This window comes from Gossypium arboreum, chromosome 6 (assembly GCF_025698485.1).
Source record: "Gossypium arboreum isolate Shixiya-1 chromosome 6, ASM2569848v2, whole genome shotgun sequence".
NCBI classification, from domain to species: Eukaryota; Viridiplantae; Streptophyta; class Magnoliopsida; order Malvales; family Malvaceae; genus Gossypium; species Gossypium arboreum.
In genome coordinates this window covers 75,695,218-75,767,306 of record NC_069075.1, presented here as the reverse complement: position 1 = coordinate 75,767,306, position 72,089 = coordinate 75,695,218, and the positions used below count along the sequence as shown (strand labels likewise).

General features: G+C 34.9%; 3 protein-coding genes across 4 annotated transcripts; 2 read left to right on the top strand and 1 right to left on the bottom strand.

The window, feature by feature from the left end:
- Positions 1–1,162: 1,162 nt before the first annotated feature.
- LOC128293799 (protein MAINTENANCE OF MERISTEMS-like) lies at positions 1,163–1,780 on the top strand. Its single transcript, XM_053029330.1, has 2 exons — positions 1,163–1,174; positions 1,298–1,780. The coding sequence occupies exons 1-2, from the start codon at positions 1,163–1,165 to the stop codon at positions 1,778–1,780; spliced, it is 495 nt and encodes a 164-aa protein (XP_052885290.1).
- A 33,013-nt stretch (positions 1,781–34,793) lies between these two features.
- LOC108464959 (uncharacterized) lies at positions 34,794–37,063 on the top strand. The gene is made up of 2 exons (XM_017765239.2): positions 34,794–35,135; positions 36,653–37,063. Exons 1-2 carry the CDS (start codon positions 34,979–34,981, stop codon positions 36,730–36,732), a joined length of 237 nt encoding a protein of 78 aa, XP_017620728.1. The 5' UTR covers positions 34,794–34,978; the 3' UTR covers positions 36,733–37,063.
- A 412-nt stretch (positions 37,064–37,475) lies between these two features.
- On the bottom strand, positions 37,476–48,062 carry LOC108464958 (magnesium transporter MRS2-1). 2 transcript variants are annotated; one of them, XM_017765238.2, is made up of 8 exons: positions 47,914–48,058; positions 47,766–47,818; positions 47,584–47,680; positions 46,455–47,051; positions 39,377–39,505; positions 38,956–39,288; positions 38,822–38,869; positions 37,476–38,394 (listed from the first exon to the last, which is right to left on the bottom strand). In XM_017765238.2, exons 4-8 carry the CDS (start codon positions 47,040–47,042, stop codon positions 38,164–38,166), a joined length of 1,329 nt encoding a protein of 442 aa, XP_017620727.1. In that variant the 5' UTR covers positions 47,043–47,051; positions 47,584–47,680; positions 47,766–47,818; positions 47,914–48,058; the 3' UTR covers positions 37,476–38,163. The 2 variants fall into 2 exon arrangements, with proteins under 2 accessions (XP_017620727.1, XP_017620726.1); XM_017765237.2 differs by having other exon boundaries at positions 47,766–48,062.
- Positions 48,063–72,089: the final 24,027 nt, after the last annotated feature.

Sequence of the window (72,089 nt, the reverse complement as noted above, 5' to 3'; positions counted from 1 at the left end):
AAATTATTTTTTAAATAATGATTTTTAAAAATTATTTTAAAGATATTCAAACATTTTTCAAAATTCTATTTAAAATTTTAAAAATAATATTTTATTTTAAAAAAGTGAAAATTGAATTGATTGGAAAAATATAAAAATAATTAATTTGTTAAAAAAGATTAAAATTTATTATAAAATTTATATATATTAAAAATATATATTAGAAAATTAAAATATATATTATAAATGGTCATATTGTGTCAAGGACATCGATATGACTAGTCATTAACAATTGTTAGTTAAAAGAAAAAGAAAAGAAGAAGAACATCCTATTTAAGAAGAGGTGGGGTTTGGTCCCCCCTTCATATTTTTTGTAGAAGGAAGGAAAAAAGATGGAGAAAAAAGTAAGTTATTTATAGTTTTTATTTTATATTTTTATATTTTATAGTTATTATAATATAATAATTAATTTAATTTAATTTATGTAATTTTTTAAACTATGCATATATTAAAATATCTTTTGGAGCAAATACGGATCACACTTCATCGAGGATCAACAAAACAGTAAAATTAATTATAAATTAAAATTAAAAAAATTATTTTGATTGCATGAAACTGATCTCTATTTGGTTATCATTATCCCCCTTTTAACTCCTTTTTGCGTGAAATTGATCTCCGTTTTAGTTATAATTTTTTTAAAATTTATGACACATTCATAAATTTATATATTATTTTTAATACAACGACTTTTCTACTTAATTTTGAATTATTCTTGTGCTTGGTTTCATTTGTTGGGTACAAAAAGTTGCATTTGTCTTTAACGAGTGAATATATATATTTTATAAAAGTTCTTGTATGTAAGATAAATTTTCAAGTTTGAATATGCCTAGTTTATATTATACATTATCGTAGAACTCTATGTATTATTATAGATATCAATTCAATAAAAATAAGTCTTTTTTATTTTTATATTTACTCATACCACTTATGGTTTTTAGTACATTATTTTTTTATACTTTTGTAGTTATATGGTTGCCCTTTGTTTTAATGCTTAACTATGATTAGGACATAAATAATCACATTTGACCTCTACGTGTTATTATTAATATTTTATGACAAATCTTCATTCTATTATTAATATTTTATTACTCATTTAAATTAACTTAAATAAAGAGTACGGAGAATGGCTACGTTGGTATAGTATAAGTGTGATATTTTTTTTCTCTACCTTTCATTTTTTCTCTTCAATATATAATTTTATGTTTAAATTATATAGATAATTGATTTATCACATTTTTATAAAAACTTTACCATACAGGATAGGTATCAAGTTTTAAGGTTGCGGTTTCATTTTCCTAAGTACGACCCGGACGAGTGGATCATGCCATACTTACAGTTGGCGGGATTTGGGGACGTTGTATTAATCCGAAGGTTTGACCTGAGGGTGAACTTAATATCCGCTTTGGTTGAGTGGTGGTGTACGAAGACCCACACCTTCATTATGCCATGCAGAGAGTGCACTATCACATTGGAAGATGTCGCAATGCAACTTGGGTTACGAGTTGGCGGTGCTGTGGTCACGGGCCGAAGAAAAGTGTTGGAACCTTTAATACTATGCCACAGATTGTTCGGACGGTCCCCTAGTGATAGGGAACATAATTTCACATGCTTGACACTGGCATGGTTGAAAGCAAATTTTAAGAAGTTATCAAGCACTGCCATTGAGCACGAGATGGTGTGTGCTGCTCAAGCATATCTTATGCAGCTGATCGGGGGTACTTATGCCGAACAACACGTCTAATAGGGTCCACTTAAAGTACTTTCTTCTATTGGAAGATTTCTTTTGTGCCAGTATTTACAGCTAGGGATCAACAGCGTTGGCCATATTGTACCATGAGCTTTGTCGAGCAACAAAACATGGGGTTAGTAACATGGTTGATTGTCCAGGTCTGCTGCAGTCTTAGGCTCTATACAGGATGTAACAGCCCGGTTTTAGCTAAATCAAAATAGTGATTTTGAAACCATAAATCCGAGGTCGTAAAATTATTTTAATATTATTTTTGGTGTTTACAGCATGTGATTATATACGTGTGAAAGTTTCATGTAATAATTTTATCGTTTAAGTGGTTAATTTGACTGAATGACTAAATCGCGTAAAATGCAAAAGTTCAATCTATATGTTAAAAGTGTCTAATTTCTATGAGGCATTAAATGAGAGGTCCTTATGTTGATATTAGACCATTGATTGTGATAATGGACATTTATGGACATGCATTATAAAATTTTTAAGTTAATTTATTAAGGGTAAATAGGTAAATGGAAAATTAAGTTAATAAATCATAACAAAACATGATTTTTATCCATCTTTCATGCATTAGCAAAATTTTGGAAGAGAAAAGCATCATCTTATGCTCATCTAGGGTTCGGCTCTTTGAATCTTTGATTAAGGTATGTATTTTGCTCGGTTTTTTATGATTTCTACGTTTCTATGATCATTGCTTTGAGTACTAGCTAGCCCGTACCCTAATTTTTGAATTTTTTGGTGATTTGAAAATTTTCATTGATGAATTAATGAGTTTTATGATGTTTGATGGTGAAATGTGAAAGCTTGGTGCTTGCTATACATGTTTTGTAAAGTGATTTTGAGTAAAAATGCATATTAAGGATTAAATAGAGAAAAGTGTAAATTGAGGGGCTAAATTGTGAAATAAATGAAATTTTTGTGTTGCTAGGAGTCTCTAGGAAATTCGGCTAACCAAGGGTCTTCTTGAAATTTGAGTAAATTGTGTTTTTATGAAATAGGGACTAAATTGTATGAAATGTAAAACTTTAGGGGCTAAAGTGTAACAATGCTCAAATAGGTATTTTTGGATGAAATTGAATGAAATGGTGATTAATTGGGTTAATTTTGAATACATATAGATCAAGAAAAGAGGAACTCGAACTTAGATCGAGGCAAAGACAAAGTACTCGACTAATCGACTAGTTCAGTCGTTTTTACATTCGAGGTAAGTTCATACATGATAAACATTGTTACAATTATATTTTGAATGATTTAATATTGTATAAATTGTATTTATGAGACTACGGTTGAGAATGACGACAAACTGACTATGTTTGGCACTTAGTGTACGTTTTGAGATAGCTTCGGCTATATATATATAGCACTTAGTGTGCGAGTTGGAATAGCTTCGGCTATATATGGCACTAAGTGTGCGATAATGAGATAGCTTCGGTTTAATGTGATGGCACTAAGTGTGTGATATTGTTATAGTTTTGGCTAATCATTTTTGCACTAAGTGTGCGAGTTCTTAGAGTATTGAAAGATTTTTGAATGATTTAACGTATTGAACAAAGAGATGAGAATGAAATAAATAAATACGAGAAAGTACAGGTACGTATGAAACTATAAAGCTTGATGGATTTGTTTATATATGATAAATGGTCATGGATTAGAATCGAATGATGATATGAGACTTACTAAGTGTTTATTAATTGATGATTTGTATATTATGAACTGTTGAATAAATATTTAATACGAACTTACTAAGCTATGAAGCTTACTGTATGTTATTTGTCTTTGTTTTATAGAGTACCGAAGCAAGCTTGGACATCGGGGATCATCGGGAACCATCATCACACTATTAACTACTAGTTGGTATTTTTGGATGCTTGTAAATATGGTATATGGCATGTATAGGCTAGTGAGTTAATGGTATGTTTTGAGATTGATATAGCCATGTGATTTAGCTTACTTTTGTTGAAAATGTTGATATGTATTTGGTCATTTAAGTTGGCTTAATTATGTGATGTATATGAGTTATCTTGTGTTTTGGCATGATTGCCATGGTTGTTGATATGGTTAAGTGGATGCTCATTTGGTTAATTATTAGTTGATATATTAATGCTTGAGGAATGGTATGATTTGTGGATGACAAATTAGTATGTTTGAAAAGCATGATTTGTTAGGTTTTGAATGTGGAATTGAGTAGTTCAAATGGTTGATGATAAATGGCATAATATGTGTGTGAATTGGTATGTATTGGCTACTTATAAGTGTATGGTAATGGTTCCAAATTGGTTACTATGTGTGTATGTAGGGGTGAGCAAAACTCGATTCGACTCGAAAAAATCGAAAAAAAATTCGAATTTCGAGTTAAACGAATCGAGTTATTCGAGTTAATCGAGTTATTCGAGTCAACTTGAATTTTTTTCAATTTCAATTGAATCGAGTTGAGTTTTGAATTGAATAACTCGAATAATTGAATAATTCAATATCAAACTATAATATTTTACATTTTTACCCCAAACTCTCAAACCTTTTTACTTTTCCCTTAAAACTTTTACTCCTTCCCACTTTCCCCTCAAAACTTTTACTCCCCTTCAATCCCAACCACCCAATCTACCCAAAATCCATTTCCCACTAAAATTTTACTCTCCCATTTACTTTTTCTCAAAATTTTATTCCCAAAACACTCAAAACTTTTCTTTTCCTCATAATTTTACTCCTCCCACTTTCCTCTTAAAATTTTTACTTCCTTTCAATCCCACCTCCCATCTACCCCAAATCCACCCCAATTTTTTTAATATTTTCCTCCAAAATTTTACTCTCCCTATTTACTTTCCTCAAAACTTTTATCTCCCAAAACTTTTATTTTCCCCTAAATTTTTACTTCTCACCCTATACTCTCAAATAAAAATTAAAATTATCTAAAAAATCACTAAACATAAATAGTAATAATTTTATTTATATCTACTATTTATATTATTAAATTAAATTTCACATTTTATATTATTTATATTATTGGATTGTTTAGTCATATTGAATATTTATATTAAAATTAAATTATTGATTATGCCATTAAAATATTCATGTTAAAATTTTATATTGGTATCAATTTCACATTTTATCTTTAAAATAATTTTATTAAAAATCACATTTTACATCTAATATATTTTTAATTCAAAATACATAGTGACAAGAATCTGAAGATAATTAAACAACTAAGCAAACAAAGAAGCTAACCCGTATATAAAAGATTAATAAATAAATTATGAGGTGATGAAAGTTAATAAAAATTTTAATTAAGGTGGATAAATTTTATTACGATGGGTGACAGTGGTTACAAGGACTCAAAATTATTTTTTAAAATTTAACTCGAACAAATATATTCGATTCGATTTGATTCGAATTCCATCTCACTCGACTCGATTCGAGAAAATTTCAAATAAGTTTAGGATGATAGAATAAGATTCGAAAACTCGATTAACTCAGAAATTTTCGATTCGATTCGATTCGATTCGATCGAATGCTCACCCCTATGTGTATGAGAAAAGGGTGGCAAATTGGCTTAGCAAATAGCCTATTTTTGTCCACACGGGCAGAGACATGGGCATGTGTCTTAGCCGTGTGTGACAAACGGTCATGTTACATGGTCGTGTGTCCCCTAGGGGTACCCTTTGAATTAAAGTTAGTATACCCTATAGGTTTGACACGACCTAGACACACGGGCGTGTCCATTGGCCATGTGTGGCACACGGGCTGACACATGGGCGTGTGGTTGGTCGTGTGACCCAAGTCAGTAACCTTCCTAGTTTTCCCACGGCCATGGCACATGGGCATGTCTCCAACCATGTGTCATAAGTCAGTATGTATGCCCTATTCTCACACGGCCTGTGACACGGGCGTGTTTGGTGACCGTGTGAGGCACACGACCTGTTTACATGGGCTTTGTGATCCTGAATTAAAGAAAAATTTTCTAAGTTTCCTAAAGTTTGCATATGTTATCGGTTTAGTCCCGAGCCATTTCTAAGCATGTTTTAAGGTTTCGTAGGACCTTACAAGGGACAATGTGTTTGATATGAATAGATTTTAATTATAATTGCACAAATGTATGAATTATGTTGTGATTGATCGGTACTACCTCATAACCCTATTCCGGGGACGGATACGGGTTAGGGGTGTTACATTTAATTGGTATCAAAGTTACGGTTTAGTCGATTCTAGGATTAACGTAGCGTGTGAGAGTCTAGCTATACATACCATATATATAAACTGCAATAGTGAGAGACATGGTCGTATCTCTGCTCGTGTGATTAACACTTGGGCTATTTTCCAAGACTTTATGTTACCCATAATTTCCACAATTCATTACATATATTAAGGACACATATCATGGCATCATTTTAATGATTTAAACTCCTTCATTAAGATATATTCTTAACATTTACATGTCATTATTCACGTATTTCGCATGCTCGTGCAATATTAAGTCTAGATGCAAACATCCATGACCATTAATCTTACTATTGCACCACATTTACTAATAATCTAGAATTATTCACTTATCACTTGTGTCATTAGACCTTGAGCATTCAAGTCCAATCAATTGCTATATCATGCATTTTCTCATAGCAATGACCTATTCGATTGGTCATGAAGCATTCATCATACACACATGTTATACACCAACATGCATTTTCAACAAGCATATCCACATCAAAAACATTAGGGCTTAACATGGATAAATAGGCTTACAAGCCATAATCATTATAAGCCACATCTCATGGCTATATACAATGAATCATTATAAGCCAATACATTTGGCTACTCATAACAACATCTATCTTAGAACTAAGTCCTTATACATGCCACTCACTTGGAATCGCTAGCATAAATATATTAATATTCCAACGATGATGTCTCGATAGAGTGATGCTGCCTCTGACGATTTCTAACCCCGAGCCGACTTGAAAATGCTAAGGAAATGGAAAGGAGGGAGTAATCTTTACGCTTAGTAAGCTCGCATGAAAATTAATAAGCAATGTGATACCATGCTATTTTTAAATTCTTTCTATTTATTCAAAGTCCAATCAAGCTATTTTCCTAAGTCACGGTCACTAAATTATTTGTATTCGGAGATAAGGGACTTTAAATTGAGAACCATTAATTTTTCCTAAAACTAGACTCACATATCTTCTTACCATAAAATTTTCAAAATTTTTGGTCTAGTCAATAAGTACAGTTTATTCTTTAAAGTTAACCCTATTTTTCTGTTTGGTAGTTCCGACCTCTCTTCACTATGAGTTAATTATCTCATAGTACGGACTTGGATCATGCTTTTGTCTATTTCACTTGAAACTAGACTCATTAAGGTTTTTAAGCTTATAAATTATAACTGATAATTATTTTTGTACAATTTTTAATGATTTTCTAAATTTAAGACAGGGGAGTCCGAGATCACTCTGATCCTGTTTCACAAAAATTCAAATATCTCATCATATGAGATTCCTTTTCTTACAAAATTTCCTTTATCCAAAACTAGGCTCGATAATTTTTAATTTCATATTTTACTTAGCCTCTAACTCAATTTCCACTATTTTTGGTGGATTTTCAAAGTCGGACCGCTGGTATTGTACTAATTTGTCTTTGTGCAACAGGATGATAACCATCACAAATTTGTCATAGAAATTATTCTCATAAATATCACTCATTCATTTGCACTCTTATCACAAGTCCATTTCATTTCACATGGCAAACACATGCTCATGGGTTTCAAGTACATACCTGTGCTATCTCTTAGCACAACCACTCATCCAAACATGACAATCATATACATCATACTAGTATCATCTAAGCATAGATGAGTTTATCATTTCAAGTATTTCCATTCCATTTCTCATATTAATTCCCGTTGAATTCCTCAAAATCTCGATGGATATCACATTTATCGTCAAGTCATGCAAGTGATCATTTCAAGTACGCACTCCCGCAAACCTCACTCATTACGGCGGGATTACCAGTTCAGGCTAAATCCCCTGTATTATAACTCATAGAGTGTTGTCGGGATTACCAGGCCAGGTTAAATCCCTTACAATGACATACACTCTCATAAGTTTGAATCTGAAGTACAAGTCCACGCTAAATCGGATTACCTGTCCAGGCTAAATCCTTAATGCACCCATATTCTTCGGGAGGCTCGATCACTTAAGGAACACCCGTTCGAGCTAGATCCTTTCTATATTGAGATCAACAGATTACCCGTCCGGGCTAAATCCTTTCCTGCAACACATGCAGGGTCTCATGTCATGTAAACAATGATTTATCTATCGGATATCCCTTTTTATTCAACCGGGATTTTCTCTTTTCATCAAGTATATCAATTTCTCATAATATCATTCATGTTTCCATGGTAACAATTAACATATAATACATGAAACATCAAGACACATAATACATGGTAGAAATGAAATATTTACATTTCACATAATATCAAGGCATTAGAGATATCATACAATGTCACATTAATTATGTACTTACTAATCATGTATCATTATTCTCTTGAATTTCATGCATCATTGTTTCGTATCATATTTTCACATCATGAACTCATTCCATCACCTTTCAATGTATTCACTCATGCCATTCATACAATGACAATAAGGGTTTTTTAATTTAAACAAGCGTTGTATTATTATTGATACACGAACTTACCTCGATTCCGAGTACGGCTAATTATTTCGAATTAGTCCTTAACCTTGTTCAACCTCGTTCTAAGCCCGAATCATGTTTTATTGATCTAAAATTACAAATATAGCTCATTTATTAGTCACATTATTCAAGTGTGTCAATAAATCATACTTTTACAAATGTTCATTTTGACCCCTAACTTTCACTTATTTACACTTTGGCCCCTAGGCTCGTAAAATGATTTTTATTCAATTTTCTTGCATTTTAAGCCTAGAAGAATCATTTTCATAACTATATCAGCCCCCAATTTCCACTAAATCTCCCTTTTATGACCAATTTTATAACTTTTGCAAAACGATACTTTTGGATGTTTTTATCAAAAATCACTTAGTAAAAGTCGTTCCTCTAACCATAAACATGCATAATCTACCATTAAACCTCAAAATACCAGCATGTCACTCATGGGAAAATTTTTAAACACAAACCCTAACTAAAAATAATGGTAGAAATAGGTAAATTGGGTTATCGGACTTCAAAAATGTAAAGAACATTAAAAATGGGGCTCGGGATCACTTACAAATGAGCTTGGAAGCTTGAACCAAACCCTAGCCATGGCTTCCATGATATTTTCGACTGGATGAAGAAGATGGGCATGAATTTTGGCCTATTTTCCCTTTTTATTATTTTAATTACTAAAAGACCAAAATGCCCCTAAGTTAAAAATATTCTATTTCACCCATTTCATGTCTATTTTTGTCCAAAAAATTAACCAATGGTATAATTACAATAAAAGGGCCTCCAATATAAAATTTCATATCAATTGGGCACCTCTAGCATGTAGAACTCAACTTTTGCACTTTTTACAATTTAGTCCTTTTGACCAAATTGAGTGCCCAAACGTTAAAAGTTTTGAATGATTTTTTCACGAAATCATTCTGTGAACTTTTAGGCCATAAAAATATAATAAGAATGAGTTTTCTTACGTCAGATTTGGGGTCCTGAAACCACTATTCTGACAAGGTCCTATTTCGGGATGTTACAAATGATCAGAACATGAGGTCGAGTAACACTGTAGTTAGAGGGAGACCTTCCCATAATGTTGGGAATGTGAGTGGTAGTAGAGGTGCGAGACAAGACACTGCTGCGAGATCTGTTGCTAGAGCACCTGCACGAGTCTATGTTTTTCGCGCTCGCGAAGAGGTGTCATCTCCAGATGTTATTACAGGTACTTTTACTCTCTATGATACTAAAGTTATTGCATTGATAGATCCAGGATCAACTCATTCGTTTATATGTATGAATTTAGTATCCAGAAAGACTTTGCATGTAGAGTCTATTGAATTTGTAATTAGAGTGTCGAACCCCTTAGGCAAGTGTGTATTGGTTGATAAAGTGTGCAAGAACTGTCTATTAATGATTCAGGATAATTGCTTTCTGGCTGATTTGATGTTGTTGCCATTTGACGACTTTGATATAATTTTGGGTATGGATTGGCTAACGTTGATGATGCTATTGTGAATTGCAAACGAAAGACAATTGATTTGAGATGTCAAAATAATGAGATTATCAGAATTGAGTCAGATGATCTGAGTGGTTTGCCAGCAGTGATTTCATCAATGTTGGCTCAGAAATATGTGAGAAAGGGTTGCGAAACTTATTTTTCGTATACGTTTGATACAAAAGTCACTAAAAAGAAGATCGAATTAGTAACAGTTGTGTGTGAGTATCCAGATGTGTTTCCTGAAAAGTTTCCAGGATTACCACCGATACGAGAGGTTGAGTTTGGCATTGAGTTATTGCCGGGTACAACGTCAATATCGATAGTTCAGTACAGAATGGCTCCGACAGAATTAAAAGAATTGAAAGCTCAACTACAAGAACTGACCGATAGAGGATTTGCAAGACCGAGTTTCTTGCCCTAGGGTGCTCCTGTGTTGTTTATGAAAAAAGAAAGATGGCACAATGAGAATGTGTATAGATTATCGATAGCTTAACAAAGTGACAATCAAGAACAAATATCCTTTGCCCAGAATAGATGATCTGTTTGACCAATTAAAAAGGGGCTACAGTGTTTTCAAAGATAGATTTGAGATCAGGTTATTATCAGTTGCGAGTTAGAGATTCTGATGTGCTAAACACTGCATTCAAAACGAGGTATGATCACTATGAATTTTTGGTTATGCCTTTTGGACTAACGAATGCACCTGCTATCTTTATGGACTTAATGAATCAGATTTTTAGACCCTACCTAGATCGATTTGTTGTTGTGTTCATAGATGATATTTTGATATATTCGAGAGATGAAACTTAGTATGTCGAGCATTTGAGAATTGTATTGCAGACTCTGTGTGATAAGCAGTTATTTGCAAAGTTCAGCAAATGTGAATTTTGGTTGTGTGAGGTTGGTTTTCTGGGGCATATTGTATCAGCATCGGGTATACGAGTTGATCTGAACAAGATTCCTGCAATAATAGATTGGAAGCCTTCGAGAAATGTATCTGAAGTCCATAGTTTTCTAGGACTAACTGGCTACTATAGACGATTTGTGAAAGGCTTTTCAATGATTGCGACTCTGTTGACGAGATTGCTTCAGAAAGATGTAAAGTTTGAATGGTCAGAGAAATGTCAGAAAAGTTTTGATCAACTGAAAACTCTTTTGACTGAAGCTCTAGTGTTAGTACAACCAGAATCAGGTAAAGAATTTGTGATCTATAGTGATGCAGAATCAGGTAAAGACACATTTTCTTTCATAAAAACTTAGAAAATATCACAAATTCTTTCATGGAAAAACCCTAGACTCTTAATCATTTTGCAAAATAGTACCCTCATTTGAAAGCTCATGCTCTAAGGATCTCAAAAGTAAAAAAATATTTAAGAAAAGCCATTAGGATCACTTACTTGTGAAGGCTTAAAGTTGCTAAAATTTTAGGCTCTTAAACCCCATGCCTTGCTGGAAATTTTAGTGGAGGAAGAAGATGAAAAGGGATGATATCATCCTTCTTTTATTTATTTCTATTTTAGTCAAAATAAGCTACCTAACTCACCAAATTTTAAAATTTTGTCTCCTCTTTGACTCTATGGTCGACTATGCTCCTTTACAAGGGTCTAATTTCCCTTTAAAATCCCACAAAATTTGATTCTCTAATAAAATAACACCTTTAGATATCAAATTAGGACTTTTGCACTTTATGCGATTTAGTCCCTTTTCGCAATTGGGCTCACAAATGTTAAAATTAGCTCACCAAATTTTTCATGCATTAATATAAACATGCTATGACCCTATATTAATAATAAAATAATTTATTTGAATTTAGATTTGTGGTCCCAAGACCACTATTTTGAGTAGCCCCAAAATCGGGCTGTTACATTTCTCTCCTTAAGGAGTTTTCGTCCTCGAAAATCTTACCGGCGAATAAGTTCGGGTACTGATCTCTCATATTCTCCTCAGGTTCCCATGTGGCTTCCTCGACTCCATGTCTATGCCATAAAAATTTCACAAGTGCTACACTCTTATTCCTCAACTGTTTGACTTCATGAGTCAATATCTTGATCGGCTCTTCGCCATAAGTCATGTCCAGATAAATCTTAACCTCTGACGGCGCAATCGCATGCGAAGGTTTTGATCTATATTGACGTAGCATGGAAAAATGAAACACATCGTGAATCTTTTCCAATTCTGGTGGCAAAGCCAATCAATAGGCAACTGGCTCTACTCTTTCAGTAACCTTATAGGGTCCTATGAAATGGGGACTCAACTTGCCTCTTCTACCAAATCTGAGAACTTTCCTCCACGGGGATACTTTCAAAAATACTCGATCACCGACTTGAAATTCAATCTCTTTCTGTTTCAAATCCGCGTAAGATTTCTGTCTATTCGAAGCGACTTTCAAACAGTCGTGAATCACTTTAACTTTCTCTTCGGTCTCTTTGATTAAATCGACCCCGTGAATTTGACTCCCTCTGAGTTTGGTCCAATATAAGGGCGTTCGGCACCTTCTCCCATATAAAGGCTCATAAGGCGCCATCGTCAAACTTGACTGATAGTTATTGTTGTTGGCAAATTCAACCAATGGTAAGTACCTTTCCCCACTTCCCTAAAACTCGAGAACACAACACCGCAACATATCCTCTAAAATCTGAATCACTCTTTCCGACTGACTGTCGGTTTGAGGGTGAAATGCCGTGCTAAAACTCAACTTTGTTCCCAGTGCGTCTTGTAACTTTTTCCAAAACCTCGAGGTAAATCTCTGGTCCCGATTTGAAATAATCGATAACGGCACTCCATGAAGCCTCACGATCTCGGATACGTATAACTCAGCCAATCTTTCAAAGGAGGAGTCAATACGCACTGGTATGAAATGTGCTGATGCATCGTTGAGAGCACAAAAAATATTCTATTCCCTGTAAAATAGTAAAAATAATAGTAAAGGGGAAGTAGGGTCGAATCCTCAGGGACGGGATTGTATGAATGCTCGTTTCTTGAAATCCTGGACAATTTCTTGGCCAAGAAAACCTGCGTTCCTGAAAAATAATAATAAAAAAAAAGAATTAAGAATTTCGAAATAAAATAAAAATAGAATTTAAAGTCGAATTGAAATTGTGAAATTAAATAAATTGCGAAAATTAAAATGGAGAATATAAAAATAAACAGAGTTTGGAAAAAGAGAGAGTTTCTTATGTGGCGAGATTCCAGCCTCCGGTTGTCTCGATCTGCCTTAGGATTAATCATTGGCTTTTAAGTAACCCTTCTCGAGCAGGATAAGCCAGTTATACTGGAAGAGGACGCCTACGACCACCAGCTCCAAGAATTTAGACTTAAGATTTGGCAGAACCTGACTCTGGCCAATAATCGCTTTTGTGGGACTATCTTCTGCTAGATCATCACTTCCCAACGGTGAATACCATGCTGTTTTGTCTCTTGGATTCGCCAACCTCTGACGCAGAAAGCCAACGAGCTGACTGTGCAACATTCCCAAAACGTACAAGGCGGTTGTTCCTTCCACAAGTTGAAAAGATCACCTATTAATGGACATGGACGGAAGCGTCAGGTCCGTAATGCGGAGAAGAGATGAATACCCTATTGAGAAGGCTAAGCACAGATTCTAAGCCTCATGAACCTTTTTGGGGAATTTCAACAACCTTCTGCTAGATTGGTTTAGTGGCTCATGATTTTTGGTAAAGAAATAAATATAATAGAAATGGGATTTTTATTGAAGAAAATATGGAGAGAACAAAAGACAGAGTTTTTGGAAGAGGGAGTGTTTATAGAAAAAAAAAGAAATGTCCAATATGTGCCACTCCATCCCCTATTTATAGTACTAGAAAAACTAGCCTATTCCTAATTAAATTCTAAAAGATAAATACAAATAAATAAAGATAATTAAAGATCAATAACCCAAACAACATCCTTTTCTTCGGGGTTAATGGCAAACCCGTCACAAAATCCATGGTAATCCAAACCCACTTCCACTTAGGGATCGTGATAGGTTGAAGTAGACCCGAAGGTACCTGATGTTCAGCCTTCACTTGCTGATACACTAGACACTTGGAAATGAACTCTGAAATGTCTCTCCTCATCCCCGACCACCAGTACACTTTCCTCAAGTCATTCTACATTTTCACACTACCCGGGTGGACGGACAAACAACCACTATGTGCTTCTCGTAGAATCTTCTGAATAAGCTCATTATCTTTGGGTACACAAACTCTATCTTTGAACATTAGACATCCATCGGCGCCCATTCAAAAATCTGATTCAATCCCCGACTCACATTGAGTTCTCTTAACTTGTAAATCTTTGCCGCTGTTCTGAGCTTCACGGATTTCTTGCAGAAACATCAGTCTAGCTCTCAACTCTGCTAGAACCGAACCATCATCTAACAATGCCAAATTGGCATTCAATGCTCTTAATGTAAATAATTATTTTTTACTCAATGCATCAGCGACCACATTCACCTTTCTCGGGTGGTAGTCAATAATCAACTCATAATCCTTTAATAGCCCTAACCATCATTGTTGCCGTAGGTTCAACTCCTTTTGAGTCATCAAGTACTTAAGACTCTTATGATCGATGAATACTCCGTATTTCTCACCATACAAATGGTATCTCCAAATCTTCAATGCGAGCACTACAGCCGCTAGTTCCAAGTCATGGGTCGGGTAATTTCTCTCGTGTGGCTTTAGTTGTCTTGAGGCATAGGCTATAACCTTGCCTTCTTGTATGAGCACACACCCCAAACCATTAAAGGAGGCGCCGCTATATATCACAAATTCCTTGCCCGACTCCGGTTGCACAAACACTGGTGCTTCGGTCAACAAAGCCTTTAACTTCTCGAAACTTTGTTAGCACTTTTCTGTCCATTTGAACTTGACATCTTTCTATAATAGCCTTGTCATTGGAGTAGCGATAATAGAAAACCCTTGAACAAACCTTCTATAGTACCCGGCCAAGCCTAAGAAGCTTCGAACCTCAGTCACATTCTTCGGCGGTTTCCACTCAACAATAGCTGAGATCTTGTATGGGTCAACTCTAATCCCATCACCCGACACAATGTGTCCTAAAAATCCAACCTCCTTAAGCCAAAATTCACTCTTACTGAACTTGGTGTACAATTTCTTGTCTCTCAAGGTCTGTAACACAGTTCTTAAATACTCCGCGTGTTAACCCTCATCACACGAGTAAATCAATATGTTATCAATAAAAACGACTACAAAATTATCTAGATACGGTCGAAAAACGCGGTTCATCAAATCCATAAACACCACTGGGGCATTAGTCAAACCAAAGGGCATAATGAGGAACCTATAATGCCCGTATCTCGTCCAAAAAGCAGTCTTCGGTAAATCTTACTCTTTAAATCTCAACTGATAATAAGCAGACCTCAAGTCTATCTTGGAGAACACCGTGGCTCCCTTTGTAATATCCCGAATTAGGGCCTAATCAAAATAGTGGTTTCATGACCACAAATTCGAGATAGAAATAATTATTTTATAATTATTTTGATGTTTATGATATGATTGCATGATTGTGTGAAAATTTCGTGATGAAATCCTATGCCTAAAGTGCTTAAATTGAAATTAGGGACTAAATCGAATAATTTGCAAAACTTGCATTCTAGGAGTTTTTAGTAAAGGTGATCATGGGCCGGGCCGGGCTGGGCCCAGACAAAATTTTAGGCCCGTCTACTAGGCCCAGGCATGGCTCGGCCCGAAATATGGGCCTAAAAATTTGTCCAAGCCGGGCCCGAAATAAAATTACTAAGCCCGAGCCCTGCCCGGCCCAATCCATATTAATTTTTTTTCTTATTTCATTAACTAAAAATTTAAAATATAATAAATCAAATATATTTAAAAACATAAAACAAATATTAAAACAAATAAAAATGATACTAAAACAATTATTAAAACAATACACAAATTGACAATATAATAAAAATGGTTATATTAAAATTTTAAATGATTAAAAATAAAATAAAAATATATTAATATATAATTGGAGACTGGCAAAAGGCAAGGCCCGGCCAAAAACTCTTACCCGAGGCTCGGCCAGTTTTCTAAACGGGCCTCGTTTTTTTGCCCAAGCCTATTTTTCGGGCCTATATTTTTACCCAAACCCTCGCATTTTTTGGGCGGGCCGCCCGGCCCATGATCAGCTCTAGTTTTTAGTATGAAATTGCTTTGGAATATTAATGAGGAGGTCTTAAATAGCAATTTGACCAATTTCTAAGTCTATGGACAAAAATTGGACATGGATGGAATTTTTGGAAAGTTTAGTAGTAAGGGCATTTTGGTCATTTGCATATTAAATGAAATAAAATGGGAAAAATAACACAAAATCATCATCTTCTCCATATTGTTGCTGCCGAATTTTACCTCTCCCCATAGTTAGGGTTTCTTCAACTTTCAAGCTTCATAATCAAGAGAAACGAGATTCAAGCCGCGATCGAGGGAAAAACAAAGTTTACAAAGAATAGGCTCGATTGCTAATATTTTGTATCAAGGTAAGTTCATGTGTAAATAAGGTAACATAATTTTTATATTAAGTGATTTAATGATATTTATATGATATGGTACTTATTATCATGAAATATTGTGTTTTGTGAATTATTATTTGGTAATATGCAAATTATGTGAACAAATTGATAAGTATGAGATGCTAGCAAGTATCGGTTTCTATATTTCGAAGAAGACGATAAAAATGTGTAATTGAGAAGAATCCCGTTTGAACCTTAGGAATAGATTAGAATACAAGTGACATGTCACTAGGATGGTTGAGTTCTGAACTCGTTGAGTTGAGTCTGAGTTCGTGAGATGTAACTAGGCATCCAAGCTTGTTGAGTTGAGTCCGAGTTCACTTATGGATGCGAACGCCCGAGCTCATTGAGTTGAGTCCGAGTTCACTTATGGGCGGATTACATGGTAGCTTAGCTACCTAAGTTCCGCAGGCTATTGAGTTTGTTTAGCTACGGGTATGGCACTTACGTTCATGAAATCCGCGTATTCGAATTATATTCCGATGTGTTCAACTGGTGATTCTTAAGTGAATGAGAAGAATGCCTAAAACGAAGGTAACATATTGGTAAGTGCGACGAATGAGAAAATTTGACAGGTATGTGCTTAAATCCTCAGGTTGAGAACTTGGTATGATGAAATCGGAGAAAGATATTAAATGCAAATGAAAAATGAATGTCTTGGTGTTGCTTATGCAAATGATGTTTTATGTGGAATTTCATGATTATGTTACTTGTTATTTTCATGTGAACTTACCAAGCATTTATGCTTACCCCCTTCTTTTCATTCATTGTAGTTGTTGACAAGTCGGCTTGAGAATCAGGATAGGTCGAAGATTCGTCCGCACTATCCGAAGGCCTAAATTGGTAAAATGGCTTGTGTGTTTTGAATGTGGCATGTATGGCAAAATACTCACTTTGTGTAAATGATCTTATGATATGGCTATGGTTTGGAAAGAAAAGGGTTTGTAAATAATTAACCATTGGAATGGCCAATCCAAGTCATATTTGATGTTATGTATGTTTAAAATGTTATTTAGTCCATGAAAATCTAAAGTAAAATTTACCATAAAATAGAATCTAACAACAGCAGTGATGTAAATTTGAAAAATCACTAAAAATAGTATAAATGGAATTAAATAATGAGTAAGTTATGAAATTGAATCTCGATGAGTCTATTTTTATATGGATGGAACAAAACAGGTATATGAGTTACATTTGGTGAGATATTTAAGTTTTGGTGGAATAGGGTCAAAGTGATCTCTGTATCCCCTATTCTGACTTTAAAAATTCACTATAAATTGTAAAAAAACAATTAAGAATTTTATATTATGTGTATGAAATCCTTATTGAGTATATTTTTATAAGAAATAAACAGAATAGTCATTTAAGCTCTATACAAGGAGATATCTGATTCGTAATACACAGAGGTCAGAGCAGTCAAACCCTGAAATAGGGGAGACTTTAACTAATAAACTGTACTAATTAACTTGACCAAAAATTCTAGAAAAAAATTAGTAAATAGATATATGAGTCTAGTTTCAGGAAAAATTTATGCATCTTAATTTTGAGTTTCAGAACTTGAGATATAATTTTTTAAGTGACTATGATGCAGTTGGCCAGCTTGTCTGGAAATTTTAAAAATAAGTTGTTTGAGCTGGTAAATTAATGAATTAAGTTTAGTAACACCTCAAACTCGACTCTGGAGACAGTCTCGGGCGTGAGGGTGTTGCACCCTTCAAATGATCGAATAAATCATCTATCATTGGAAAAGGATAATTGTTCTTCACAGTTACCTTATTGAGCTATCTATAGTCGACACATAACCTTATCGACCCGTCTTTCTTTTTCACAAACAACACTGGTGCGCCCCATGGTGAATAACTAGGTCTCGCAAAACCTTTATCTGTTAACTGTTACAGTTTTAATTTCAACTCTTTCAACTCTGTTGGGGTCATTCTATAAGGAGCGATCGAGATAGGTGTCGTACCAGGGACCAACTCGATACTGAATTCAACTTCCCTAGCTGGAGGTAATCCAAACATATCTATAAACTCACAAACCACTAGTACCGATTCAATCTTCGACTCAGACACTTGAGTATTCAACACAAAAGCGAGATAAGCCTCATATCTTTTTCTCAAATATTTTTCAACAACCAAGGATGATAACACCACAAGCGGTTTATTCAGTTCATTTGGACCAACCCGAAGGACATTCCCGTCTTCACATTTCAACTCAATAACTTTTCTCTTACAGTCAACTACAACAGTATGAGAAGTCAACCAATCCATCCCAAGGATCACATCAAATTCATTAAACGGCAATAACATTAAGTTAGCTGGAAAACAATGACCTCCAATTGTCAAAGGACAATTTCTACACACTTGGTCTACAAGCATATGTTTACTTAAGGGGTTAGACACTTTTATCACAAATTTTGTGGGCTCTACTAACATGTTCATACAAGGTATCAATTCCATACAAATATAGGAGTGGGTCGACCCCGGGTCAATTAAAGAAACAACAGATATTTCATGGATAGAAAAGGTACCCGTAATCTCGTCGGGAGACTCTGCCTCTTCACGGGCACGAATAGCGTAAGTCCTTACAGGCGCTCTGCCCTCAGACCTCACTATAGCATCTCTGGGTGCACCTCTGCTAGAAGCTCCACTTCCAGGGTTCTTTTGTGGTCTACCCCTTAATGGAGCACTACTTACCTTCACTTCTTGCTTTTTCTCTCTCTCTTCTACATCAGGACAGTCTCGGATGAAATGGTTTAGTGACCCGCATTTAAAACTACCTCTTTCTTTACCTCGACACTCACCGAAATAGCGTATACCATATTGCGAACATTCTAGCCTAATTGGCCGAGCACTACCGACACTCGCAATAGAAGTGGTTTGAGCTCTAGAAGTTGCATTCTGCTGATTCTTGTTTCTATTCGAAAACCCCACCGAAGTATTCGATCAGGTAGCAAAATCTCTTGATCTTTTAGACGAGGACTGATGTGATTTCCCCATCTGTCTCCTCGTTGAATCCCATGACTCAATAGCCGCTTTCCTCCTTTCTTTTACTAGTTTCTCTACCTTGCATGCTCTCTCGAACAACACTACAAACTCTCTTATCTCTAAAATACCAACAAACACTCGGATATCTTCATTGAGGCCATCCTCAAACCTCTTACACATGGCCGCTTCTAAGGACACGTACTCTTGCGCATACTTGCTGAGTTTCACAAACTCTCGTTCGTACTCTATCACTATCCTACTTCCTTGCTTCAAGTCTAGGAATTCCTTCCTTTTCTAGTCTATAAACCTCTGGCTAATATACTTCTTTCGGAACTCTTCTTGGAAGAATTCCCACGTTATTCTCTCTCTTGGTACCACAGACACGAGTGTGTTCCACCACTAGTAAGCCGAATCTCGCAAGAGCGACACGGCACACTTCACGCACTCCTCAGGCGTGCATGGCAATTCATCAAATATCCTGATGGTATTCTCTAACCAAAACTCTGCTTTCTTTGGGTTGTCTTTGCGATTTGCCTAGAATTCTTTAGCCCCTTGTTTCTGGATCTTATCTACTGGAGGCTTCTCTCTCCTAATTATGTCTGCACTTTGTGGAGCTACCGGAGCATACTAAGGACTCGGAGGAGGTGGGGAAGGTGGAGTGTTCGGGTTCACACGAATGAACTCTGTGTACCAAGCATCCATCACTCAGAGGTAGGCTTCTCTAGCCCCTCCACCTTGGCCCATAGTCACGGGCTCACTCTTAGCTGGCGCGGTCCCTTTAGCGGGAGTCGACGTATTACTCTCCAGGTCATCAATCGTGGCTCTATCAGGATCCATTCACTATGTATAAAAACATAATTTATAATCATCAGAAATCGTTACACTATCAGTATACAGTTATGGCATGTATAGCTAGACTTGTACTCATACTAGGTTAGTCCTAGAACCGAGTAAACGATGCTCTGATAACTCTAAATGTAACACCCCGTACCTATATCCTATGCCAGGGCAGAATACGAGGCGTTACCTAACTCGAACTCATACTTACAACCAATTCTGAGTCTTCATGACTTGGAAAATTTAAAACTTCCTTAAAATTATTAATATATTCTTAATATGGGCTTATAAGGCCTAAAACACACATTGAAAATCATTCCGGACCAATCCGGATCCTTTTGACAACTATAGAAAAGTGTCACTTGACATAGGGGCACACGCCCATGTGGGAGGGGCAACACGCCCGTGTGGGAGGGGCAACACGCCCGTGTGACCATTCCAACATGGCCGTGCTAATGGCCCGTGTGTCTCACATAGCCTAAGCAAAATAGGGACACGCCCGTGTCCTACACCCATGTGGAATTAATTCTAAATACACACCTACAGGGGTTTTCACACGGCCTGGTACACGCCCGTGTCCCTAGCCCGTGTCCTTCACACGGTCATAATATTCCCGTGTCCTAGCCCATGTGCACAAACCCAGACATTCTATTTCTGACGTCAGCATTTCATAAGGGTCACACAGCCAAGGCACATGCTCGTATGCTAGACCGTGCCCTTCATACAGCTAAGACACACGGTCGTGTCTCTGCCCGTGTGTTTATTATCATGCATACTGACTTGAAATTTTTACATGCAGGGGATACACAGCTGGAAAACACGCCCGTGTGTCTACCCGTGTGGACAAAATCAGGCTATTTACCAAGCCTCTTTGCCATCCTTACTTACACAAAAGCAACCAAAGGTAATACAAGACTATTTCATGCAATGAAATCAACCACAATAGACAACATTTCATTTGTGCATTTTACTCATCCATGAACATAACACCATTTGCATATATCAAAATGAATATTAGCCATCATTCAAGGCTTAATACAAAGTGAGGAATTTATCCCAAGCCAACACGTTTGGCCAAATTAATAACAACACAAAACACAAGTCTAGTTCTCTATACATGCCATATTCAAAAATATAAATCAAACTATACCGAATGCTTCAATTGATAGTGTGATCGATATCTCTGACTTCTATTGATCCTTGTGCTAGATAGACGGCACTATAAGAAAAAGGAAAGGAGAGGGAGTAAGCATAAAGCTTAGTAAGTTGCATATAAATAATTATACAACTATACTTTGCCATTCAACAACAAGTATCATAATACACAAGTGGGCATAAGCAAAACTTACTCATCAATACTTAATACACATCATATAGCATATAATGTGGCTCACATTTTATACATATCAAATAGGTACCTGTATCACTCACAACACGGTTATACTTTTCTCATTAACTAGAAATCAGAACTTCCACCATTGAACCATTTGGAATGCTATCGGATATGCCATAGCCTCAAACGTGGGGTAAGGTATCGATGCCGTGTCTCAGACATGGTCTTACACTGGCTATCATCTCGTAGCCAACGCATGTCCCAGACATGTCTTAACACTAGCTTACGTCTCGAGGCCGATGTATGTCCCAGACATGTCTTACACTAGCACTCGTCTCATTGCCGATGCCATCTCTCAGACATGGACTTACACTAGCTCTCACAAATGACCCCGTCGTCATGGCATGAATATCTTATTTATTTATCTCGAGTTCCAACAGAAATTTTACTATCTCTATCCTCATCACATTTTCTCATTTCCATAAGTCAAGCAATTTATGCTATAATAATTTCGATACAATTCAAACACATATATTATAAATTTAGTTGTATTATTTACATACAACTTACCTTGGATTACAAAATGTGGCAACTAGTCGATTTAGTCGATTTGCTTGGCTTTCCCTCGGTCTAGGTTTGGATTCGATAATTCTTGATCTATAATAGCAAAAATGTACTCATTTAGTCTCTAATTAAAATTAAGAAATAAAAAATTCACACCTTTGGTAAAATGGCCATTTTGCTAACACATTTCACAAAAGTTGTTTATAAGACACCCAAGACTCATTTTCTTCAATAAAAACTTAGCAAACATCACAAATCCTTTCATGGAAAAACCCTAGACTCTCAATCATTTTACAAAATAGTACCCTCATTTGAAAGCTCATGCTTCAAGGATTTCAAAAGTAAAAATTATTTAATAAAAGCCAATAGGATCACTTACTTGTGAAGGCTTAAAGTTTTTAAAATTTTAGGCTCTTAAACCCTATTCTTTGTTGAAAATTTCTATGGAGGAAGAAGATGAAAAGGGATGATATCATCCTTCTTTTATTTATTTCTATTTTAGTCAAAATAAGTCACCTAACCCACCAAATTTTAAAATTTTGTCTCCTCTTTAATTCTATGGCCAGATATGCTCCTTTAAAAGGGTCTAATTGCCCTTTAAAATCCCCCAAATTTGATTCTCTAATAAAATAACACCTTTAGATATCAAATTGGGACTTTTGCACTTTATGCGATTTAGTCTTTTTTCGCAATTGGGCTCACAAACGTTAAAATTAGCATACCAAATTTTTCATGCACTAATATAAACATGCTATGACCCTATATTAATAATAAAATAATTTTTCTGACTTTGAATTTGTGGTCCCGAGACCATTATTCTGAGTAGTCCCAAAATTGGACTGTTACAATCATACTATTGACTACTAGTTGGTATTTTTGGATGCTTGTAAATATGGTATATGGCATGTATAGGCTAGTGAGTTAATGGTATGCTTTGAGATTGATATAGCCATATGATTTGGCTTGCTTTTGTTGAAAGTGTTTATATGTATTTGGTCATTTAAGTTGGCTTAAATTATGTGGTGTATATGAGTTATCTCGTGTTTTGGCATGATTTTCATGGTTGTTGATATGGTTAAGAGGATGCTCATTTGGTTAATTATTATTTGATATATTAATGCTTGAGGAATGGTATGATTTGTGGATGACAAATTAGTATGTTTGAAAAGCATGATTTGATAGGTTTTGAATGTGGAATTGAGTAGTTGAAATGGTTTATGATTAATGGCATGATATGTGTGTGAATTGGTATGTTTTGGCTACTTATAAGTGTATGGTAATGATTCCAAATTGGTTATTATGTGTGTATGAGAAAAGGGTGGCAAATTGGCTTTGCAAATAGCCTATTTTTGTCCACGGGTAGAGACATAGGCATGTGTCTCAGCCGTGTGCGACAAACGGTCATGTTATTCAGCCGTGTGTCCCCTGGGGTACCCTTCGAATTAAAGTTAGTATACCTTATAGGTTTGGCACGGCCTAGAGACACGGGCATGTCCATTGGCTGTGTGTGGCACACGGGCTGGCACATGGGCGTGTGGTCAGCTGTGTGACCCAAGTCAGTAACCTTCCTCGTTTTCCTATGGCCATGGCACACGAGCGTGTCTCTGGCCGTGTGGCACAAGTCAATATGTATGCCCTGTTTTCACACGGCCTATGATACAGGCGTGTCTAGTGATCGTGTGAGGCACACGGCCTGTTCACACGGGCGTGTAACCTTGAATTAAGGAAAAATTTTCTAAGTTTCTTAAAGTTTGCATATGTTATTGGTTAGTCCCGAACCATTTCTAAGCATGTTTTAAGGTTTCGTAGGACCTTACAAGGGACAATGTGTTTGATATGAATGGATTTTAATTACGATTGCATAAATGTATGAATTATGTTGTGATTGATCGATAATGCCTCGTAATCCTATTCCGGCGACGGATACGGGTTAGGCGTGTTTTGCGGCTGTTAAATACCAATCATATTCATGGCCACTTGTAAATAGGTAAAAGCAAAATTATACTTAACATTTAATGACTCATAAGTGTGGATAATATTTTCCTAAGTTTAACTGCTAACGTATTTGTTTCAATTTCAGATGGACCATGTCTTCTGGAATTGCTGCAAGCCAAACATTCATCATTTACCGCCAAATGATAGAGGCGTCTACTAGAGGGAAAGTAATACATATTAATATGGTTAAAATAAAGTTGATTTAACTTATCCACTTGCAGTAGGTAATGTGACTTGACTTACTATGTGATATTGTACAGTTCCTGTGGATGTCGTCTTCTGCACTGAACATTGCAACCCTTATTCCTCAGTAGGTTCATGCCGAAGCCCATGTATGGTGCATTAACACGCCGGTGCTTAACTTCTCAACAGTTGAGTGGTACAACGATGATCGAGTTATGCGAAAATTTGGGTGTAGACAATTTGTGCTGGTCGAGCCACAACAATTTGCTTATTTCCACAGTAAGACCATGAGAGGGAAACATACAACAGATTGGAGCGTGGAACATCAATGTTATGTAGCACTATGGAATGCCCGGTATGACAGGTAGCTTAAGATGCACTCTTGTATGTTTGACTTTAGTCCCTTAACTGAATACATGTAGTGGTACATGACTCGATGGCATGTTTATTTATATGGTCGAAAACTTATGATAGTACCGGATCATGGCTACAGATGTGGAAGTCAACCTATGGGGGAGCTAGAGGATCAATATATGGCAGAGCCCGACTCAGAGGACCAACCTTTGAAAACATCAGACCAATGGATTAGCGCTTTTTGTGATGAGTCATAAAGTAGTTCATATCACCTGGACATGGACGGTTCGAGTTCATGTCACCCAGACATGGGTGGTTCTAGTTCATATCACTTGGACATGGGCAGTTTGAGTTCATATCACCCAAAGCAACCACTGATATCATTTGATATGTTTGGTAATAAAATGTACTCCACCCCGCCTTAGGCCATGTTCGATCTAACTACCTATCCTTCTGATGTGTGCAATACACCCTAACGCCCACCCCGTCAACGAAGACCTATAAATTGCTATACCCCGCACGACGATACCACTCCCGGTTCTTTCCAATTTTGAGTTATGTAAATTTCAAGTGTTATGTAATATTTTTTGTATTGGTTTATACTTCTATAACTTATGTATTAGTCTTTTTTTGTATAATTTATAATATCTTTTAAAGTATTAAAAGTTGCAACTGTTAATTTTAAATAAAAGCTTAACACTAAATAATACAAACTTTATTTCCAAAAAACCATAAAATGAAAATATCGGGTACAACATTTAATTTCTTTCAGACCGTGAAGATTGACCAATATAGACGTTTCCATGGGGACACTTACTCCAATTGTGGCCAACTATTCTACATATGATGTAATGCTTTGGATCAACCTATTCTCTTATATCCATGTTGTTCCGAATCCACATTGTTGTTGGTCCGTCGACCTTTGACTTTCCAACGTAGTGACCGATTTGGCAAAATCTCGAACGCAGACAGTTGCACTTCCCATGTCGATACATCCCTTAATACGGGGAACTCGTTACCCCAAATATGCAACATATGTTCAAGTGTGTACACATCGTCGATATATTGTTTGACATTTAAACTATAGGTAGCACAGGCTGCAACCACATGTGCACACGGGTAACATAGTGTTTGGAACATCCTGTAATCACACTGCCTGTTTCGGAGATTAACTCTATAGGACAATGGCGGGATCCCTGACCAACAACTTATGTACTTTCTCACTCAAAAAGTTTCCATGTTTTAGGAATATAGTTCTACATTCATCGACCTAGCCCTTTGAGCATTCTCTTTCATGGCATCCTTAATTTTTTCGACGTGCACGTGTCCTGCCTCCAACCGTTTTGCTTGTTTTTCAACCCCATTTTTGGCATTAAGGTTGCTAGCTTGTAAAATGTGGCTGAAAAAACTGCTGAAATTGACAAGTGACGCGTACACCTCAAGAAAGAGTTAACGGCCTCAATGAGGTTGGTTGTCATATGACCATATCGGTACCCTTCATGAAAACATTGAGCCCATTTTCATGGCTCCATGCTGCCCAACCACTGTTTAAGAGAAGGTTTGGATCCTGCCATATCACTCTCTAAACTCGCCAACTTATGTCTGAATCGATGTGCTTCTGTCTTGTATCCTAAGTATGTATTCCAATAAAACACGTATAATAGCTCGATTTAGACCCTATTTGAAACGGTGGTTTCGGGACCACGAATCCGAGTCAGAAAAATATTTTAAAATTATTTTCTATGTTTATTATGTGTGAATTTATGTATATGAAATTTTCGTGCTTTAATCTTGTCGTTTGAGTGCCCGATTAAATAAAAGGACTTAATCGCATAAAATGAAAATTTGATGGTTAATTGTGAAAGGGCCGAATAGTTGTTGTCTTTTAAAATTGAGGCATTTATGTTGAAATTAGCCCATGATATAATGATATGGATGGTCATGACCTTAATATATAATGGTTTTGTATTACTTAATAAAGGTTAATTTGGTAAAATATATAATAACATATATTAAATAAAACATAAAATATAACAAAAGTGTTCATACTTTGTTCTTGCCGAAACTAAAGAAAAGAAAAAAAATAAAATAAAGAGTTTAAGGGTTAAAAAATAAAATAAAGAGTTTAAGGGTTCGGCATTATTGAAGCTTGATTCAAGGTGAGTTCTAGCTCGGTTTTTGATAATTTTTACGTTTTTGATATCGTTGCTATGTTATCTACAAAGCCCATGCTTGAATTTTTTATTTTGATGAATATTTTGATTTATTCCATTGATGAATATTTGAGTTTTGAGATGTTAGTTGATGAAATATGAAATATATGTTTTACATTATCATGTTTTGTATTGGAATTTTTGATGATTTTAAGTAATTAGGACTAAATTGCAAAAAAATTAGGGGACTAAAATGTGAAATAAATGGAATTTATGGACTTGTATGAATATAAGGAAGATTTGGCCTAAGCATGATATATTGAAATTTTGCATGTTTTGTGTTTTATGTAATTTGGACTAAATTGTAAAAAATGTAAAATGTCAGGGGTAAAATAGTAATTTGCCCATTTATGTGTTTTTGGACTAAATTGAGTGAAAATATGTTTGAATGAGTTTAATTTGAATATGTTTAGATCAAGAACCAAAGAAATCAGATTTGGATCGGGGGAAAACTAAAGTTGTTGACTAGTCGTCTCGTTCCGATTTTCATCGTTTGAGGTAAGTTTATAAGCAAATAAGTGTTCTTAATTTTGAATAAATATAATATTTATATGCTGAAATGAAATATGTGAAATTATATATATTTTGGCCGAATGCAAATAAGCCTGGGAATTATGTTTATGAATTTGTTTCAACCGAGCTACAAAGTCCGAAAGCCCCGTACGAACCTTAGGAACAGCTAAGATACATATGTCATGATATAGGATTTCCTATATGTGTTCTCGTGTAAGACCACGTCTGGGATGTTGGCATCGATATATGTGGTTACGTGTAAGACCATGTCTGGGATATTGGCATCAAATTTGATTCGTGTAAGACCTTGTCTGGGACAGTGGCAACGATATGAGATAGCATGTAAGACTACGTCTAGGACATTGGCATTGTTCTATATATGTGATTATCCGAGTATCCTATTCAATTCCAAATGGTTCAACAGGCAATGATAAGCTGTGATCAAAGGTGTAAAAAGAGCTAAAATGAACAGGTATGAGTTAGTTGATTACCTATTTGAAAATAAGGTAAGTTGGCCATTTGATATGTGATGCAAATTATATAAATTACTAACGTAAGCATATGTGTACTGGTGAAATATATTCGGCCATATATTATGTATATGTATATGATGTCAAAATTTAGATTCATGAGTATATGAGTATGTGTGTCAATATATTCGGTTATAAAATGATATTTTGTCTTTGATGTTGAATGATACTTTAAATATATATAAATATGTACATTCAGTTAAAATGAGATTTATTTAAGAAAGCATATGTTATATATGAAATACTAAGCTTGAGATTAAATGAAATTATGATTGTATAATTTGGTTTGGTATAAACGAGTTGATTAAGTCATTTAGTTGTTTATTTTCTTATGACTTACTAAGCTTAAATAGCTTACTGTGTGTTATGTTTGCCTCTGTTTTATAGATTTCAAGATTTAGTTACGAGCCCGGGGATCGTCGCAAAGTCTATCACACTGTCGACTGTTTTTTGGTATTTTATAAGCTGAATTTTCAAACTTATGGCATGTATAGGCTGGATTATATTTTGAAATGTTGGATTTTGGTTTATGTATATATTAAGCCATGTGAAAATGGCTAATATGCTATGAAAGTATGTGAAACTTTAGTTAAGTTTATATATGTTATATGTATTGATAATGGTTGGTGAATTTGGATGTGGTTGATGAATCGACCATGGTATATATTCATAAGTATGTTTGGTTGATTCGACTATGATTCATGCTAAGATAAAATATACATGTGAACTTGGTTGATATGTTTGGTTAAGGTGTTACATGTGATTTAGCATTAATGGATATTTGGTTATGTCCGAACATGGTAAGAGTTTATTTTGATATTTTTATTACATGGTATATAAGTTTTGTGTTTGGATAAATACATTTGTATTTCGTTAGGTGATAAAATATAAATGATGGTTATGAACTAGTTGTGATTTGGTAATTATAATCATGAAACTTGATGAATGGTTTAATATTTAATTCGATTTAGTATGGTAAAGAAACTTCGTACTGTAAATGTTATGTAAGTAAGTTAATCATGATTCGGCATTTGGATATGTATAAGTATATAATGTTTTGATATGATATTTATGTATATGATAAGATATATTTGTAATGTATTTGATTTGATGGGTGAATTATGGTTGGTGTATATGTATATTAATTCATTTCCATGGAAGGTTATACGCATATGAAATGATAGGGTAAAATGAAGAAAATGTAACCTTGAACATAGCATGATTATTGGTATATTTATATTCGGGTAATTCATTGAAATAAATGACCAAATGAATAGTGAATTTTGTATTGGAAAACAAAAAGATAATATGAGTTTTATATGATGCATATATGTTCGGTTTGGTCAAAATGATATGATCATGTGTAATTGGTTTTGTGAGTAACTTATTGGTTTGGTTATATGAAATGTTTCATGCATGTAAAATAATAGGTAAAATTAAAGTAGACATTGAATAAATCATTTGTATTTAGCATGTTTTATCTTTCGATTATTACATTGGTAATTGACTATATGAAAAGTAGTTCATGCTATAAGATAACCAAATGGTTATATGTGAATCTAATAAATTGTTTTATGCTTTGTGTATTAATGGTTCAAGATTTGTTAAACTAAAGTTATATATGTATATCTTCGAATTTAATCTGAATGATTGTGTGAATGCATGAAAGTTGTATAATTTCTGGTAATGCCTGTAACCCTAGTCCGGCGACGGATACAGGTTAGGCGAGTTACAACATGTTACCATCCCAATTAGGAAATGAACTCAAAATATTTAAAAATACGAATTTAAATACGATATACCCATGTTCATGATTCGTTTGCACCAGTCTTTGTTCTTATACTCATTGTGGAAGTTGACAGCGATGTGACGAATACAGTAGATGGACCTCTACGGAACCTCAGATTGTCGAATTATAGCAACAAAGGCCCTTCAATCTGTTGGAGATAATGCAAATGTTGTCTTGCTTAATAACATGCCTCCGCAAGTTTCAATGAAATATGCCCACAAATCGGAGTTCTCCGACACCATGATGGCGAAAGCAATCGGTAGTACATTTCTGTTATCGTCTTGTACAACCGCAATCAGAAGTATCTGTATATATTTTCCATAAAGCCATGTTCCATCAACTTGCACTTAGAGTTTGCAGTGGGAGAAGGCCCTAACACATGGACCGAAAGTCCAAAATAGTTCACAGAAAACACTTCTCCTCAGTTCTAATTGTCCATTCGGGCCTTTATAAGACAACGTTTGCAAGTTTACGACAGTTCCTGGGACGTACTCCACCATCGTTGAAATCCAACCCTGAAGTTCATTGTATGACTCATCCCAGTCACTGTACATTTTTTTGCCCACCACGCTTTCTTATACGACATTCTGTACTGGAATCGGGCTTACATCTCCACAATCAATGTCGACACAAGAATCATTGGGCTATCTTTCACTAGTGGCATGATGCAGTTGCAAATACTTTTGGCATTCAATTTTCGGTGGTCTTGAGACATATGTACGACAGTGCATGTATGATGCCCTTCTAATTTTTGTATTTGCCACTGTTGAGTCCTCTGTATAAATGCAGCCTGAACTTACCAACCACACCCATCGTCGGCTCTCCAACATTCCCCAACATATAATGTCGGTGTAGACTTGCCAACCTTGTAATCAATCGACAACTTCATGCTATACTGTTTGATAGCAAACACACAGTTCGCCTTGTTATCGAATTGCTGCCTAACGAACAACTTCTCCAACTGCGAATTTGATGCCAATCTATGAGTAAGTACTATATCGGAGTACTCAAGGAACTCGGATGCATACGCTGTATCTGGATTTATGTTCAACATGTCGCCCCCAGGTTCAATTCGTAAAATAATGCCATGACTAGGGTTACTGAATAAAGGGCCATGAACATCTTCAACCTCCTATGGGCATTCATCATCGATATCATCCGAAACTTCATAAAAATTGGGGTCACTAAAATCTTCAACTTTCTGATTAGAATCTTCACCATTATTGGTCATTTCTTCGACATCTGCCTCTGTGCTTATTATCACCTCTGGATGTATTTGTAAACGAGGACCGGGGATAGGGTTGTTATACGAACTTGCACCATAATTTGGATTTTCAATTATCTACAATGTCCTTCCGCATTCTAACTGGTCTGTCCATCCGACATTAAGATCAAAGTCAAATTCGCGATATTGACTTATTGGACTAACATTCTCAATAGGCTTTAAGTCTGCTAACTCAGCAAATAACTCAACTAGTTGGGGGTTCTCACTCTCAGTTGACCATCATATTTCCATCATAGTGCCCAAGCCATCATCATCTAACAGTTGTATCTCACAAATTTTGAATGGATATGTAGAGATTGGAAACTTGTAAAATAATTTGGACATCGCCCTTCCACAATGAATAGTTATTTTCGCACTGATCTTCCTTTTCATTTCTGCTAGCTTCACATTTTTCTTGAATCGCAACCCTACTCTTTGCCGACCTTAAAATACACAACCAACATCACCTTCTACAATTTCACTATAAAAAAGAACGTACATCAAAAACACCTTATTATTAATCTTCAATAGAATTTTTGAACTCTCCTACTAAACACAACAATTTCACCATTCTATATATGCTAGAGAACCAAGAGGTAGAGCCATTCAAACTAAAATATTAAATATTAAATTTTTATATTAAAAAACATAATTTTAAAAATTAGACTAGTAATAAAATGGTGGAACCATTCTCATAAAATATATTATTTTTAAAATTTTAAATAGAATTTAAAAAAGTTTGAATATCTTAAAAATAATTTTAAAAATATAATTTAAAATATTATATTTAAAATTAAAAAATATATTTAAAAGATTTAAAATATACATTTAAAATATTATAAAACAAATAATAAATTTGAAAGGTCATTCCTTTAAAAATAATATATTTTAAATATTTTATAATATTAAAAATTAATATTTAAAATTTTAAAAAATATATTTAAAATATTTAAAAATAATATTATAAAATATTTCAAATATACATTTCAAATTTTATAAAATCAATAATAAACAAATAAATAAAACAAATAAAGGACAAATAAAAAAACTTAAAAAGTAAATAAATAAAAACTTAAAAAGAAAAAAAAAAAAAACGACAAAGAATCAGAAAAGTAATGAATGAAAAAAAATTAAGTAGTTTCAATAGGCAAATAGGTAAAACAAGCAAGTGTCTTGAAATTTGGTGTAGTCAATTTATTTAGCTCCAAAAAAAAAAGGTAAAATTGCTTAAATCTCTTCGTACTTTAAAAATTATAATATTTCTTTAATATTTATACAAGTAACGTAATTTTACATGGTTCCACTAAAAATTAATTTTAATGTAAATTATTGACATTTGGGTTGTTTTCGTATTTTATAAAAAATAAGTTATTTATTAATTATTATTTTAGGTTATTTTTATAAAAAAAAAAAAAGAAAAGCCTGTTTTTAGTGTGTGACCTGTTTCCATTTTTATCCTCATCAATGCATCAGTTTGATTTTTCAGAAAAACAAATCTTGTTTCATTGGTCCATCGTATAAATCTTGTCTCATCAATCATGTTTTTAAGGACTTGATTTGTTACCATATAATGTAGGCATATCTCATTATATTACCATTTGCCTGATAAAAAAGTGTTGCAAAAACTTGATTGATACAATGAAAAGTACTAAAAATTGATATTATTTTTGAAAGAGGGAAAACTTGTAAATAAATGAAGAAAAAAAAGACCTAAAATGCATAGAAAGAAATAACTACTATCTAATTTATTATGAAATAAACTTGGTTTTGGTTCTATATTTGGTTTTACTCACTAACCTTGAAACACTGCAATGTTTGCATCAATGTTCTGTCTTATTCCAGAAATGATTTTTAGAAAATAATTTATTTTTTAGAAAAGTTAATATTTTTATTATTTAGATGAATCTGTAAATTATTTTCATTGTTTGGTAGATTTTTTAAAATATTTTATAAAAATTGTTTTCAATTAAACAAACATACATGCGTGATTTTTTATTTTTATTGTTTAATTGAATTTATTTTTATCTATAATTGTATATTTTACATTGTTTTGCATATATTAAAAATACTATGTTAAATTTAGGTTCATTGCAACGTCATTTTTAATTACATGACTACTAAGTGAGTATTTTTATTTAAAAATGTGATATCAACAAAATTGACAAAAAATTAAATATGTCAACAATTGGACTTGATTTTCAAATTTGAAAAGTAAATGGACTAAATTCTTGAAAATAAAAGTATAAAGACTAAATTACAAATATGTGAAGTGTACATAGATGTATAACATATTTTAACCTTTGTACTACAAAATATTTATTATTAATATATTTATAATTGTAATAAATATTTATTATTAAAATATTAATATTAAATATTTTCAATAATATGTGAATAATATTATTTAAAATTACTAATTTTAAAATTTATTATTAAAATAAAATTAAAATATTAAATAATTTATTAAAATAATAAATTATATGTATTATATTAATAATTTATTATATGACTAAATATAAATAATTAAATATGTATGTTTAATAATATTTAAAATATAATATTTTAAATATTTTAAAAATAAAATAAAATTTATTATCAATATAATAATATTAAGCTTGATTTAAGTTAATTTTGTATAAAAATAAAATTATATATAGATTTGAGCTCTTTTACGAAAAATGACTTATGCTTTTTAAAAGGGTAAGTCATTTTACAGGAAAAAGTGATTTATTTTATCTTAACCTGTAATTTATTTTCCGTTGACTAAATTATTTTTTATAAAACAAATACAGGAAAATGCAGAAAATATTTTCCGTAAAACCTTTTATATGAAGAAAACTTTTGCTATAATAGAATAAAATGATACTGCATATTCTAAATACGAAATAAAATATAAGTCCAAAATGTTGTTTTGTTGGCACCTAATATCAAATTTTAAAACGCAATCAATTTTTGTGCTAATTTGAATTTTCATGAATTGCCTTATTGCAAAACTTTGATGAATTATTAAAAAAAAATTATTCTCCTTTTAGAGAGACAACAAATTAGTTTTTTATTACATGCCAATGAAAAAAAAGAAACTGTCACATCCTCAAAGCTTAATTGATACACTTACATGTAACTTTAACCCATAAGTATTAATTGGTTTTGAAAAATAATATATTTTCTAATAAAATATAAGTAAACATTATTTTCAAAATTAAATTTTGGATGCTTATTGTAATTCATGTTTTCATATGTTGAATTATATAGCAGATAAGCTGTTTAGATTATTGATATTGAAGGAGATTTGAATTCATGATTAGAATTTGAATAATAAATAAAATAGATATAATGATTTATTTGGTCTTTCATCTTTAATTTAATTTTTCGGTTTTGGGCTTGTATTATTTGATTAATTATCTTAAAATGGATAAAATTGTAATGTTTGTTAATTTTATTGGTATGGCTGTCTATGTTGGTAATTAATTAGTTTTTAAAATTAAAATGTTAAAAATATATTTTTATTATTTTAAATAAATTTAATATATTTTAATTTTAATAATTATATATCTTTTGAAATTTTAATATTTAAAACTTTTATTAATTGTTACGTGGATGTGTTCAATAAAATTAATTGATGTTAGCTTTTTCTTCTATTTTAAATTGATTTGATAAATAATATAAATTAAAAAATTAAAAATTAAAAAATTAAATAAAAGGATAAAATAATTTTTTTTATAAAGCTGGAGGCAAAATAAATTATTATAAAAAAGAAAAGTGAAGTTATATAAGTTGACATTGCGGAGGTATCCTAACCCAACTACCAAACACTCCTCCAGTCCTAGAGGCGGTGAAGCCTTAAAATCTACAAACAGCACCGCAGCGGAGAAAGCTGCAGAAAGGAGATTTTGAGGGTAATCTTAAGTAATTAATTGGTTGATTTAGGGGCGAAATGGGGAACGAAGCAAAAAACACCGCCAACGTGGGAGGAGGAGGATTCAGGGCGAGAATGGAACACTACATATATAGCGGTGAAAAGAAGCATGTAATGGCTGGCATCGCCATCGTCGCCCTCGTTTTTGGTGCCCCTTGGTTTCTCATGAACCGAGGTGCCTTTCTCTCTTTCCTTCATTTTTCTTTTTCAGCTTTGCATTTACTTTTCGGTTTGGGGGGTTGGGGTAGGGTTTTAGATGTATCTTTGGGTTTCTCACTCTAAATATATTGCAAATTTGAGGAATTTGTATGATTTATCTCAATGTAATGAACAAAAGCAAAGATAGATATATAGCATCACTGACTTTAGTTTTGGAGTAAGTGAATTTGAGGACAAATTTTCCTTCATGATTTGGGTAAATGAATTTGCATTTTTTTTGGAAATGGTCCGCAAAATTCAGTGATTCTGAAGGATCTTTTAGGTAGCTTTTGGAACTTGAATTCCATCTGATGGCTTCGGATATATAAAATAGTGGATGTATAAAACAGTGTAGATTATGCGAAATGCAGCTTTCGTTATTATTTTTAAAATCCATAGATTTGTTAAGGGTCTACTTAGTAATAAATTTGGAAGTCCTATAGATATTTGTGATTTTTGAAAACCATGTTTTTATAGCTTGAAATGTATAAATAGATTGAATCTCAGTTAGTTCATGTAGAATGTATGCATTTCATTCTCACTTATGCAGTAAATGAAATCCGAATCTTTATATTCCTGAGCATAGCATTAACGAATCTGTCAAATTGGTGCGCATTTGTTTGAAGTTGCTCATTGGAGTTTATATTTATCCAAAATTGGTGTTTAGAAGAATGAAACAAGAGATTGAAGTCAATGGAACTTGAGGTTGTCGAGGAACTATATTGAAGCTGAATTCTGACTTCTCTTTTTTTCTAGTTTTGTTAGCAGCAGGTTCTGAGTCAAATTTTTCTGATTCTGATGGTTCTTTTACAGATTTCAAAAGTCGTTTTCTTTAATCTAAATATATAAAGGATGTGTTTGTTTTTGTCGACATGGATCAAGAGACTCATTTAAAAATAGCAATACGCTTGTCTTGACAGCAATGGCTGCTGGTTTATATATAGTTCTTTCCTAGAAAGTTGACATCATAAGCAAGTTGAGCGATTTAGCAGGCTATCAAGGCAAAGTTTACGGACAGAATTTGGCATATGTATTTCTCTATCACATCTTGACAGACTTTAAAAATGCTTTTGTGAGCTGGCATTGGCTAGGTCCTAGGCTATTCCTCTTTGTCAATTCTTGTTCAGTCCCAAGAACTTTTGTGTTGAGTACTGTGAGAATGATGCGGTTAAATGCTATCTTACTTGGGTTTGGGTGTAAGCATAGGATACAGGTCTTGTCTTGACATAGGTTTGTTCATTTTTCTTACCCTTTTTGTTTGCCATGATTTGAACAACCGAAGTTAAAAAGGTTTGGTAGTGCTTTTGCTGTGAAAATACTGTAGGAAGGTTATTCGAGGATGACAAATTAACCCAACTCTCAGGATGTTGTGTTGCATACTTGAGGAAGTTGAATGTTTTAAGAGTGGTTGTTTCATTTCATTATTGGATGCTGTTTGTTGGGTACGTTGATCACTTAAAAACTAATTGAACAAAGGCCTGATTTTCCTTGTAGGAACCAAGCATCAGTCACACCAAGATTACATGGAGAAAGCTGACAAGGCACGGAGTCAACGACTTTCTTCTTCAAAATAATAGTTTAAGTTGTTCGATCAAATCAGATTGTTTCCTTCAGCAGCTTTTTGATTGTCAGATGGAAGCTACTACTTCTCGGTAGTCCTAGATGCAGTTGAAAACCTGGAATGCTGGAAAAGGAATTTGTTAGAGGTTCCGCCTTTAATTAATAGAACGATCTGATCACCTTCAAGATCAACATTTGTTATAATTTTGATCTATATCGAAAGTATTTCCCTCTAGGTGGTTGGTTTGACCGAATTCTCTTTTCCAGGAATAAGTATTATCTGTCAAACTCGAGATTGATTTAGCTTTATATCATCAAGTGCTATTCTTATTTTTTAACTTTTAATTTTGGTACATATCGGGTATTGTATAATTCACGACAATTGTGCGTGTTAACATGCAACGTGATTGAGGTATCTGAGTTCACATCGGGGATGTTGTTATATACCAGGTCCTGTAGAGTCGTCCATATATAGATTCAAGTTAATGAAGGGAAGAAGGTGAAAAGTACAGTATGTACCAGACAGTTCGGTTCTGCCGTTGGAACATCACATCAAATCAGTCGATACAGACATTGTGGATCACAGATTGGAAAAACCCATTAAGGTTACTGTAACTTGTTAGCAAAACTAGAAGGATATCTGAATCTTTTGGGTGAATCTCATTCGCAGACGAATAATTTAGCACTAGAAAGATTCCAGGCAGGAAACAGACTTTCAGCTAGTTCATCACTTAGCATCCCATTTTTTATGGAGCACTTTTTGACACTTTTTCTCAAAAGAGTACATAAAAAAAAAAAACCCAATGTCGAGAACATATTACACAACACCAAAGAACAATTACGCATATATATAATTTGCTAAACCTCACAATCAAGTGAGTGAAAGAACTTTCAAAGCAACTGTACGAGCCCCATGACTACTGCTTTGGTTAAAATGTATGTGACATAAAATTAAACCTATAGTCCTTATTCTATCAATTACACCAGAGTTGTAAACTTTTTTGCACAACACTTAAGTTGAATTCAAAAAAGTTGCGTTGTGATAAGCCAATTTTATCACGTCCAACCGACCTGTAATTGGGTATTATCCTCTTTGAGCACCCGCATGTCCCTCAAATTTATCATACACCACATCAAATAACAACCTTAGAGGAAGCCTAAGTACCCAAAGAGGACAAATAGCTGATTGAAGACGCAACAAAAATGAGAATACCCCATCGGCCTGCAACAAATCTCGACATTCTTTCCTTCTCTCTCCAATTTAACCATGCAAGGTTACATTTGCAGTGAAAGATGGAAGTGCAATTGCATCAAAAAAGAGTGGACTCTAAAATCAGAGCTTTCTGTTTTGGTTTTCTTAAATTCCCATAATACTTTCAGGGTAAATAAAAATTGGTAACAATGATGCCAAAAGTACAGTTTTTTTCTTCTTTAATTTCCCTTTTTCATAGGGGCATAAGTCTTCTGTACTTGAAGAACCACACAAATGCACAGAATATGATGATCCCGCAAACCCCTGTAATTATCAGGACCCACTTGAATGCACCAGGGTCATCAAACATAGGTATGGCAAAGTTCATACCAAATATTCCAGCTACCACACCAAAAATGGCAACGACAAACGTTGCAGTTGTCAGTAGCAGTTCAAATTGGATCAGCTGGTTTCGAACATTATCCTGCAACCCAAAGTTTTTCCTAAGATTAGAGTTCAACGCTTTCTGGCAATTTTGCCAATTGAAGCATAACAACAGGAGTATCAGAAATCATAACATCAAGAAAGATAAAGAGACGTGTTTTAGAATATGGTTGAATTCTCGGCCCCACAATCAAGTTGTCAAGGCCATTACAAACTTGGATCCAATGCTTTCATCCTGTTTATTTTCCCATTCTATATTACTTACAACAAATGTGCTAATCAGTTCTCAATCAAATAATCAATATATCACTTGGAGCCATTTGGATGCCGGGTGTCAGTTTGGTGGGTCAGACCACAATGGCACCCTGCATCCAGGAGGGGGCTTTAGAGTTTTATCTTCTCCACTTCAGGTTTGTGGAAAATACTTCTGTAGCAAAATTATCTATCAATGAGGAAAAATAACTTACCAGCTGAATGTTGATGAAATCCTCTGTGTCATCAATGTATTCCTTCAACTGAAGTAAAGAAGAAAATAATATTATATCCATCAAAAAGAAGGAAAGATGAAAAGGATTTAGACTGCAATAAGTGCTCTACATACTGAAGTCAACTTATTTAGGGTGCTGTCAATGAGAACAAAGTAAGCTTCCAGTAACATCTCAAGCTCTTCAATATTCTCTGTAGCGCTCTCTGAACTCCTCATGCTCTCATGGCGGCTCCTTGCAATGCTCAGGCTTTTCTCCAGCCTGCGCAATTCGGGTGGTGAAGCAACAGGAGAAACTGGTGCAGAAGCAGAAAGTCCGTCATTCGATCTGAATCCCACTAAAGATTGATCACCATAAAATGATGATTCCATTCTGCTTTTCTTCTCAGTAAGATACATTTCCGCCATATCACCATCATCATCCATTAGCTGTTCTATCTCATCTCTAACCTAAATAAAAAAGTGGAAAACTGTCAGAAGATGCAAGGCTGTCATTTACCTGCCAGAGAGAGAGAGAGAGAAGCATATATTTTTATACCTTTTGAACTCTTCGAGTCAATGCAACAAGTCTGCTCTTCAATCTACGGACACGCTCCAAGTTTAACGTACTGATCTTCGATGTAAGTTCATCCAATAGTGGATATGCTTCAATTTCCAATTCTGCTGCCTATGGAACATCAAATGAGTTACCAACATGCTCAGAAGTAATAAAATGCAAACAACAGAATATATTGATTGGGTCAAATCCTATAAAAAGTCACTGTAGTGCATTTTCTGAAAATTGAGTCCTACTATAATTTGATCATTTCTAACCTCTACTTCTCAAAATATGCATTTTCAGTTCCAAGGCCAATTTTTAAAATTCTTTCAAATAACTTGATTATCTTTTAAACATGTGGTGACATGATATATACACCTTGGCATATTTTGTACAGTTGGACATTTTTTCATATTTAAAAGTGTACAAAAATATGCCAAGGTGTATATGCCTCGCAATATTTTTTAAAAAAACCATGTCAAACTATTTAACGAATTAAGAGAAAAAAAAGTTCGCCTTAGGATTGGCAATATATGTTTCAAAACGTAGAGGGCTATAAATGATCAAATTATAGTAGAGGGACTAAACGTGAAAAAAAAAATATATAGGGACCCCTACAATTAGACCAATTGATATTAAAAAAAGATGATAATTCCTAAAAGAAGTACGCTGCCCAACTAGTAGAATATGGCCATGGTTAGAACTAATAACAGAATATAGAAGTTATCCCCTCAATTGAACATCGGTTGAGGGATAATTTTGTTAAAAAAGGCAAATCGAGGGGACAACATAGTGTGTTTCAATGGATTGACAAATTCGAGTGCTCCAATAGCTTTCAGGACTGGTTGGTTGGATCTCTAATATGAGTTAAATCATAGAACTTCTTCATAAGGCTTTCGACTAGCAAGGGAAGGGATGCATTGTCTCAAGATGAGAGATATTCCTTACCTTGAGACCTTGTACAATGTTGGTTGTCATATTTGATAGTTCACCTATCTGAGTAAATCCACACATTTTTATTTGATAATTCCCCTTAATCCATCAAGATTGCTAAAAGATATTGTTGGAATTCCTTAAATTAAGCAGATTTTCTACCTTAGTTCTAGGAATTTCCTTGTACTATTAGCCATAATCAAATTACTAATTTTTAGGGATAGGCTAATTTCTAGAGATTATTTCCTTTTTATTTTTCCTGCTATTCTTTAAAAGGCTGTAGTCAGATTAGAAGAAATAAGAATAATTCTTCTTCCTAAATTTGTACATGGTATCAAGAGCATCAGGAATTCAGTAGATCCTGCTCTTTCTTCTCTTTTCTTGTTCTGTTTTCTCTGTTAGAAACCCTACTCCCATAGGTGACACCGAAAATTCCTATGAGACTCTTCATAAACTTCGGCTAACCAAAACTCAACTTGAGGCTCTTCATAAACTACTCGGGACTCCTACAGCCAGTGGGTCACTAGCTATTCACGGTACTGCTTTAAATACTACACACGAACCTATCACAACTTCCTGGATACTAGACTCAGGTGCATTCGACCACATGACAGGTAATCTAAGTTTGTTTCACACCTATTTACCTTGTCATGATCACTCTCGGATTCGCATAGCTGATGGATCTTACTCGCTGGTGGCTGGAATGGGGACAGTTAAACTTACTGAAAATTTTTCCCTTGATAAAGTTTTACATGTTCCAAATCTTTCCCATAATTTACTCTCAATTAGCAAGCTTACCAAGGATGAAAAAGTACTTGTTGAATTTTCTGCTTTAGGTTGTGTGGTTCAGGAACAAGAATCGGGGAAGATGATTGGCACTGCTAAAGTTGATGATGGCTTATATGTTTGGAACAAAAACAGTTCACAAGAAGGGATGGCCTTATCTACATCAAAAGAAGATTTTATCATGCTATGGCACCGTAGACTAGGACACCCAAATTTCATGTACTTGAAGAAATTGTTTCCTCTACTATTTCTAAATAAGAAAATAAGTTCATTGAACTGTGAAGTTTGCCAACTGTCTAAACACACTCGTGTCCCTTATCCTTTGAAACCTTATGTTCAATCTCAACCTTTCTCTTTAATCCACAGTGATCTATGGGGAGCCAGTCGAGTAAAAAACATCACAGGGGCTAGGTGGTTCATAACTTCCATTGATGACCACACTAGAGTTTGTTGGATCTATCTCCTTAAAGAAAAATCCGAAGTCTCTAGAGTCTTCAAAATTTTCATTCAATGATTCGAACCCAGTTCAATTCAAATATTCACACCCTTAGAACTGATAATGGGAGAGAGTACTTTAATTCTATCCTAAGTCCTTATCTTTCTGAGCAAGGAATCATACATCAAAGTTCTTATCCTGACACCCCTTAACAAAACGGGGTTTCCGAGAGGAAAAATAGACACCTTATAGCCGTGGCTCGTGCTCTTATGTTTACTATGGGTGTACCAAAGTATTTATGGGGAGAAGCTGTCCTCACTGCTTGTTATCTTATAAACCGACTCCCATCTAAGGTATTAAACTTTCAAACACCTTTACATACTCTTCAAAAAATTTTTCCCTTGTTTCGTGTTCCTAATCTCCCAACCAAAACATTTGGTTGCAAAGCATTTGTCCACAACCATCAACCTAACCGATCTAAACTTGATCCTAGAGCCCACACTTGTGTCTTTATTGGTTACTCACCTACACAAAAAGGGTACAAGTGCTACTCTCCAACCTTACACCGGATGTTTATGTCCCTTGATGTTACTTTCTTTGAAAATGAGCCATCTTTTTCAGCCTCTCATCTTCAGGGGGAGATACTTAGTGAAGATGAGACCTTGAGCAATCTTCTCATTATACCTCAAGGCTCTATCAGCCCTACCACCACTACAAAACCTGCTGAAAATCCTACAGCCACTGTTATTCCTGTTTTGGAACCTGTTTTTCCTATCTCCACTGTTCAGCAACAAGAAACAAGGGTGATTAACCATACTAATGAAGAAAAACAGCCTACTCATTCTGAAAAACAACAAGAAAAAACTCGGGCTTCGTGTATACTCTCGGAGACATCAGCTGCCTGAGACAGAAACAGCAGTGCCAATGCCATCTTTACCCGAGGACTGTCTTGAGGAAGAAGTTTCACCTCCTTCATCTTCCATCTATCTTCCAATTGCAGTAAGAAAGGGCACTAGGAGCTGCACTCAACATCCCATTTCTCGGTTTGTATCCTATGGAAACTTGTCTAAATCCTACAATGCCTTTGTTTCTAATGTTGACTCTATAGAAACTCCAAAAAACATAGAAGAGGCTCTTAAGTCAACCAAATGGAGGCAAGCTGTGTTGGAAGAAATAAAGGCTCTTGAAGACAATGGAACTTGGGAAATATCTAAACTACCTACTGGGAAGAAGACCGTGGGTTGTAAGTGGATTTTCACCACAAAATTTAAACCAGATGGGAGCATTGATCGATACAAGGCTAGACTTGTGGCCAAGGGTTTCACTCAAACATATGGGTTGGACTATGAGGAAACCTTTGCACCGGTGGCAAAATTGAATACTATTCGAGTGCTTCTCTCAATTGCTGTCAACTTAGAATGGCCTTTGATCCAATTGGATGTAAAGAACGCTTTTCTCAATGGAGAATTAAACGAAGAAGTCTACATGGATTTTCCGCCTGGATTCGAAGGAAGCAAGGGCCAAGGATGCAAGTTGAAGAAGTCCTTGTATGGACTAAAGCAATCCCCTAGGGCTTGGTTTAATCGTTTTGCCAAAGCCATGACTAGTAGACATTATACTCAAGGTCAAGCTGATCACACCTTATTCTACAAACACTCGGATAATGGGAAGTGCTGTATTCTCATTGTCTATGTAGATGACATAATATTAACAGGGGATGATTCTATTGAAATTGAAAGACTAAAAGAGTTCTTAAGTCTTGAGTTTCAACTTAAAGACTTGGGGAATCTTCGATATTTTCTAGGAATGGAGATAGCAAGGTCAAAGGCGGTATTTCAATCTCTCAAAGAAAGTATGTTCTTGATCTACTTTCGAAGTTGGACTGTTGGGTTGCAAACCAGCCGAGACTCCTATGGAACCCAACCTTAAATTAGGAACTGATAAGGATGGAGAAGAGGTAGACAGGAGGAGATATCAACGGTTAGTGGGAAAACTTATCTATCTTTCTCACACTCGTCCGGACATAGCTTTTGGAGTAAGTGTTATAAGTCAATTTATGCATGCTCCTAGGAAGAAACATTTGGAAGCTGCCTACAGGATATTGAGATACTTAAAAGGGACTCCTGGTAAGGGGTTGCATTTCAAGAAAGATGTAAATCGAAGCATAGAAGTCTACACTGATGCAGACTGGGCAGGGGCAGTTAATGACAGGCGCTCCACAAGCGGTTACTGCAGCTATGTTTGGGGTAATCTCGTGACATGGAGGAGTAAAAAGCAATCTGTTGTGGCACGCAGCAGTGCTGAATCTGAATATCGAGCTTTGTCCCACGGTATATGTGAAGGAATGTGGTAACAACGGCTAATGGGAGAACTAAAATTATCCTATACAAAACCTATAACATTATACTGTGACAACCAGGCAGCAGTTAGCATAGCTCATAACCCTGTACACCATGACCGTACCAAGCATGTGGAAATTGATCGCCACTTTATTACGGAGAAAATTAACAAAGGGGAAGTTTGTGTTTCATATCTACCTACAAGACAACAAGTAGCAGATGTGTTAACCAAAAGCTTGAGCAGAAAAATGTTCGAAGAAATTATGGGCAAGCTGGGTTTGATTAACATCTACACTCCAGCTTGAGGGGGAGTGTTGGAATTCCTTAAATTAAGCAGATTTTCTAACTTAGCTCTAGGAATTTCCTTGTACTATTAGCCATAATCAAATTACTAATTTTTAGGGATAGGCTAATTTCTAGAGATTATTTCCTTTTTATTTTTCCTGCTATTCTTTAAAAGGCTGTAGTCAGATTAGAAGAAATAAGAATAATTCTTCTTCCTAAATTTGTACAGATATCATAGACTTGGAAAGGCTTAAAACAAAAATGACAAAACTAGATATCATAGAGGATTGTTTTTTAAAAACGGGAGACAACAACAACAACAACAAAAAACTATAATAAAAGAATTAAAGGTACGCAAATAGAATTTATAAAAGGAATAAAGCAACATTTAGTCCCTGTACTTGACAACTTTTCCCAACTTAGTCTCTGAACTATAATAAACAGGATGTTGTGGCTTTCTCGTTGCAATATATGTTAGAAGTATCTATCATTTTCTATTTGCAGAAAATATTTCCAAATGAGTGGAACATCTCTATTGAATGACTAAATTGTAAGGAGAATATTTTAGGAACAGGGAAATAACAAAATTGAAGACCTTGAAGCTGTCCAAATGTTGCAAGACATTTTTCCCATGGCAGATAGTAGGGATCGGAAGGCAGAATTCTTAAACAAAATGTTCAAAATATGTTCAAGTCATCTTGGAAACTATAAGTTGTGTCAGCAATTGAGGCCTATTCCTCTCTTGATCTTAAAATTGGCTGGATTTCTTTCATTGTTGCAAGAGATAATCTTAAAAATTCTTGAATATGCTGTGATTGTAGTGAATGGTGTTCCTAAACAGGAATTGTTGTCTCTATGTTTGTTTATCACAACAATTAGTTTTATCAAAGTTAAAGCTCATCATCCTTTCTTTTTACGTAAGGCTCCTATTGTTTGATGAACAATACAGGAAGCCATAAGAAAAGTAGGTGTGCTAGAAGTCTTGTTGGATGGTATGAAGCGACATAAGTTTATTTTGGGTCAAAATCAACATGTTTGTAATGCCAATTAGTTGGACAGAAAAACCAGTTTTAACGGCTTCAAGCAACACTTCGACAGAGAGGGTGTTATTGTTACTTCAATCAAGTTCATGGAATTTGGTTCAAGGAAGTTCCCAATTTTTGAAGCTAAGGATATTCAAATTGATTAGCATTATGGTGCATCAACAAGACATTCGCTTGAAGCATGGTTAGGTTCACATATTGATTTTGATATGGTGGACGTTGCAATTAAATATATTTGCTCCTATGAAGCTGATAAAGCTATTCTTGTTTCCCACATAGGCGGGGATGACACTTCTAAGCTCCTTGACAAGATTAAAGTAAACATTTATGAGAATCGTAGCAAGTTTCTGATCTCTCCTCTACATGGTTTTACCATCATTAACCAACAAGAAATATCTAACTGTGCACCACCTAAGAAATGAAAATGAAAGTAACATCTCCAAAAATGATGTTGAAAATTCAGATAATAGGCAGCAGCTTCCTAAAGCTAAAACAAAGGTTATTTAAGATGTGGTTGATGTTAAGGCAACTAAGTTTAAATGGGGTAATTGATATTAGAGATTTTTGCTGAAACAGCCAGTGGAAGTTCTTGGATGGCGTAAGAAGAGCTACAAGGAGCTTATCAAGAAATTTATGTTGAAGTGGTGAAGCTTTTCTTACCGCTGTCAATTTTCCAAGCCAGGTTAGATATATTAAAACAGCTAAGAGGTTAGTAGTTATCTTAAGGGTTTAAAGAAAGGGCTAGAAATAAAACTTTATTTGCAAAAAGGCCTAGTAACTTTATTTGCAAGAAAAAAAGCCTATATAAATAAGTTGTCAGCTTTACAACTATTATTATTCCTATTATTTTTCTTTGATTTAATATAAAGAAATTAGAGGTTTTTTAAACCCTAAATTTTCTAGAGTTTCACCTTCTTTCTTACTTGTTTGTTTAGCCCTAATTCTTCCTATTGCTTCTATTTTCTCCCCTAAACCACATCAGAAAAACTCAGCCAAAATCAAGTAACAAGAACATGCAACATTTTTCATGACTTGCTGTTATATGTGTTATTTATTTTCCTTAATTTTTACATAGCTCAACATCCCCAACAATCAAAATATAAATCTGCAATTGATGGATCTTCCAACCACTTTTTTAGTTTTTAATATATTTTTAAATGTCAACAAGGTGAATGATTCTTGGGTGAATGATTTTAGGTTTATCATCCCAAGTCTAATTCAAATGCAATAAGGTGTTTTAGGCCACTTTCACACACCTGTGAATCAAGGAATGTACAGGCAGCTTCCAAAGCAACTTCCAGAGCCCTAAACTCAAAGGGCAAATAATCAGGGGATGTGCTCCCGTATACATTGTCAAAACCCCTACTGCTTCTTCTTCTGTTCAACTCGGGACCCTCTGATTGCCATACCTCACCTACTCCACTTGTAAGTCGCCTTTGTAACTCCACAACATAATGCAAAACATAGCTATCAAGGGAATTCAAGAGTAGAACCTCGTCGGCAGTGATAATACACCTTATCTGCTCTAAATTTACAACAATAGCCTTCTCTCTACCGAGGATTGTCGAGGGGTAAACAAACAATGGGTCAAGAAGCCGTAGGTCTCGGGCTGGTAGATCACATCGACGCATCATAGTGAACTTGTCAACCTCGATTATTTGCGAATTCCCAGATGTATCAACACGGATCCAAGATCTGAGTCCTTGGCCCCGCTTCTTTAACCCCGATAAATCCATGCCTTGGAAAGGCTGGCGTCCAGAGGCAGATGGCCGATAGGAAGCATCTCTAATGTTTATAGCCGACTGAGGTTTCGGTGGAAGCAAACGCTCTTTTAGGTCTGCCATCACAGAATACTGAAACAAATAACAAAACCAGTTAACGACAACACTGTATAATCCAGTTCTGAAGGGGGGGGGGGGGGCGGAAACAGAAAAAGTGGCTTTAGGTCTCAACTCTCAAGAAGCTCACTTTTCCAACAAAGTCTAAAAGCTACTCAAATATTGTAATCCAACTATCAAATCCAAGAACTTTTTACTTCAAAGCCTGAATACAATTCCATAACTAGATTAACCATGTTCATTAATGCATCAGAAACCAAAGCAACTTCCTTTTTTTTTTTTTGCAGCCTGAGATCGAAAATCTATCAAACGCATGAATAATTCAGCATGCGAGGTACAAAATTCAGCATCAGGATATCGCCTAAAAATGCTACCTAAAAATTGGCCTAGTTCCTTCCACAGCCTTATAATTATACTAAATAGAACAATAATAATATAAAGAAAACTGAAAATAAAGAGCAAAATCTATTTAAATTCCAACTCAAGCATAATAAATAAACAAAACAGTAACAAAAGAGTATATATTATTTCAAGGAGACTAGCTTACCTCGAATCAATAAAACTAAGATTTAACTCTCAGATAAGCGTGAAGAAGATATAATCACAGCCTCTGATTAAATAAGCTAATATCGACACATCAAAAACTGCAAAAAATAATTGGATTAATAAATTAAATTATAACAACATAAAGAAAATAGGGAAAAGGAAACCCTAGATTTGGAAAAGTACCTTGGCAGCAGCGGATGATTGAGAACAGGAGGATTTAGTGAGGAAGAGAACTCCTGGATCAAATACGAAATTTTTTACGTGTTTAAAAAAAAAAATAAAATAAAATAAAATAGTTTAAAAAATTTACGAAAGGCGGTGTAAGTTTTACTCAATTAGCTAAGACGAGAATCTTAATTAAGAATCTATGATTGAAATTTTTGATGTTAAAAAAGGATTTCTGATGCGGAGAGCCTTTTTTTTCTTGGTTGCTTTTATTAGTTTTGTCGGCTCCTGAGTCGTCGTGACCCTGAGGTTCTTTAAAAGAAAATTTTTAATTACTAGTAAACCAATAAAATGGTTTATTTTAATCACTATGCTATTAAACCATAAATAGCGTGGATTTTAAAATAATAAATTAAAACTGTGAGCCCCACCGTCTTATCATTTTTTTTCTTCCTCATCCTTTCTTCCCCTCCAAATCTCAGCCCGATTTTACAATAAGGCATAAAAAGTCCATTTTCATTTTCCAAACAGCTTATTCAATCTCCTTTAGAATTTGGATATTACTAGCACTGACTCACTCCCCAAATTTTTTTTTTTTTTTTGCATCAACTCAACTCAACAGTTGCTTGTATATATCATTATAAACTCTCGAATACCGGATAAAAGTTGTATAGGATCAAAACTCTGAGCTGATTTTTTTTTAATTATAAAGTTCAACAAGTTTTTTTTGTTAACTCGATGGATTTTCCATAGTTGAGTAGAGATGAAGCTGTTGTCGTATCCCAAATCCTCCAATTGTGCAGGCCGGATAATCTTTTCCTTGCAATCCATCTCCTAAAACCCCCCAAACCCAAACACCCTCTTCCCTAAACCTTTACTGTAATCTTGCCTCTTGAAAGCATGCACATACCTTCAATCTTTTCCTCACGGCCCATCTTAAATCTGCTCACCACATGGATCGTTCTATAGATATCAATTTATTTGTTCTCTACTTTAAGCTGTGTACTGATTTTAGAGAAACTCGGAGAGTTTTTGATTTGGTGCTTGTAAAATAAGATAATTCGTGTATTTTGATGGTTTCGGAGTATATTAAAGTGGGAAGACCAGAGAGTTCACTTCAACTGTTTTTTGAATTACTGAGGTTAGGAGCTGAGCCTAGTAGGTTCACTCTATCTGCTGTGATCAAGGCTTGTTCGGTTTTAGGGAAGTTGAGGATGGGATGCTGCTTTTATGCCATTGTTATGAAACATGGGTTTCATTCGGATAATGTAATTTTGATTGCGTTGATTGAGTTTTATGGGAGGAACGGGCAGTCGAATGAGACGTGCCAGTTGTTCGATGAATTGCGTGAACTGGGTGCAATTTGTTTGGTTTGTGTAAGGAAATGTTGAGGTTTTTGTATTTGATATTTCCCTACCCACAGTTGAACTCTCTATTTGGCTACCAGGATCCACCAAGTAGCATATCGGGTGAAGACTGTGAATCAACCTCCTTCACTACGATCCCCTCTACTTCCGTAGAGTATGAATCAAACCAATCAAGATAATTCTTTCTAATCAAAGAACTCCCCGAAGTCATCAAACCTACTAGTCCCGATTCTCAATAATTTCATGTCTGAAAATGGTTAGTCTTTTTTACCCTTCCTTATTTAACATGGGTATCTAATATGTTGAGTCACTTCGTTCAAAAATACAATTTAAGGGGACAAATTTGTATTAGCATTCGCAACTACATTTTTTTGCTATTAATTTTTATGTATAATTATTTAATAATTAAAATATAGATATATATGATTTGAAATATGAATAAAATGATAATTGCATTGTGCTTCCAATTTTTAATAAATAATACCTAACATATCAAAATCCAAAAATTAGTATGCTTTTCTACTATTTGAAAAAAACCAAAATTAAAATATAATTTTGCATATAGTAACCATATGATATAAAAAAAGAAGAAGAAGGAGAAATCATTCACCTATCTAAACAAGTTGGACTTTTAAATTGTAATCTCCTTTCTTTCATGTCACAAAAATCATTTATAATTGAATCATCATCAAAGTTCTATACAATTTCTTTTTCAATATATATGATCAAGTAACTTCCTAAATAATCATCTTCTATTTTATTTCCAAGTTTTGTTTTCACAATCTTTATAGCAGAAAATGAAACTCAATAGTGGTAGTTAAAATAGGAAGAGAAACAAAAGTCAAATTAATTTATCAACAAGTGAGTAAATGACTGACTTTCTTGTCTTCATAAACTCTTGGCATAATACAAGAATTAAGGACAAATTCTACAAATTTGTATGTTGACGAATATCAAGCTCAAAGTGTTCTAATTGAGATCTCAAATGCAACATCTCAAAGTTGTATGTTGACAAATTTTCTTCTTCTTCTTCTTCTTCTTCTTCTCTTACAATTTGTTAATTGCTTTCTTCCACTACTCTTTTTTCTTTTTCTTTTTTAAGTTTGTTCTAGGATTTTTTTTTAATTTTATGGGTAAATTTTTTTCTTTAGTTGTTATTTATTTAAAAAGAAATTGATGATTTTTTTTATTGTAGCTTCCTTTGAAAGTTTTAAAATTTTGAAACTTCTAAAAAAAGATATTTTTGAAGAGGTAAATATATATATATTAAACTTTAAAAGCGGTTGGTGTTTTTTTTGGGTCTAGGGAGAGAGGGAAAATATAAAATTTTAAGGGGTTTAATGTAATAAAGTTCATTTTAAATGGGGTGCTATGTAAATTTCTAAAAAGTTAGGGGTGTAACAGCTCGTTTTTAAGGTTAATCAGAACAGTGGTTTTGAGACCACAAACCGACATCAAAAAATTTATTTTATTATTATTTTAATATTTACAGCATGATATTATAGTTTTGTGAAATTTTCGTAAAGAAATTTTATCGTTTAAGTTGTTAATTCGGTAAAAAGGACTTAATCGCGTAAAAATGCAAAAGTTGCATTCTATTTATTAAAGGTGTCAATTGGCTTTGGATTTTAAATATGATGGCCTTAAATGACAATTATACCATTAATATGTTAGTGGATGTTAATGGTTTGGCATGAAGGAAATTATGCATTATTTTAAAGGTTAAAAAGGTAAATGGCAAGTAAATGATACATTAAATAAAACCAAAAACCATGATTTTAGTCCATTTTCCTTCATATAGCCGAATGTAAGAAAAGAAAAACATCAATGGTTGCAAAATGAGGTTCGGCAATTGCATGTTAAATTGGTAAGTCATTTTGGACTCGATTTTTGATAATTTTTACGTTTTTGAGGTCGTTGCTTCGAGTACTAACTGACTCATGCTTAAATTTTTTATTTTGATAAATATTTTGAGTTATGCCATTGATGAGAGCTTGTGATTTTTGTTGTTTAATGATGAAATATGAAATATATATTTTAGATTAGCATGTTTTGTATTGGAGTTTTTGATGATTTTGAGTAATTAGGACTTGAAAAAATAATAAATTGAGGGACTAAAATGTGCAATAAATTAAATATATGTACTATTATGAGTATAAGGAAAATTCAGCCTAACTATTTTGTTGTGAGATTTTGCATATTTTGTGTTTTATGCAATAGGGACTAAATTGTGAACAATGTGAAATATCAGGGTAAAAGTGTAATTTTCTCATTTGTGTGTTTTAGGATGAATTTGGTTGAATATTTGATTTAATAAGTTTAATTTATATTAATTTAGATCAAGAAAAGAGAAAATTAGATTTAGATTGGGGGAAAACTAAAGTTGTCGACTAGCCGATTCGTACCGATTTTTCATTGTCCGAGGTAAGTTTATAAGCAAATAGACGTACTTAATTTTAATTAAATGCAAAGTATATATGCTGAAATGAAATATATGAATTAATATATGCTAATGTCGAATGTGTATAAGCATGGTAACTATGTTCATGCATTCGTTTCGACTGAGTTATAACAGTTGAAAGTCCGTACGAACTATATGGAATATCTGGAATTTTTGATATATGAATTGTTTATAAGACAACTTTATAATAGTGATATTCGGGCTTTGAGCCTAGCAAGCCTTGTGCTGGTGAATTAAATTAGGCTTATGCCTAGCAGGCTTATTGCCGGTGAATTATTATAAGTTTATGCTGGTGAATTATTATAAGTTTATGCCTAAAAGACCTTATGCTGAAGTGGTAATGGAACACATTAAACGAGCTAAATGATCAGGTATGAGTTAGCTTGTTGTTTCCTTGAAAATAAGGTAAGCTGATTATTTGTTATGTAATACAAATATATATATGATGTTAGTTTGAATTTGTGAGTAATTGTGAAGTATATTCGGCCATAAGTTAAGTGTAATTATGTGGTATTAAGGTTTAATACATGAGTTGTAACAACCCGATTTAGGGCCTAGTTAGAACAGTGGTCTCGGGACCACAAATTCGAAGACAAAAAATTATTTTTATTATTTTTATGAGGTTATAACATGATTATATTAGTGCATGAAAAATTTGGTGAGTTAATTTTAATATTTTCAAGCCCAATTGCGAAAAAGGACTAAATCGCAAAAAGGGAAAAAATTACATTTTAGTACCCAAATGTGTTAAATAGCTAGAAAATCAAAATTGAGGGCTTTAAAGGGCAATTACACCCTTTTTAATAGTGTTAGCCGGCCATGTGATGGATTTTAAACAAATAGTCAAAGTATTAGGTAGATGATGTCATGATTTGGTGATAAAATAATGCCTAAAAGCCTAGCTATCATTTTCTTCTTCTCCAACTTCTTTCTTCACCGAAATTATCATCAAATATTGAGGTTTGAAAGCTCAAAAATCTGCAGCAACTTAAAGCACTCATAAGTAAGTGATTTTAATTAGTTTTCTTCAAGATTTTTACACTTTTGAGACCCTTGAAGCATGAGCTTTCAAATGATGGTGATATCTTACAAAATGGTCAAGAGTTTAGGATTTTTCCATGAATGTACTTGTGGTATATGCTGAGTTTTTATGGAGGAATATGAGTCTTAGTTGTGATATAAACAACTTTTATGAACGGTGTTAGCATGAAAACACCTAAAGGGACTATTTTGCATAAGATGCAAATTAAGTAATAAGTGTGTGAAATAGTGAGAATTTTGGGTTGCTCTAGTAGTAAAAAGAGTTTATCTAGGCTTGAAATACGAAGAAATTTGATAAAAATCAAATTTTGAGCATGGGGTAAAATGATCATTTTGCTAAAGTCTAGGAGCAAAATGGTCATTTTACCAAAGATGTAAATTTTAGATAGCCTAATTATTTTTAATGACTGAATGAGTGCATTTTGTTATTATAGATCAAGATTTTCCAAAATTGAGCCTAGACCGGGGCAAAGCCAAGCAATCCGATTAAGCCGACTAGTTAAGTACTTTTTGTAAATCGAGGTAAGTTGTATGTAAATAATACAACTATATTATTAATGCATGTATTCGATTGTTATTGATTTGATATAGCATAAATTTCTAGAATTGGAACTAATTATATGTATTTATGATTGAGAAAGTCGAAAGATCCAGGAAGAACCCCAAGAAACAAACCGGATATTCATGCCATGACATGGGGTTATGTGAGAGCCAGTATAGGACCATGTCTGGGACGTGGAATCGGCATTGAGATGAGGGCTAGTGTAATACGTGTCTGGGACCTGCATCTACCGCATCATGGTAGCCCGTGTAAGACCATGTCTGGGACATGGCATGGACGTAGAGGTGAGTGCCAGTGTAAGACATGTCTGGGACATGCATCAGCCTCAATGATGTTAGCCAGTGTAAGACGTGTTTGGGACATGCATCGGCTAAGGTTCGTGCTAGTGTAAGGCATGTCTGGGACATGCATCAGCACGTATACACGAGAGCTAGTGTAAGACCATGTCTGGGACATGGCATCGACCTCGATGGAGATAACCAGTGTAAGACCATGTCTGGGACATGGCAGTGGTAACTTAACCCATGTTTGAGGCTTATAGAAATCCGGTAGTATTTCAAAAGGTTCAACTTTAAGAGTTAAGAAAGTGATTTAATAAGGAAAGTATGATAATGTTGTAAGTGTTACAGGTACCTATTTGGTAGGCATGAGTAATGAGCTCGATTAGAAAATATGATTTACGTTGATGGTAATGAGCAAGTCCAGTTTATACTTACCTTTGAGCTATGAGCATAATTGATAAACGTTGAAGTTATTGTTGTATATATATTTATATGCAACTTACTAAGCTTTATGCTTACTCTCTTTCCTTCCCTTTTCTTTCAGTACTGCCATTTTGCTCAAGGATCCCTTGAAGTTAGAGCTGTCGATCACACTATCAGCCGTAATACTCGGTATAGTTGGATTTATATTTTTGATTATGGCATGTATAGGGCTACACTAGGGAGTTGTATTATTGAGAATTGTTTATGTATATTGGCTTAAGATAAAAACCCTTCATTTTGTATTAAGCCTAGATAATGGCTATTATTCATTTTGGCAAATGTATATGATGTTCCTTCTATGGATGAATTGATGTCTTTTGGGATGGAATTGGCATATTGAAATGATTTTGGGTAGGTTGTGCAAATTGGGTAACAAAATGGCTTGAAAGATAGCCTAGTTTGTCCACACAGGCAAGACATATGGGCGTGTGTTTAGACCGTGTGTGACACATAGCTCACCCCCATGGGTGTGTGTTATGGCAGTGTGTCCCCCTGCACTTAAACTTTTAAATCAGTATTGTCCATGGTTAGGCCACACGGGCGTGTGCCATAGCCGTGTCTATAAGTCAGTATTGCCCACTGGTAGGCCACCTATGTCATGGCCGTGTCCTAAAGTCAGTGTCGCACACGTGCTGAGGACGTGGGCGTGTCTCGAGTCACACGGGCGTATGGAACCCTAAAGCATGAATTTCACCAAGTTTTTCTTAAATTCTCAGATAAGTCTAAATCGTCTCGAATGTATGTTTTGGGCCTCGTAAGCCCATTCAAGGAACTAATTGCTTATGAAAGTAAAAGTTTTAAAATTTATCAAAATTTTACTGGCCTATTTTGTATAATTGATTGAGTTAAGTCAGGTAACACCTCGAACCATGTCCCAGCGTCGAATATGGGCGAGGGGTGTTACATTTAGTGGTATCAGAGCATGATTTAGTCGGTTCTAGGACTAACCTAGCTAAAGTACGAGTCTAGCCATACATGCCATATATATATTGATAGTGTAATGGTTCCTGAAAATTATAAATTGTGTTTTTCTTATATAGTAAATGGATCCTGATGAAACCACCGCAGATGACGTGGAAAGTAATGTGCCGGCTCCCGCAGAAGGGACCGCGCCGATAGAGAGTGAGTCCATAAGTATGGGCCAAGGCGGAGGAGCTAGGGAAGGCTACCTCTGAATGATAGATGCTTGGTACATAGAGTTTGTTCGTGCGAACCCGAACACTCCACCTCCCCCACCTTCTCCAATTCCTCAGTATACCTCGATGGCTCTGTAAGGTGCGAACATGTTTAGGAGGGAAAAGCCTCCGGTAGACAAGATCCGAAAGCAAGGGGCCAAGGAATTTCGGGCTAGTGTAGATGATGAACCGGAGAGATCGGAGTTCTGGATAGAAAATATCATGAGGGTATTTGATGAGCTATCATGCACACTCGATGAGTGTGTGAAGTGTGCCGTGTCACTCTTACAAGACTAGGTTTATCAGTGGTGGAACACTCTCGTGTCTATTGTACCGAGAGAGAGGATCACTTAGAAATTTTTCCAAGAAGAGTTTTGAAAGAAGTATATTAGCCAGTGGTTCGTGGATTAGAAAAGGAAGGAATTTTTAGAGTTGAAGCAAGGTAGTAAGACTGTGACGAAGTATAAGCGTGAGTTTGTGAAGCTCAGCAAATATGCGCGAGAATGCGTATCCACTGAAGCTACTATGTGTAAGAGGTTTGAGGATGGCCTCAATGAAGACATTCGAGTGTTTGTGGCCATATTAGAGTTAAGAGAATTTGTGGTGTTCATTGAGAGAGCATGTAAAGCAGAAGAGCTGGTAAAAGAGAGGAGGAAGACGGCCATTGAGTCACGAGATTTAAAAAAAAAGATAGATAGGGAAGATGCATCAGTCCTCCTCTAAGAGGTCGAAAGAAATTAATACCTAATCGAACGCTTCAATGGGATTTTCGCGGAGGAACAAAAATCGACAGAATATGACGTCTAAAGCCCAGACCATTTCGGTTGCTAGTGTCGGCAGATATGGCCAAATAGGCAGGAGTGTCTATAATGTGGGAGATGCCACTTGGGCGAATGCCGAGTAAATGAGAGGGACTGTTTCAAGTGTGGGTCGTTAGACCACTTCATTCGAGATTGTCCCGAAACAAATGACAAAGAGAAAAATCAAGAGGTGAGGGCGAGTAGTGCTCCTTTGAGGGACAGACCCCAAAGAAATACGAGCAGTGGAGCTAACAGTAGAGGCGCGACTAGAGATGCACTGGCGAGGTCGAGAGCAGAGCGCCTTCGAGGACTTATGCTATCTGTGCCAGTAAGGAGGCAGAATCTCCTGACATGATTATAGGTACTTTTTCTATTCATGACATTTATGTTGTTGCTTTGATTGACCAGGGGTCTACCCACTCCTATATATGTATAGATTTGATGCCCCGTATAAACATGTTAGTAGAGTCCACTAAGTTTGTAATAAAAGTGTCTAACCCGTTAGGCAAGCATGTATTAGTGGACCAAGTATGTAGAAACTGTCCTTTGATGATTAAAGGCCATTGCTTTCTGGCCAAGTTGATGTTATTACCGTTTAATGAATTCGATATAATTATTGGGATGGATTGGCTGACCTCCCATGGTGTTGTAGTAGACTGTGGAAGAAAAGTAATTAGTTAAGATGTGAGGATGGTGATGTTCTTCAAGTTGGGTCAGATAACCTGCCTGTGGTAATATCATTTTTAGTCGCCAAAAAATATTTAAGAAAAGGTTATGAAGCTTATTTAGCTTTTGTGCTGAATACCCAAGTGTCCAAGTCAAAGATTGAGTCAGTACCAGTGGTTTGTGAGTTTATAGATGTTTTTCCGGAAGAGTTGCCTGGGTTACCTCCAGAAAGAGAAGTTGAGTTTGGTGTAGAGTTAGTTCCGGCACAACGGCAATCTCGATTGCACCGTATAGAATGATCCCCACTGAGTTGAAGGAGTTGAAAGTGCAGTTGCAAGAGTTAACAAATAAGGTTTTGCTAGACCGAGTTACTCACAATGGGGTGCTCTAGTGCTTTTTGTGAAAAGAAGGATGGGTCGATGAGGTTATGTATCAACTATAGACAACTTAACAAGGTGACAGTGAAGAACAAGTATCCTTTATCGAGGATTGATGATCTCTTCGATCAACTGAGAGGAGCCAGTGTATTTTCTAAAATAGATTTAAGTCGGGTTACTACCAATTAAGAGTCAAGGAACAAGATGTGTTTAAAACTACTTTTTGGACGAGATATGGGCATTACGAGTTTCTTATTATGCCTTTTGGATTGACAAATGCCCCAGTAGTATTTATGGGCTCGATGAACTGCATCTTCCGACCGTATTTGGATAGGTTTGTCGTCGTTTTTATTGATGACATCTTGGTTTATTTGTGTAACGAGAATAAGCACGCGGAGCACTTGAGAACTGTGTTGCAGATCTTGAAGGATAAGAAACTTTATGCCAAGTTTAGTAAGAGTGAGTTTTGGCCTAAGGAGGTTGGGTTTCTAGGACATATAGTGTCGGGTGATGGAATCCGAGTTGATCCAAATAAGATCTCCGCCATTGTAGAGTGGAAACCGCCGAGGAATGTGACAGAGGTTCGCAGTTTTCTGGGGTTAGCAGGATACTATAGACAATTTGTACATGGATTCTCCATGATAGCTACATCGATAACAAGGCTACTGTAGAAAGATGTCAAGTTCGAATGGACAGAAGAGTGCCAACAGAACTTCGAGAAATTAAAGGCTTTGTTGACCAAAGCCCCAATTTTAGTGCAACCTGAGTCGGGCAAGGAATTTGTAGTTTTTAGTGGCACCTCCCCAAACGGTTTAGGGTGTGTGCTAATGCAAAAACCTCATGATTGGAATTATCCGACCCATGATTTAGAGCTAGCAGCTATGGTGTTTGCACTGAAAATTTGGCGACACCATTTGTATGGTGAGAGATGCCGAGTATTTACCGATCACAAGAGTCTAAAATATCTAATGACTGAAAGAGTTGAATTTGAGGCAACGATGATGGTTAGAGCTAATAAAAGATTATGAGTTAATTATCGACTATCATCCGGGAAAGGCAAACGTAGTCGCCGACGCTTTGAGTAGGAAGTCGTTGTTTGCCTTAAGAGCCTTAAATGCTCAATTGACTACATCTAGTGATGGATCGGTCCTAGCAGAGTTGAGAGCCAGACCGACTTTCCTTCATGAAATCCGTGAAGCTCAGAAAGATGACGATAAACTACAAGCCAAGAGAACTCAGTGTGAATCAGAGATTAAGTTAGATTTTCGTATTAGTACTGATGGGTGTATAATGTTCAAAGACAGAGTTTGTGTACCCAAAAATAGTGAGCTCATTCAGAAGATTTTACGAGAGGCACACAGTGGTTGTTCGTCAATTCACCCGGGTAGCGTGAAAATGTACCACGACCTTAAGAAAATGTATTGGTGGTCGGGTATGAAAAGAGACATTTCAGAGTTCATTTTCAAGTGCCTAGTGTGTCAACAAGTAAAGGCTGAACATCAAGTGCCTTCGGGTTTACTTCAGCCTTTTATGATTCCTGAGTGGAAATGAGATCGTATCACCATGGACTTCGTGACCAGTTTGCCTCTAACCCCGAAAAAGAGAGATACAGTATGGGTTATTTTCGATAGACTCATTAAGTCAGCACACTTCATACCAGTGTGTGTCGACTACTCCCTTGAAAAGTTGGCAGACTTGTATGTTTCTGAGATTGTGAGGCTTCATGGTGTGCCGTTATCGATTGTATCTAATCGAGACCTGAGGTTCACCTCGAGGTTTTGGAAAAAGTTACAAGAGGCTCTAGGAACCAAGTTGAGTTTCAGTACGGCATTTCATCCGTAAACTGACGGACAGTCGGAAAGAGTAATACAGATCTTAGAAGACATGTTAAGGTGCTACTTTCTTGAATTTCAAGGAAGTTGGGAAAAATACTTACCATTGGTTGAATTCGCCTATAACAATAGCTATCAGTCGAGTCTGAAAATGGCACCTTATGAAGCTTTGTACGGGCAAAAGTACCGAACACCCTTATTCTAGACCGATTTGAGAGAGAATCAGATTCATGGGGTGGATTTGATTAAAGAGGCTGAGGAAAAAGTTAAGGTGATTCGTGACTGTTTAAAAGCCACCTCGGATAGACGAAAATCCTACGTGGATTTGAAACGAAGGGAGATTAAATTTGAAGTCGGGGATAAGGTATTTTTTAAAGTTTCCCCGTGGAGGAAAGTCCTCAAATTTGGTAAAAAGGGCAAGTTGAGTCCTCGTTTCATAGGACCTTATAAGATTACCGAGAGAGTAGGGCCTGTTGTCTACCGTTTGGAATTACCGCCAGAGTTAGAAAAGATTCACGATGTGTTTCACGTGTCTATGTTACGCCGATATAGATCAGACCCTTCGCATATAATTGCGCCAACTGAAGTTGAGATTTTTCTAGACATGACTTATAGTGAGGAGCTAGTCAAGATTTTATCTCGAGAAGTCAAACAGCTAAGAAATAAAAATATACCACTTGTGAAGGTTTTGTGGCATAGACATGGAGTCGAGGAAGCCACATGGGAACCCAAGGAGTCTCTGAGAGAACAGTACCCGAACCTATTCATAGGTAAGATTTTCGAGGACGAAAATCCCTAAGGGGGGAGAAATGTAACAACACGATTTAGGGCCTAGTCGGAACAGTTGTCTCAAGACCACAAATCTAAAGATAGAAAAATTATTTTTATTATTTTTATGAGGTTATAGCACGATTAATTAGTGCATGAAAAATTTGGTGAGTTAATTTTAATATTTTCAAGCCCGATTACGAAAAAGGACTAAATCGCAAAAAGGGAAAAAGTTACATTTTAGTACCTAAATGTGTTAAATAGCTAGAAAATCAAAATTGAGGGCTTTTAAAGGGAAATTACACCCTTTTTAATAGTGTTGGCTAGCCATGTGATGGATTTTAAACAAATAGTCAAAGTATTAGGTAGATGATGTCATGATTTGGTGATAAAATAATGCCTAAAAGCCTAGCTATTATTTTCTTCTTCTCCATCTTCTTTCTTCACCGAAATTATTTCAAATATTGAGGTTTGAAAGCTCAAAAATCTACAGAAACTTAAAGCACTCATAAGCAAGTGATTTTAATTAGTTTTCTTCAAGATTTTTATACTTTTGAGACCCTTGAAGTATAAGTTTTCAAATGAGGGTGATATCTTACAAAATGGTCAAGAGTTTAGGATTTTGTCATGGATGTATTTGTGGTATATGCTGAGTTTTTATGGAGGAATATGAGTCCTATTTGTGTTACAAACAACTTTTATGAAGGGTGTTAGCATGAAAACACCTAAAGAGACTATCTTGCATAAGTTGCAAATTAAGTAATAAGTGTGTGAAATAGTGAGAATTTGGGGTTGCTATAGTAGTAAAAAGAGTTTATATAGGCTTGAAATATGAAGAAATTTGATAAAAATCAAATTTTGAGCATGGGGGTAAAATGGTCATTTTGCTAAAGTCTAGGGGAAAAATGGTCATTTTACCAAAGATGTAAAATTTAGATAGCCTAATTGTGTTTAATGACTGAATGAGTGCATTTTGTTATTATAGATCAAGATTTTCCAAAATCGAGCCTAGACCGGGGCAAAGCCAAGCAATCCGATTAAGTCGACTAGTCAAGTACTTTTTGTAAACCGAAGTAAGTTGTATGTAAATAATACAACTATATTATTAATGCATGTATTCGATTGTTATTGATTTGATATAGCATAAATTTCTAGAATTGGAACTAAGTATATGTATTTATGATTGAGAAAGTCGAAAGATCCAGTAAGAACCCCAAGAAACAAACCGGATATTCATGCCATGACATGGGGTTATGTGAGAGCCAGTATAAGACCATGTCTGGGACATGGCATCGGCATTGAGACGAGGGCTAGTGTAAGACGTGTCTGGGACATGCATTAGTCGCATCATGATAGCCTGTGTAAGACCACGTCTGGGACATGGCATCGGCGTAGAGGTGAGTGCCAGTGTAAGACATGTCTGGGCATCGGCCTCGATGATGTTAGCCAGTGTAAGACGTGTCTGGGACCTACATTGGCTAAGTTTTGTGCTAGTGTAAGACATGTCTGGGACATGCATCAGCGTGTATACACGAGAGCTAGTGTAAGACCATGTCTGGGACATGGCATCGGCCTCGATGGAGATAGCCAGTGTAAGACCATGTCAGGGACATGGCAGCGGAAACTTAACCCATGTTTGAGGCTTATAGAATATCTGGTAGTATTCCAAAAGGTTCAACTTTAAGAGTTAAGAAAGATATTTAATAAGGAAAGTATGATAATGTTGTAAGTGTTACAGGTACCTATTTGGTAGGCATGAGTAATGAGCTCGATTAGAAAATATGATTTGAGTTGATGGTAATGAGTAAGTCTAGTTTATACTTACCTTTGAGCTATGAGCATAATTGATAAACGTTGAAGTTGTTGTTGTATATATATTTATATGCAACTTACTAGGCTTTATGCTCACTCTTTTTCCTTCTCTTTTCTTTCAATACTGCCATTTTGCTCGAGGATCCCTTGAAGTCAGAGCTATCGATCACACTATCAGCCGTAATACTCGGTATAGTTGGATTTATATTTTTGATTATGGCATGTATAGGGCTACACTAGGGAATTGTATTATTGAGGATTATTTATGTATATTGGCTTAAGATAAAAGCCCTTTATTTTGTATTAAGCCTAGATAATGGCTATTATTCATTTTGGAAAATGTATATAATGTTCCTTTTATGGATGAATTGATGTCTTTTAGGATGGAATTGGCATATTGAAATGATCTTGGGTAGGTGGTGCAAATTGGGTAACAAAATGGCTTGGAAGATAGCCTAGTTTGTCCACACGGGCGTGTGTTTAGACCGTGTGTGACACACGGCTCACCCCCATGGGTGTGTGTTATGGCTGTGTGTCCCCCTGCACTTAAACTTTTAAATCAGTATTGTCCGTGGTTAGGCCACACGGGCGTATGCCATAGCCGTGTCTATAAGTCAGTATTGCCCACAGGTAGGCCACACGGGCGTGTGTCATGGCCTTGCCCTTAAGTCAGTGTCGCACACGGGCTAAGGACATGGGCGTGTCTCGAGTCACACGGGCGTGTGGAACCCTAAAGCATGAATTTCACCAAGTTTTTCTTAAATTCTCAGTTAAGTCTAAATCGTCTCGAATGTATGTTTTGGGCCTCGTAAGCCCATTCAAGGAACTAATTGCTTATGAAAGTAAAAGTTTTAAAATTTATCAAAATTTTACCGCCTGATTTTGTATAGTTGATTGAGTTAAGTCAGGTAACACCTCGAACCATGTCCCAGCATCGGATATGGGCGAGGGGTGTTACACGAGTATATGTAAACAAGTGTTTAAAGATTTGTCTTTATGCATTGATATTATGATTTTAATAGTGTATGATACTTTGGTATAGACATATGTATATTCAGCTACATGATAAGTATAAGTATGAGATATTAAAGTTTGATTCAAGAATATATATTTATGGGTGTGTATATATTCGCTCATATAATGGTACTATGGTTTTGAAATTGAATGTTACCTTGATAATAGATACAGTACATTCGTCCAAAGGTTAAGTATACTGATATCATATTGTGACCTGTGTGCAAACTTAGATAAATGATTATGTACGGCCTTAATGACATAAAGTAAGAATAATTATGAAATGATCCATGAATATATGTATATGAGTTTATGTATATTCGATTAATTATTGATATTGTGGCTTTGGGAATTTGAATGATATATTAATCTTAATTGCATGGATATTTGGCAAAATGAAAGTATATGTATTATATGAAATTATAAGTTTGAAGTTAAACGTGATTATGATAGTATAAATTGGTTTAGTAATTGAATTGTTATTGTCATTGAGTTATTTATTTGCTTATAGCTTACTAAGCTTTCAAAGCTTATTCTGTGTGTTTTTCCTATGTTTATAGATTTTCAGAGATCTGCTTGGGTTGGAAGTCGATGGAGACGACATCACACTATCCAGTTATCATTTCAATAAATAATGTTTTGAGACTCGGTTATGTGGAATGTATAGGCTAATCTTGGAGTTAATTATTTTGAATGAGTATGTATTTAAAGCCATGCGAAAATGGCTTGCTTATTATGCTTAAGTTGGTTTTACATGTTCTTAATTAAAATGTTTAATGAGTTTGGTTTTGGTAGTCGTTTTAATAGTTAGCTCATTTTGGAAATATGAAATGTGGTATAATTAGAGTGATGGATGATGGTATATTAACTTAATAGGTTTGGTGGCTAAGTGGTAAGTAATGAATATGTTTTATGATTGTTTTGGTTGATTGTTTTGGTATGGGTTCAAATGATAAATGCTAGTAATAATTAAGTATGTTTTGGGTTAGTTTTAATGGATAGTTAAAAATGTCAAGTTGTTGCTAATATCAATATAGGTATACATTCATGTGTGGTTGTAAATCTGAATATGATATATAATTCAATTTGATATGCTTATGATATTGATAATGGTGATATCAAAATAAAGATTAGTTAATAGCATAAAATATGAAGTTTAGGTATATTAATATAGATATGAATTAGATGCACACTAGAGTGTTATTTATGTTCAAGTGTTAAGTATGGCTTTTGTTTTTAGGATGATTTGCGCACTTGTATATATGCATCATTAGTATGTTCGGCCATGTTATAATGTATTTAAGTTTCATATGTGATTGCATAATAATTTATGTAATATGATTCAATTGGTTTTATTATGAGCTTGTGCAGAAGTTATCAAATGATATGTTTGTTATACGATTAATGAGATAGAAATTGGCATATATTCGAAGTATGAAGTGTAATGATATATAATGGAATATGATTTAATTATGAAAATGGCAATAATGTGATGGATATAGGGAATTGAATATTGGAATTATTAAATATGTGAACATGTCTTTGATATATACAAGTTTGGTTCGAATTTTAGTAAATATGGAACATGATCAGTTGGGTTTTGATATATGTTTGAACTGAATTAGTTGGAATTTTTGAAATGTGCTTATTTGCGATACATGTTCAGTAAGGTATGATTATTTCTGAATTGGAATTATAACTCATGTATTTGAATTTATAATAAGTGAATTGTAGATATTTGAATTTGATAAATTTTAAATGTTTATTAATTCTTTGGTGTATGAAAGGTGAGGAATGATTGTGCTGAACTGTGTTTTATGCAATAATGCCTCATAACCCTAATCCGGTAACGAATACGGGTTAGGGTGTTATAAGGAGGCAATGACCTCCACCTTCCCCCTTGTATCCACTAATGCATTAAGCGGGGTTTTAATAGCCACTTAAAAAACAATGACAAATGTTTTGAACTTCTGCCACTTTTGTGTTATGAACTCCCCACTAACCAATCATGTGCAGTCATTATCATATAGTTTTTTTTACAAAATAGCCCTCCTCGATATATGCAATCAACGAACGGTTTGCAGCTAACGCTCATGAGAGGTGAAATTAACCCCCTGCATGTATATTTATTAAAAAAGTTTTGATCATAAGAAGGTCTAGCGGAGGTCTTCAAGGGGAATGTACCTAGATTTGTCCATGGCCCGACCCAACCCAAAAAGTGAGAGGGTTTGAGCAAAAACATAGGCCCGAAAAATGGGCTTGTACAAAAATATAAGGTTCATTTTTTAAATAGGTGGGGCCTTGAGTAAGTTTTTTTTTTACTTTGCCCGACCTGAATTTGCAAAAAAATAAAATAAAATAAAATAAAATTTGTTGTGGTTTTTTTCTTGTTTTGCCGCTGTTTTTCATTATTTTGCTATCATTTCGCTATTATATTACTACTATTTTGTTGTTATTGTTTGGATATTGTATAACTCTTATTTTATTATTAATTTTGCTACTATTTTAGAAGTATTTGCTTGCTAAGTTACACTTATCTTAGTGTTATTTAAGTATATTTTTGTTTAACTTTTCCCATTTGTTGGGAAACATTTATTTTAATGTTTTTAGTGTATTTATTGTATTATATTTTTAAATTTCTTTTATATAAAAATAATAAATATAAAAATTAATACAAGTGGTCTAAACTAGGTTGGGCTTGAGTTCTAGCATTTTTATTCGGCCCGGACTTGAGCAAAATCTTAAACCCATTTTTCGGGTTGAACCCAAGCTTAAAAAATGACCCTAAATTTTTTACTAGGTCCACCCGACCCATAAACAACTTTTAAATATACTTCACTTCACCTGCATCCATACATTTCATTTTACTAAAAAAAGATTTGATTAAAATGCTTGAAAAAGGGTTCCCACCAGCCTATTTATTTATTATTAAAATAAAAAGCATACATATATTATATATTTATTAAAAAACTAAAAGGTTTATGTATTTTTATTTTGGTAGAAAAGAGATAGCATTAAGTAATTACAAGGATTTGGACACATTACGATATTCAACCAACAAACTTATAATCGAATCCGGCGGAACTATAAACAAATGAAGCAAAGAATCTCTTGTGTCAGCATATTTAGCCATGTGATCTACAACTCCATCATGATTTCTTGGAATATGTCAGACCCAAACCTCTCATCTTCAAAGTAGCAATTGATGTAACAATCTTAATTCCACTAAAGTACTACTAGCTCCTCCACCAGACAATATTAGTTCAATCAACAATGCATTATCACACTCAACTTCAACCTTTCTGAACCCTTTCTCCCAATTATACAAAGGCCTTCCAACACTGCTCTTGTTTCAACTTTAAAAATTGATTCTTTGTCGAAACTCATCGTATAACCCCATAAGCAATTTGCATTTGAATTCCTTAAAACTCCTTCAATAAAAACACTTTACCCCATAGTTGACACTGCCCTATTTGAGTTAAGCTTTATCCAACTCGTTTCTGGAGGGGACCAACTCGAAAGGATCTTCATGGTTCTTGGCGGTTGCATTTTCACATCCAAATCCCGATAACTCCTAGCCCACATGTAACCAGTATCTACAATGGCTTGGGTGCACCTGTGACTATTAGAAAAAAAACAAACGTATTTTTATTTTTTCAAATAGTCAACATAAAATTACAAACAAAGTTTGCCAGTCAATACCATTGCAACTCAGTCTGCTTTTATCTTGCAAGTTCCATAAACAACTCTTTAAACATTAGTGAGAAAAAAATATTTTGAACTTGCCTTGGAACTACTGCTAGCCATACAGTTTTGGCAAATGAGCAATCCCAGAACGCATGAACCTCTGTTTCCAAGCTACCATTACACAAAGGGCAATTACCATCCTCTATTATATGCCTTCGCCTTATTTCCTAATTCGTCAATAGTCTATCTTGCCATAGAAGCCATAAGAAAACACCTACTCTTTGAGGCACCCGAGCTTTGCAAATCATCTTCCAAATAGCAGAGCTCTCATTATCCTTAACAAATAGATTCTTATAAGTTTCAGTAGAGGAAAATCCATCCTTTTCCATCCATTTCCAAGCCAAACAATATGGACCTGCCTCAGCATTTGGGGGCATTATTGTTGTAATTTGTCGAACCATGAGCCTTGGGACAAGATTATTAAGACAATCCCAATCCTAAAGTCTATTTTTAGTCACCAAATCACAAACGTATAAAGTGTTATCAGGCTGGTCAGATCCTCTAAGAAGTTCTTGTAAGGGATTGCGCCTAATCCACACATCATTCTAGAAATTTGTGGTGCATCCATCGCCAATAAACCAATAGGCGTTACCAATAATTTCTGGCCAAACCCGCATTAAATATTTCTATATGAAAGAACAATTGTTGTGAAAAATTGAGTTTGGAAGTTCCTCTTGTACATTATATTTCTTCCTTAACACCCTGACCCATAATGCATCAGAATTCGAGAGCAAACGGTAACCAAGTTTCAGTAAAATTTTTTTGTTCTGGGCAGCTAAGTTTTGCAAACCCAACCCTCCATTATACAATGGCCGACAATAGTCTTCCCAAGATAGAAACGCAGTTTTCCTTATGTTAGAAGTAGTTCCCCAAATGAAATTATAGGCAATTATTTCAATCTCATTGCACATAGAGATAGGAATTTGAATAGTGTACATGAAGTAGTTTGGAATAGCTAGGAGAACTAATCATACCAAATTTATTCGACATGCCATTGATAGTTTTCTAGCTTCCCAGCCGGAAAGTTTTTGCCGAACTTTATTCATAACAAAATCGAACGAGTTTATTGTAACTCTATTGTGCAACAACGATAACCGTAAGTAAATCCCAAGTCATCCACTCGATTAAAACCCACACTACCACATACCACATTGACAACAACTCCCAATATATTAGGAGATAAAAACACATGTGACTTATTCTTGTTCACTTTCTACCCAGAAAAATAATAGAAAATTTCCAGAATACTGTTCACCACCGCTGCTTGATCCCTACTAGCTTCACAGAAAAGCATAAAGTCATCAACAAAGAAAAGATGAGATAAGGACAGACCTTTTCTAGAATGAGACAACAGCTTCCAACTACCCTTTTCAATTGTCTCCTCGATAAGGTGCCCAAGTCTCTCCATGCAAATGACAAAAAAGTAGGGAGAAAATGGGTTTCCCTATCTTATGCCACATGAAGGTTGAAAGGAATTTGTGATAGTCTCATTCCATAAAACATAAAGAGATGAAGAAGAGAGACAATGTAATATCACATTAACTAATTGCAATGGTACTCCAGCCGTTAATAAAGTGTCTTGTAGGAAATCTCATATGATTCTATCATAAGACTTCTCTAGGTTCATTTTCAAGATCATGCCATATTTATTACCTCTAAAACTATTCAAAAGATGTACCACTTCTTGCGCAACTACAATATTATCAATGATATCTCTACTAGGAATAAAGCTTGATTAGTTATGAAGAGTTAGCTTTACCATCATTGGTCTCAACCTATTAACAATTGTCTTTGTAAGGATCTTATACAACACTGAACATAGGCTTATTGGCTGGAACTGGGTGATTTTTTTTTTGGATTTTGAGTCTTTGGTATAAGCACTAGTAAAGTTCTGTTCAGTTTAGGATCCAATCGCTGACCTTCCAAACTCTGTCTCACAAAAGAACAGACTGACAGTCCCACTATTTCCCATTATGTCTGAAAGATAGTCCCACTATTTCCTATTATGTCTGAAAGAAACTATCCTAAAAACCATCCATACTAAGAGCCTTCAGTGGAGCCATGCTAAAAATCGTTCTACCTATTTCTTTATCAGAAGCCAGTGAAAGGAGATTACTCATCTCACCACATGATAACAAAAGAAAGTTACCACTACAAGGGAAAACATTATTAACCAAATAATTTTCCACAACACAACCTTCTATCTTGTTCCTTAAAGAAGTCCACCACATATTACTTCAAAACTTCCTCCTCAAAACACCATTCATTTTCCACAAGAAGACCCTCTATCTTATTCCGCTTACGTCTCGTCAAAGTATGGCTATGAAAATAGGATGTATTCTTATCACCATTTTGGAGCCATTCTGATCTAGACTTTTGAAACTACTACAGTTCCTCATATGTCAAAACCTCTTAGAGAAATTAAAATCGGTCTATGGTCAGATTTCAATCTATAGAGATTTCTTATAGAGCAATTTGGCACAAACGAATCCCATTCTAAGTTGCAAACAACCCTATCTAGTCTCTATGACAAACCTCCTCTATACCACGTAAACTTAGCACCACTTGCACACAAAAATCTCGAAACCATCTTCAACCTACTCGTGAAGTAGATGTACCACCTATTCTTTTAGTGCTATTAGTAATGGAATTGAAATCACTAGCTAATATCTAAGGTCCTTCTACTAATTTTGCTAACGTGCCCAAGAAATGCCATAAGTTCCTCCGTGTCGCAATTTGTAGGCTAGCATATACAATTGAGCAAAAGAAATTATCTGAATTCTGTGTACTGCTAATTTTAACATGAACCACTTGAGAATGAACTTCTAGAATATCCACAATTCAATCATCATTCTAACATAACCAAATTCCACCAGCAAAACCATTTACTTCCACCTTAAATGAATTTGGATACCCAATTTCCACAATGATGCCATCAACCCTAGCACCACTAACCCAAGTTTCAAACAAACAAAACAAATCAAGAGAGAAATATTTTCGGTATTCCTTCACATAATTATAGAACCTAGGATGCCCTCTTTGGTAATTCTAACAAATTATTTTTGTGTTCATAAACAACAAAAAGGATAAGAAAACAAATCCCAAAATTTAACACAACAGAAACTAACAATTTACCTCATCACTGCAAGCATCCTCTACGACCATAACTTCTTCATACTTTACGACATAACTTCCTCAATAGTTTGAGAATCATTTGCCATATCATCTCTTTCTGGGTCCCTTTCAAGGTCACAGACCAACCTTTCCATTGTCGATTTCAATTCAACCGAGTCTTAGAATTGATTCACTATTTCCTCATCGGTGGTTTCCCTCGCTGCCTGGATAGAACAGTTTGAGTACGCAAAAACTGCTCTTCGGGGATGACATTTTTTTGACCAATCCTGAAAACCTCATTCTCTTTATCTGTATTTTAACCCAATTTTTCCTTTTCCAATATGCAAACTACTGTGTGCTACTTCTTATTTAAATTTGGGGAAATATTCACTGGTTTAATAACTATATTTTTCCCCGATCAGTAGCACCCATGAAAGGCAATTTCAATCCATCATAAAAAACACCCTGCCCATTATTTGGTTTCATTCCAAATCTGCCATTAATTGGCCTTAAAGTTGTCAAACCTGAATTTGGCCTAGTGCTCACCATCACTTTTTTTTTCTTTTGGCCTGTTGCTTGGCCCTATTCTCTATGGTCTTACTTCTTATCATTTGGAGCCCTAATACATTTTCTCCCACGCCGTTAGTCTGCTCCATATTTGTTTCCTTTTTTTCTCCATTATTTTTGCAATTAATTGCGGCGAAACTTTCTCCTTCAACAACGCCCAGCGTCGTGAAACTACCGCTTACTCTTTGTCACTCCACCACCATATAAGGGCCAAGGGGTTCATCTTCTACTCTTTGTTCAAGACTTGATTTTTTCATGACCAGATGAGCACAGTCTGATTCTCCCACTGGTGAGGTCGTCTTAACACCCGAGCATACATCCACTCTATACCCATAAAGCCCACATTTGAAATAAGTGTTTGGCAGGGCTTCGTATTCAACTTATTAGAGGGGGCCATTGATTCGTACCTTTGATACTAACATTTTCCTCAAATCGACACAGACTGCAAGCTACGCAAATCGTCCCCTATGAGCATAGTCCGTGTGAACGTCCAATTTAACCACCGATCCAACTGTTTGACCAATCACCCTAAAGAGGTAATTCGAATAATATCTTTCTAGAAGACCAGGTAGCCTTATCCAAACAACCTATAATTCAATCCCACTTTAGGTTATTGAGAAATTCGATGACCATGGCCAGACAGTCAAATAACGTCCAAAAATTACCCATGGCCCCCCAACTAATGCCTTGTTATAGTCATTCTCGTCCTTAAATCTAACAAAAAAGAGATCATTTTCAATACCCATGAGTTGAATCGGGCATTTTGGACTCTATAGTGAGGTAATTTTATTCACCAATACATTAAATCCAATCTTTCCCCCAGCATTTTCACAATAATTGTTTTGTCCATTCGACATTCAATATACTCTTTTACTCTAGTAGAAAACGTGATTGATGGTACACCCTCGACTACTTCAGTTAAAACATCACCTTCTATTAGGGTAAAATTGTTGGAAAAAACGGGTTTGGAAAACATAGAAAGAATTAAATTTTGGGAAAATAGAGTTTTAAAAATTATTCCAAAACAAGATCTTGGTTGTGATATCTAAAGTAATAAACAATTAATCAAAATTGTACCTTTTTGATTCGTCTAGGATGAGCACTTCGACCAAGTAGTCTTATCTGCTATCCTCAAGCTTTCATCTGCTGAGTTTGGGCTCACTTAGAATCAAAAAATTATTCACAAAAATTACTAGTGGGGTAATTTTGTAATTTTTCTAAACTTTTGGGTCAAGTTGTAAATAAAAAAATTATCTCTAGAAATTTTCTGAAATAATCTATTTAGAAAATTTTCTCTCAACATTCAAATGTGTGTAAAATAATAACCCAAAGATGTCTTTATATAGGGAGACTTTAGAGAGTTCAACTATGATTAAACTTAATCACTTTAATATTAAGATAATCACTTTAATATTAAATCAATAAAATACTATTAAGATAAGTATTAAATTTAATTTAATATTAAACTATTAAAATAATATTATTTTTTGGAATAGTTAATCAAAAATCAAATTCTCTGGTAGAGTCCCAATAGGAGTGTAACTCTTCCACTAATCAACTACCGAAGACCAACCACCATTAGCCACCGAAACGCCATCGTCGCAGTCGCCAGCACCGCTGTGTCCAGTGGTGCAGGTGCGACAGACACCCTGAGCTGGTTTGGTTATCGCCAGTTCGGTCCGGGTTAGTGATTACTTGATCGGTTCGATCTAGTCACCAATTGGACCGTCAACCCGGTTTCATATATTGGGTCCAGTTCGACCAGTTTTTGGGTCTTGGTCTCAATTTTTGACTCCCAGGCCCAATTTACGATATTAGGTCCAATTTTCAAGTTCAATTAACTATTGAGCCAATTGTCTGACTTGAAAATTAATTTTCAAAAATATCATATTAATTTTAATTAAATTGATTAATTTAATTTTACTTGATCAAAATTAATTTTTTCAAAAATCACTTAGATTTTCCAAATTAATTTTCAAGAAAATTCTTTAATGAAATTCTCTAGTTGAACAATTCTCACAACCACCTAATTTAATTCCACATCGAATAAATTAACTCAATTAAATTATTTCCAAAGTTGTAGAATTTTCTTCTAATACAAATACAGTCTGATGAGTTTTTATTGAGCTAGCGGAGGGACCAATCAAACATACACAATTAGGCTTTAGTAATTACAATTATATCCATAAGCATCATTCCGATGATTCACAATTACTTAATCATGGAGTCAGTCCATAAGAAGTACCATGATTGAAAACTCCTTATTGTATACTCT

What these genes read in the sequence shown, in the direction of transcription:
- LOC108464959 (XM_017765239.2), top strand. Translation starts at nt 34,979, where the DNA reads ATGGGGAACGAAGCAAAAAACACCGCCAACGTGGGAGGAGGAGGATTC. An exon ending in TTGGTTTCTCATGAACCGAG is followed by an intron (nt 35,136 to 36,652) that starts GTGCCTTTCTCT and finishes TTTTCCTTGTAG; the next exon opens with GAACCAAGCATCAGTCACAC.
- LOC108464958 (XM_017765237.2), bottom strand. Translation starts at nt 47,042, where the DNA reads ATGGCAGACCTAAAAGAGCGTTTGCTTCCACCGAAACCTCAGTCGGCT. An exon ending in GTACATTCCTTGATTCACAG is followed by an intron (nt 39,506 to 46,454) that starts GTGTGTGAAAGT and finishes GATGTTCCATAG; the next exon opens with GCAGCAGAATTGGAAATTGA. An exon ending in TGACTCGAAGAGTTCAAAAG is followed by an intron (nt 39,289 to 39,376) that starts GTATAAAAATAT and finishes TTTTTTATTTAG; the next exon opens with GTTAGAGATGAGATAGAACA.